Source organism: Triticum urartu, chromosome 2A (assembly GCF_056163025.1).
Source record: "Triticum urartu cultivar PI428250 chromosome 2A, HENAU_Tu73, whole genome shotgun sequence".
Classification (NCBI taxonomy): domain Eukaryota; kingdom Viridiplantae; phylum Streptophyta; class Magnoliopsida; order Poales; family Poaceae; genus Triticum; species Triticum urartu.
Window position 1 is genome coordinate 728503454 of NC_141874.1, and position 71272 is coordinate 728574725.

Consider the following 71272-nt stretch of genomic DNA (forward strand, 5'->3'; position numbering starts at 1 on the left):
TTTGTATGTGGTTACCGAATGTTGTTTGGAGTCCCGGATGAGATCCCGGACGTCACGAGGAGTTCTGGAATGGTCCGGAGGTAAAGATTTATATATGGGAAGTCCTGTTTTGGTCACCGGACAAGTTTCGGGGTCACCGGTATTGTACCGGGACCACCGGAAGGGTCCCGGGGGTCCACCGGGTGGGGCCACCTGCCCCGGGGGCCACATGGGCTGTAAGGGGGTGCGCCTTGGCCTATATGGGCCAAGGGCACCAGCCCCAAGAGGCCCATGCGCCAAGGGATAAGGAAAGGAAGAGTCCTAAAGGGGGAAGGCACCTCCGAGGTGCCTTGGGGAGGAGGGACTCCTCCCTAGCCGCACCCTTCCTTGGAGGAAGGGCCAAGGCTGCGCCCCCCCTCTATCTTGCCCCTATATATATGTGGGGGGGTGGGAGGGCAGCCATACCTTTTGCCTTTGGTGCAGCCCTCCCCTCTCCCAAGTCCTTCTCCTCTCCCGTGGTGCTTGGCGAAGCCCTGCAGGATTGCCACGCTCCTCCACCACCACCACGCCATTGTGCTGCTGCTGGATGGAGTCTTCCTCAACCTCTCCCTCTCTCCTTGCTGGATCAAGGCATGTGAGACGTCACCGGGCTGTACGTGTGTTGAACGCGGAGGTGCCGTGCGTTCGGCACTTGGTCATCGGTGATTTGGATCACGACGAGTACGACTCCATCAACCCCGTTCTCTTGAACGCTTCCGCGCGCGATCTACAAGGGTATGTAGATCCACTCCTCCCCCGTTGCTAGATGACTCCACAGATAGATCTTGGTGACACGTAGGAAAATTTTGAATTTATGCTACGTTCCCCAACAGATGCCTGCAAAGATGAGGCCTTTGGTACGGTTCATACTTAACCGTCTAGCAATAATACCGCCCATACTAAAAGTGTTATCACTGTATAAACCGTGGAGCAGAATAATTATATCAGGGATACTAAGGTTTCCACAGTTTCTGTGTCCAATTAAACAATGACTAGCAAATAATGCAAAGTAACGTAAAATAGGAAAATGTATGCTAGTGATTAGTGCATCGGAAACTGATACGTCTCCAACGTATCTATAATTTTTGATTGCTCCATGCTATATTATCTACTGTTTTGGGCAATATTGGGCTTTATTATCCACTTTTATATTACTTTTGGGACTAACCTATTAACCGGAGGCCCAGCCCAGATTTGTTGTTTTATGCCTATTTCGGTGTTTCGAGGAAAAGGAATATCAAACGGAGTCGAAACGGAACGAAATCAACTGGAGAAGTTATTTTTGGAAGCAAACCTACCGGATAGACTTGGACCCTACGTCAGAAGATGAAGGAGGAGCTCACGAGGGTAGGGGCGCGCCCACCGCCCTGGGGCGTGCCCCCTGCCTCGTGGCCCCCCCTTCGGTCCACCGACGTACTCCTTTCACCCATATATTCCTATGTATCGTAAAACTTTCGGGGAGCACAATAGATCGGGAGTTCCGCCGCCAGAAGCCTCCGTAGCCACCGAAAACCAATCTAGACCCGTTCCGGCACCCTACCTGAGGGGGAATCCCTCTTTGGTGGCCATCTTCATCATCCCGGTGCTCTCCATGACGAGGAGGGAGTAGTTCTCCCTCGGGGCTGAGGGTATGTACCAGTAGCTATGTGTTTGATCTCTCTCTCTCTCTCGTGTTCTTGATTTGGCATGATCTTGATGTATCGCGAGCTTTGCTATTATAGTTGGATCTTATGTTTCTCCTCCCCCTCTTCTCTCTTGTAATGAATCGAGTTTCCCCTTTGAAGTAATCTTATCGGATTGAGTCTTTAAAGATTTGAGAACACTTGATGTATGTCTTGCCGTGGATATCTGTGGTGACAATGGGATATCACGTGATTCACTTGATGTATGTTTTGGTGATCAACTTGTGGGTTCCTCCCATGAACCTATGCATAGGGGTTGGCACACGTTTTCGTCGTGATTCTCCGGTAGAAACTTTGAGGCACTCTTTGAGGTCCTATGTGTTGGTTGAATAGATGAATCTGAGATTGTGTGATGCATATCGCATAATCATGCCCACGGATACTTGAGGTGACATTGGAGTATCTAGGTGACATTAGGGTTTTGGTTGATTTGTATCTTAAGGTGTTATTCTAGTACGAACTCTAGGTCTGTTTGTGACACTTATAGGAATAGCCCAACGGATTGATTGGAAAGAATAACTTTGAGGTCGTTTCGTACCCTACCATAATCTCTTCGTTCATTCTCCGCTATTAGTGACTTTGGAGTGACTCTTTGTTGCATGTTTAGGGATAGTTTTATGATCCAATTATGTTAGTATTGTTGAGAGGACTTACACTAGCAGAAGTATGAACCCTAGGCCTTGTTTCAACGCATTGCAATACCGTTTATGCTCACTTTTATCATTCGTTACCTTGCTGTTTTTATATTTTCAGATTACAAATACCCATATCTACTATCCATATGCCACTTGTATCACCATCTCTTCCCCGAACTAGTGCACCTATACAATTTACCATTGTATTGGGTGTGTTGGGGACACAAGAGACTCTTTGCTATTTGGTTGCAGGGTTGCTTGAGAGAGACCATCTTCATCCTATGCCTCCTACGGATTGATAAACTTTAGGTCATCCACCTGAGGGAAATTTGCTACTGTCCTACAAACCTCTGCACTTGGAGGCCCAACAACGTCTACAAGAAGAAGGTTGTGTAGTAGACATCAAGCTCTTTTCTGGCGCCGTTGCCGGGGAGGTGAGTGCTTGAAGGTATATCTTTAGATCTTGCAATCGAGTCTTTTATTTTCTTGTTTTATCACTAGTTTATTTTATAAAAGAAAACTATAAAAAAATGGAATTGAGTCTGTCTCATACGCTTCACCTTTTTAATATCTTTCGTGAGTATGATGGAAAGGATAATTGTGCTCAAGTGCTAGAAGAAGAAATCTATAAAATGTTTGGCACTAAATATTTGAATGATGAGCATGATTGCAATGTTGTTAGTATGAATTCCTTGAATATCCATGATGCTAATGATATGCAAAGCCACAAGCTTGGGGAAGCTATGTTTGATGAAGATGATATTTTTTGTCCCCCAAGTTTTGATGAGCAAATTTATTATGATGAAAGCATGCCTCCTATTTATGATGATTATATCGATGAAAGTGGATTTGGAGAGGTCATGACTTTATTTTGTGATGAATCCACTATTCCGGAAGAGGTTCCAATTGATTATGAGAACAAAGTTGCTATCTATGATGATTATTGTGATGACTTGTATGCTATAAAGAATAATGATATCCATGAAACTTGTCACCATGATTTTAGTTTTCAATTGGATTATGCCTCACATGATAATTATTTTGTTGAGTTTGCTCCCACTATTATTCATGAGAAGAAATTTGCTTATGTGGAGAGTAATAAAAATGCTATGCTTGTAGATCATGAAAAGAATGATTTATGTGCTGGTTATATTGTTGAATTAATTCATGATGCTACTGAAAATTATTATGAGGGAGGAACATATGCTTGTAAGAATTGCAACAATATCAAGTTTCCCCTCTATGTGCTTAAAATTTTGAAGTTATGCTTGTTTTACCTTCCTATGCAAGTTGATTCTTGTTCCCACAAGTTGTTTGCTCACCAAATCCCTATGCATAGGAAGTATGTTAGACTTAAATGTGCTAGTTATATTCTTCATGATGCTCTCTTTATGTTTCAATTCTTATCTTTTATGTGAGCATCGTTGAAATCATGATGCCTAGCTAGGGGCGTTAAACGATAGCGCTTGTTGGGAGGCAACCCAATTTTATTTTAGTTCCTTGATTTTTGTTCCTGTTTATTAATAAATAATTCATCTAGCCTCTGTTTGGATGTGGTTTTATGCTTTTAATTAGTGTTTGTGCCAAGTAGAACCTTTGGGAAGACTTGGGGAAAGGCTTGTTGATCATGCTGTAAAAAACAGAAACTTTAGCGCTCACGAGAACTACTGCCATTTTTATTTGGAGAGTGATATTTAGTTAATTCTTTTTGAATATGATTAATAGATAAATTCCTCAGGTCCAGAAATTTATTTGAGAATTTTATGAGTTCCAGAAGTATACGTTTGATCCAGATTACTACAGACTGTTCTGTTTTTGACAGATTCTGTTTTTCGTGTGTTGTTTGCTTATTTTGATGAATCTATGAGTAGTATCGGAGGGTATGAACCATAGATAAGTTGGAATACAGTAGATATTACACCAATATGAATTAAGAATGAGTTCATTACAGTACCTTGAAGTGGTGATTTATTTTCTTATACTAACGGAGCTCACGAGTTTTCTACTTTAAGTTTTGTGTTGTGAAGTTTTCAAGTTTTGGGTAAGGATTCGATGGATTATGGAACAAGGAGTGGCAAGAGCCTAAGCTTGGGGATGCCCAAGGCACCCCAAGGTAATATTTAAGGACAACCAAGAGCCTAAGCTTGGGGATGCCCCGGAAGGCATCCCCTCTTTCGTCTTCGTTCATCGGTAACTTTACTTGGAGCTATATTTTTATTCGCCACATGATATGTGTTTTGCTTGGAGCATCAATTTATTTTGTTAGGATTTTATTTCTGTTATTTAGAATAATGTTTTGCATCTTTTATTTCAATAAAAGTGGCATTGATAGCCTTTACTATGCCTATGTTACAAGTACACATGTTGCTGTTTGAAAACAGAAAGTTTACCGCTGTTGCAATAATTCCCTAGAAAATTCAGAATGTGATAAAATGTTTAAAACTTTTGAATATTAATCTCTGATAAATTTACTACAGTGGGAATTTTCTTTCATAATTTTTGGAGCTAGGGAAGTATGGATGTTGCAGCATTCTTTACAGACTATCCTGTTTAGGCAGATTGCTGTTATGTTTGCATTGTTTGCATATGTTTGCTTCTTTAATGATTCTATTTGAGGATAGGACTATTAAATATGCAGAGGCATTTAGTATGCAATGTTGAATAATAATTTTAGTGATTTGCTACAGCAGAGTATGATAAGGTTTTTGCAATGGTTTATACTAACTTATCTCACGAGTCCTTGTTGAGTTTTGTGTGGATGAAGCTTTTAAGATTTAGGGAGACCGTGATATGAGAGGAATTAAGGAGACACAAAAGCTCAAGCTTGGGGATGCACAAGGCATCCCAAGATAATATTTCAAGAAGTCTCAAGCATCTAAGCTTGGGGATGCCCCGGTTGGCATCCCACCTTTCTTCTTCAACAATTATCGGTTAGTATCGGTTGATCCTAAGTTTTTGCTTCCTCACATGATGTTTGCTATTCTTAGAATGTCATTTTATTTTGATTTGATTGCTGTTTGAATGGAATACCAAGGTCTGAAATTATTAAATGTTAGAGAGTCTTCACATAGTTGCATAATTATTCGACTACTCATTGATCTTCACTTAAATCTCTCGGAGTAGTTTGTCATTTGCTCTAGTACTTCACTTATATTTTTAGAGCATGGTGGTAGTTTTATTTTGAAGAAATAGATGAACTCTCATGCTTCACTTAGATTATTTTGAGAGTCTTAAATAGCATGGTAATTTTCATAAAATCCTAATATGCTAGGTATTCAAGAATAATAAAATTCTCTTATGAGTGTGTTGAATACTATGAGAAGTTTGATACTTGATAATTGTTTTAAGATATGGAGATGGTTATATTAGAGTCATGATAGTTGAGTAGTTGTGAATTTGATAAATACTTGTGTTGAAGTTTGTGATTCCCGTAGCATGCACGTATGGTGAACCTTTATGTGATGAAGTCGGAGCATGATTTATTTTTTGATTGCCTTCCTTATGAGTGGCGGTCGGGGACGAGCGATGGTCTTTTCCTACCAATCTATCCCCCTAGGAGCATGCGCGTAGTACTTTGTTTCGATAACTAATAGATTTTTGCAATAAGTATGTGAGTTCTGTATGACTAATGTTGAGTCCATGGATTATACGCACTCTCACCCTTCCACCTTTGCTAGCCTCTCTAGTACCGCGCACCTTTCGCCGGTATCATACACCAACCATATCATTCCTCAAAACAGCCACCATACCTACCTATCATGGCATTTCCATAGCCATTCCGAGATATATTGCCATGCAACTTTCCACAGTTTCGTTATTATGACACGCTTCATCATTGTCATATTGCTTTGCATGATCATGTAGTTCAAATCGTATTTGTGGCAAAGCCACCGTTCATAATTATTTCATACATGTCACTCATGCATCATTGCACATCCCGGTACACCGCCGGAGGCATTCATATAGAGTCATATCTTGTTCTAAGTATCGAGTTGTAATTCTTGAGTTGTAAGTAAATAAAAGTGTGATGGTCATCATTATTAGAGCATTGTCCCAGTGAGGAATGGGTGATGGAGACTATGATTCCCCCACAAGTCGGGATGAGACTCCGGACGAAAATAAATAAATAAATAAAAGAGGCCAAAGAAGCCTGAATAAAAAAAGAGAAAAGAGGCCATAAAAAAAGAGAAGGCCCAAATAAAAAATATAAAAATAAAAAATGAGAGAAAAAGAGAGAAGGGACAATGCTACTATCCTTTTACCACACTTGTGCTTCAAAGTAGCACCATGATCTTCATGATAGAGAGTCTCCTATGTTGTCACTTTCATATACTAGTGGGAATCTTTCATTATAGAACTTGGCTTGTATATTCCAATGATGGGCTTCCTCAAAATGCCCTAGGTCTTCGTGAACAAGCGAGTTGGATGCACACCCACTAGTTTCTTTTGTTGAGCTTTCATACATTTATAGCTCTAGTGCATCCGTTGCATGGCAATCCCTACTCACTCACATTGATATCTATTGATGGGCATCTCCATAGACCGTTGATACGCCTAGTTGATGTGAGACTATATTCTCCCTTTTTGTCTTCTCCACAACCACCATTCTATTCCACCTATAGTGCTATGTCCATGGCTCACGCTCATGTATTGCGTGAAGATTGAAAAAGTTTGAGAACATCAAAAGTATGAAACAATTGCTTGGCTTGTCATCGGGGTTGTGCATGATTTAAATATTTTGTGTGGTGAAGATGTAGCATAGCCAGACTATATGATTTTGTAGGGATGGCTCTCTTTGGCCATGTTATTTTGAGAAGACATAATTGCTTAGTTAGTATGCTTGAAGTATTATTATTTCTATGTCAATATGAACTTTTGTCTTGAATCTTATGGATCTGAATATTCTTGCCACAATTAAGAAGAATCACATTGAAATTATGCCAACTAGCATTCCACATCAAAAATTATCTTTTTATCATTTACCTACTCGAGGACGAGCACGAATTAAGCTTGGGGATGCTTGATACGTCTCCAATGTATCTATAATTTTTGATTGCTCCATGCTATATTATCTACTGTTTTGGGCAATATTGGGCTTTATTATCCACTTTTATATTACTTTTGGGACTAACCTATTAACTGGAGGCCCAGCCCAGATTTGTTGTTTTATGCCTATTTCAGTGTTTCGAGGAAAAGGAATATCAAACGGAGTCGAAACGGAACGAAATCAACTGGAGAAGTTATTTTTGGAAGGAAACCTACCAGATAGACTTGGACCCTACGTGAGAAGATAAAGGAGGAGCTCATGAGGGTAGGGGGCGCGCCCACCTGCCTCGTGGCCCCCCCTTTGGTCCACCGACGTACTCCTTTCACCCATATATACCTACATATCGTAAAACTTCCGGGGAGCACAATAGATCGGGAGTTCCGCCGCCAAAAGCCTATGTAGCCATCGAAAACCAATCTAGACCCATTCTGGCACCCTGCCTGAGGGGGAATCCCTCTCCGGTGGCCATCTTCATCATCCCGGTGCTCTCCATGACGAGGAGGGAGTAGTTCTCCCTCGGGGCTGAGGGTATGTACCAGTAGCTATGTGTTTGATCTCTCTCTCTCGTGTTCTTGATTTGGCACGATCTTGATGTATCACGAGCTTTGCTATTATAGTTGGATCTTATGTTTCTCCTCCCCCTCTTCTCTCTTGTAATGAATCGAGTTTCCCCTTTGAAGTAATCTTATCGGATTGAGTCTTTAAAGATTTGAGAACACTTGATGTATGTCTTGCCGTGGATATCTGTGGTGACAATGGGATATCACGTGATTCACTTGATGTATGTTTTGGTGATCAACTTGCGGGTTCCGCCCATGAACCTATGCATAGGGGTTGGCACACGTTTTTGTCGTGATTCTCCGGTAGAAACTTTGGGGCACTCTTTGAGGTCCTATGTGTTGGTTGAATAGATGAATCTGAGATTGTGTGATGCATATCGCATAATCATGCCCACGGATACTTGAGGTGACATTGGAGTATCTAGGTGACATTAGGGTTTTGGTTGATTTGTATCTTAAGGTGTTATTCTAGTACGAACTCTAGGTCTGTTTGTGACACTTATAGGAATAGCCCAACGGATTGATTGGAAAGAATAACTTTGAGGTCGTTCCGTACCCTACCATAATCTCTTCGTTCATTCTCCGCTATTAGTGACTTTGGAGTGACTCTTTGTTGCATGTTTAGGGATAGTTTTATGATCCAATTATGTTAGTATTGTTGAGAGGACTTACACTAGCGGAAGTATGAACCCTAGGCCTTGTTTCAACGCATTGCAATACTGTTTACGCTCACTTTTATCATTCGTTACCTTGCTGTTTTATATTTTCAGATTACAAATACCCATATCTACTATCCATATACCACTTGTATCACCATCTCTTCCCCGAACTAGTGCACCTATACAATTTACCATTGTATTGGGTGTGTTGGGGACACAAGAGACTCTTTGTTATTTGGTTGCAGGGTTGCTTGAGAGAGACCATCTTCATCCTATGCCTCCTACAGATTGATAAACCTTAGGTCATCCACCTGAGGGAAATTTGCTACTGTCCTACAAACCTCTGCACTTGGAGGCCCAACAACGTCTACAAGAAGAAGGTTGTGTAGTATACATCAGAAACCTTCCTAGTTTCTCCTACAGTGATAGTATCAATAAACCCAACCACATCATCATGATGTGGTTCTTCTGTCTTGCCTCAAAAGGGACTAAACAAATCCGACAAAAATCATAAAGTGACATCTCCTTATGCTCATCATATAAATGAAACTCCACCGTAGGTGGTGAGTTCCTAGAATGAAAATGAAAGTTTTGCACAAAGGTATTTGTGAGTAAGAGATACTGATCGCATTGGTCGTGGAGGAAAGCGGTGAGGCCTGCCTTGTGAGCCAATTCATGAAAATCTTCATAGATACCGGCTGCTCTCAAGAAATCATCAGAAGGCCATTCACACGCCCGAATCTCCGCGGTGCGTGGCAAATTATACTTAGGCTTCGGTGCCTTGTCCTTCGAGCTTTGGCTCGATGAGCCCCTTAATAATCTCCTCATCATTTTCTGAAAAATTCTGAAATTTTTAGTAACTTCAAAATAAAAGTAAACCAAACTCAATAATATTGATAGCAACTACTCCTACAAGTGCCTAGAGCCTATATCAAGCATTAGAACTACTTGGAACCATATAAATTTGACATGCAAGCTCAAGAACATGGTCACCTATGCAGCACAAATTTGCAAAGAATAAAGCACTAGAACAAAAACTAATTGGACCAATGGAGGAGTCACATGCCAAGGAATAATCTCCCCAAGCAGTTTTGCGAGAGGTGCTTTGAGCAAGGAGATCGAAAATCATAGCAAAAGTGGCTGGAACTCGTGGTTGAGTTGGTTTTTCGGGTTTGTGCGAGACAGAGAAAGAAGATGGGTGCTGGGATAAGTGGAGCAGGGCCACTGTGGGCCCACGAGGCAGGGGGCGCGCCCACCACCCTCGTGGCCAGGTGGCAGCTCCTCCCACGATAATTTTTGCACAGTAAATCCTCAAATATTCCTGAAAAATCATATTAAATTGGCATGGCATTCTGAGGACTTCTATTTTCGGGATATTTTTATATTGCACGGATAAGTCAGGAAACAGACAGAAAAATACTATTTTTACTTTATTTCTACTAATTAATAGAAAGTATAGAGAGGGTACATAAGTTTGTGCTTCTAGTTTCATCCATCTCATGCGCATCAAAAAGAATCCACTAACAAGGTTAATCAAGTCTTGTTAACAAACTCATTCAGATAATCATGAAACCGGAGAAATTTCGAATAACACTGAGTTACCTCAACGGGGATATGCACATTCCCTATAATAAGTATATCATATTTCTTTTTGACAGTAGGAAGGGGAAATTCAAAACCTCCAATTATAATCGATGGAGTTTTTCCAATGGAGTTGATACTGTGAACTTGAGGTTGTTTCCTCGGAAAGTGTACCGTATGCTCATTACCATTAACATGAAAAGTGACATTACCTTTGTTGCAATCAATAACAGCCCCTACAGTATTAAGAAAAGGTCTTCCAAGAATAATAGACATACTATCATCCTCGGGAATATCAAGAATAACAAAGTTCTTTAAAATAGTAACGTTTGCAACCACCACAGGCACATCCTCACAAATACCGACAGGTATAGTAGTTGATTTATCAGCCATTTGCAAAGATATTTCAGTAGGTGTCAGCTTATTCAAGTCAAGTCTACGATATAAAGAGAGAGGCATAACACTAACACCGGCTCCAAGATCACATAAAGCAGTTTTAATATAATTTCTTTTAATGGAGCAAGGTATAGTAGGTACTCCGGGGTCTCCAAGTTTCTTTGGTATTCCACCCTTAAAAGTATAATTAGCAAGCATGGTGGAAATTTCAGCTTCCGATATCTTTCTTTTATTAGTAATGATATCCTTCATATATTTAGCATAAGGATTTGTTTTGAGCACATTAGTTAATCGCATACGCAAAAAGATAGGCCTAATCATTTCAGCAAAGCGCTCAAAATCCTCATCATCCTTTTTCTTGGATGGTTTTGGAGGAAAAGGCATGGGTTTCTGAACCCAAGGTTCCCTTTCTTTACCATGTTTCCTAGCAACAAAGTCTCTTTTATCATAACGTTGATTCTTTGATTGTGGGTTATCAAGATCAACAGCAGGTTATTTCTACATCATTGTCATTACTAGGTTGAGCATCATCATTAATATTTTCATTAGGTTCATGTTCATTACCAGATTGTGTTTCAGCATCAGACATAGAGATATCATTTGGATTATCAGGTGGTTCAGCAATAGGTTCACTAGAAGTTTGCACAGTTCTATCATTTTTCTTCTTCTTCTTTTTAGAAGAACTAGGAACATCAATATTATTTCTTTGAGAATCTTGCTCGATTCTCTTAGGGTGGCCTTCAGGATACAAAGGTTCCTGAATCATTCTACCAGTTCTAGTAGCCACTCTAACAGCATAATCATTTTTCTTACTATTCATTTCATCAAGCACTTCTTTTTGAGCCTTAAGTACTTGTTCTACTTGAGTGGTAACCATAGAAGCATGTTTGCTAACAAGTTTTAGTTCACCTTTAATATTAGCCATATAATCACCGAAGCGTCTAATCATATAAGCATTTTCTTTTAATTGTCTACCAAAATAAGCATTGAAGTCGTCTTGCTTAAACATAAAGTTATCAAACTCATCCAAGCACTGACTAGCAATTTTAGTAGGAGGAACTTCAGCTTTATCATATCTATAGAGAGAATTTACCTTTATCATATCTATCAGTAAATAAAGAAGTGAGATCATATGTTTCTTCAACAGGCGGTATATTAAGACCATGTATTTCTTCAATAGGAGGTAAATTCTTAACATCTTCAGTTTTAATACCTTTTTCTTTCATAGATTTCTTTGCCTCTTGCATATCTTCGGGACTGAGAAATAGAACACCTCTCTTCTTCGAAGTTGGTTTAAGAATAGGCTCAGTAATTGGAGCAGGAGTTGGCTCAGGAGGTGCCCAATTATTTTCATTTGCCAACATATTATTCAATAGAATTTCAGCTTCATCCGGTGTCCTTTCCCTGAAAAGAGAAGCAGCACAACTATCCAGGTAATCTCTGGAAGCATCGATTAGTCCATTATAAAAGATATCAAGTATTTCGGGTTTCTTAAGAGGATGATCAGGCAAAGCATTAAGTAACTTGAGAAGCCTCCCCCAAGCTTGTGGGAGACTCTCTTCTTTAATTTGCATGAAGTTGTATATTTCCCTCAAAGCAGCTTGTTTCTTATGAGCAGGGAAATATTTAGCAGAGAAGTAATAAATCATATCCTGGGGACTACGCACACAACCAGGATCAAGAGAATTAAACCATATATTAGCACCACCCTTTAATGAGAACGGAAATATTTTGAGTATATAGAAGTAACGCGATCTCTCATCATTAGTGAACAGGGCAGCTATATCATTTAACTTAGTAAGATGTGCCACAATAGTTTCAAATTCATAGCCATACAACGGATCAGATTCCACCAAAGTAATTATATCAGGATCAACAGAGAATTCATAATTCTTATCAGGAACACATATAGGTGAAGTAGCAAAAGCAGGGTCGGGTTTCATTTTATCTCTAAGTGATTCTTTGTTCCATTTAACTAATAACCTCTTAAGCTCATATCTATCTTTGCAAGCTAAAATAGCGGCAGAAGATTCCATTTCAAAAAGATAGCCCTCAGGGATAACAAGCATATTTCATCATCACTATCATCATCGTATTCAGATTCAATAATTTCTTTTTCTCTAGCCCTAGCAATTTGTTCATCAAGAAATTCACCAAGGGGCACAGTAGTATCAGGCATAGAAGCAGTTTCATCATAAGTATCATGCATAGCGGAAGTGGCATCATCAATAACATGTGACTTATCAGAACGAATAGCAGAAGCAAGTGTAGGTGTTGCAAACTTACTCATAACATAAGGTGAATCAAGTGCAGAGCTAGATGGCAGTTGCTTACCTCCCCTCGTAGTTGAGGGATAGATCTTGGTTTTTGGATCTCTCAAGTTCTTCATAGTGTCCAGCAGATATAAATCCCAAGTGACTCAAAGAATAGAGCTATGCTCCCCGGCAACGGCGCCATCAATTTGTCTTGATAACCCACAAGTATAGGGGATCGCAACAGCTTTCGAGGGTAGAGTATTCAACCCAAATTTATTGATTTGACACAAGGGGAGCCAAAGAATATTCTCAAGTATTAGCAGCTGAGTTGTCAATTCAACCACACCTGGAAACTTAGTATCTGCAGCAAAGTGTTTAGTAGCAAAGTAATATGATAGTGGTGGTAGCGGCAACAAAAGTAAAGACAGCAAAAGTAATGTTTTTGGTATTTTGTAGTGATTGTAACAGTAGCAGCGGGAAAGTAAATAAGCGTAAACCAGTATATGGAAAACTCATAGGCACCAGATCAGTGATGGATAATTATGTCGGATGCGGTTCGTCATGTAACAGTCATAACATAGGGTGACACAGAACTAGCTCCAATTCATCAATGTAATGTAGGCATGTATTCCGTATATAGTCATACGTGCTTATGGAAAAAAACTTGCATGACATCTTTTGTCCTGCCCTCCCGTGGCAGCGGGGTCCTATTGGAAACTAAGGGATATTAAGGCCTCCTTTTAATAGAGAACCGGAACAAAGCATTAGCACATAGTGAATACATGAACTCCTCAAACTATGGTCATCACCGGGAGTGGTCCCGGTTATTGTCACTTCGGGGTTGCCGGATCATAACACATAGTAGGTGACTATAGACTTGCAAGATAGGATCAAGAACTCACATATATTCATGAAAACATAATAGGTTCAGATCTGAAATCATGGCACTCGGGCCCTAGTGACAAGCATTAAGCATAGCAAAGTCATAGCAACATCAATCTCAGAACATAGTGGATACTAGGGATCAAACCCTAACAAAACTAACTTGATTACATGATAAATCTCATCCAACCCATCACCGTCCAGCAAGCCTACGATGGAATTACTCACGCACGGCGGTGAGCATCATGAAATTGGTGATGGAGGATGGTTGATAATGACGACGGCGACGAATCCCCCTCTCCGGAGCCCCGAACGGACTCCAGATCAGCCCTCCCGAGAGGTTTTGGGCTTGGGGGCGGCTCCATATCGTAAAATGCGACGATTTCTTCTCTCTGATTTTTCTCTCTCCGAAAGCAAATATATAGAGTTGGAGTTGGTGTCGGAGGGCATCCAGGGGGCCCACGAGGTAGGGGGCGCGCCCCCCACCCTCATGGACAGGGTGTGGGCCCCCTGGTCTTCATCTTTGGCGAGGATTTTTTATTATTTTTTCTAAGATGTTCCGTGGAGTTTCAGGTCATTCCGAGAGTATTTGTTTTCTGCACATAAAACAACATCATGGCAATTATGCTGAAAATAGCGTCAGTCCGGGTTAGTTCCATTCAAATCATACAAGTTAGAGTCCAAAACAAGGGCAAAAGTGTTTGGAAAAGTAGATACGACGGAGACGTATCAATCAACGAGTTTCATTCTCCTATTCAGGTGCACATGAAGCCTCGTGTTCAGAGACTCACTCCTCTGATTGCTCAACATCCCTAGGAAATACCTTTCCTTGTTATATGTCATAGACCACTTCTCTCTCAGCTCATACATCCTGTGAATCCATGCATCTTTCTTTTTCCTTGTGATTCTGAATCTCTTCTTATTAGCCAACCAGCGTCTCTCAAACTCATGAACCTCCATGGCATAATAAATAAATTTCCTAAATTCCTTAAGCTTTTCCTTTCGGAGGTGAAGCACCATATTCTGCTTCATATGCCAGCTTCACAGACAGTGATGTGTGCTAGGCCAGACTAATGATATGGCTTTGGCCATTGAAGCGCCGCCGTCTGTGATCGCTAAAATGGGATGCTTCTGGTGGATTGCCTCCAAAAAAACCTGAAGCAGCCACTCATATGAGTCAGCCGACTCGTCGGATACAAGACCAACCCCAAACACGACTGTGCTGCGGTGATGGTTTAGCCCCACAATGGAACAAACGGCAACCTACATTTGTTTGACCGGTATGTGCTTTCAAAGACCACCACACCACCAAATGCAACATAGTCCAAGCGAGATTGGGCGTCTGCCCAGAATATGTTCTGCAGATGCCCATCACTGTCTGTGGTGTATCTGTAAAAAACTCTGGGTCTTTCATCTGTTGTGCTGTCATGTAGTTCAGCATAAATTGAGCATCGCTACCTTCTATCTTTTTCTTCTTCGGCAACGCGACATGGTTATATAGATCGCGAGATATAAATCCAGCCTTGCCGAAACCACCAGCCTGCTTCTCCATCACATCCATTATCTGATGTGTGTGAAGTCCACCAACCGAGTACTCAATGACATCCGCCTTCTGTGGATCGTTCAGGCCACGATGAGACCACAAGAAAGGTGACAACTCAGGATTTATGAATGGATGGCTATGTTGGTCAACAAAATTCTTTACAAACCACAACCCAGTGCTTGCTTGAAGCTCAACCTGCAAAAGAGCAGGACAACCACACCGAGAGAGTGCCCTTGGCGTCCTTTTCTTGTCGGTTTCATCAAAGTGCTTTACGTCATGATATCCTTGTTTGCAGCACACAAACGTCCTCCGATATGCATTTTCCTTGTTTCCCTTATATTTCAGATCGCCCTTTCTAACACCAAACCCTTTGCTCTTCGCATACCCTAAGTAGAACTTGTACGCTTCGTTCTCACTTTTAAATGTTTGCCTGACCATCGAGTCATACTCCATAAATTCATCTATCGAGATGCCTTCACCAGCCATGCCGATATCCTGCCATAAGAAACAGCAAAACCTGTTACATATTTACATGAAAGAAAATACGCTCGAACTAAAACATATTAATTATACATTGTCAACAATTATCATCTGTAACTGAACCAATAATCTGTGACATCCTTACTAACTTTCTTTGAAGCCAAGAATCCTACTGACCATAGTAATTTAACCCATCGTTTTCATGTTCCAAGAAATTTGTATTATGTTCTTGTAAGAAGTAACATGCATCCTACAATATCAAACACATAATCTGAGAGCATTTTACTCACAGTACAAGAACTAGGAACCTCACACACACTACTAATCCAGCTTCCACACGCACAGAAAACCCAGCAGCCATTTTTGAATTCGTATTGCGTGCACAACCAGCATCCATGTGCGCCCAACTATGGTGTTTGGGGACAACCAGAGGCAACGTACCTATGCGAGGGATCTCAACCACGACGTGCGGAGGAACCGATCTCGGGCGCCGTCAGAAGATCCTGCGATGGAGAGAGAGGGCCGCCGGGCGGCGCGGGCCGGCTGCGCCGTTCAAGATCTTGGGGCCCGTCCAAGATCTTGCGGCGGCGACCGCAGGGCAGGAGACGGAGCGGCCGCCCAAGTGCGACTCAGGCAACGGCGAGCGATGAGCGGGGGAAGGAGCGACCACAGGGTGGGAGAAGGAGAGGCGGCCCCTGTGCGACGGAGCGATCCGTAGGGCGGGAGAAGGAGAGGCGGCCCCTGTGCGACGGCTGTCGGGCAAATAGGCGCGGCACAAAAGTGAAGAACGCACGAGAAGTGAAACCTACGAACTAAGATACGGCGATTCTATTTCAGTTGTGATTACTTACGTTATTAATCACTGCAATTAGCCATATTACTCCCTCTCTGGTCCTTTTTACTCTGCATATTAGGTTTATCTGAAGTCAATCTCATCCAACTTTGACCAAGTTTATACAAAAAATTATTAACATTCACATAACAACACATTTATTATTAGATTCATCTCGGAATATATTTTCATATTATATTTATTAGATGTTATAAATGTTAATATTTTCTAATATAAATTCGGTCAAACTTAGCAAACTTTGACTTCAGACAAAACTAATGTGCGGAGTAAAAAGGACCGGGGGAGTATTAATTAATAACATTATCATTAAGAAAGGACTAATCTACCCTTACATCCAATTACTAAAATGTCCTCAAAAGAGAAAAAACAGGGATCAATAATGACCATTGGATCACCTATATACTACCCACTATTTACAGAAAGTATGATGCACCGTAAAATGTCTCTAAATCTAACAAAATTACACACTGGAAATTTGACTCTTCAAGATAGAGCGAGGCGCTTGCATTTTAGCAGAACTGTCATGGTTGTTGTACGGTAGTAGTCGGTGGGGTATAATAGATCTAGATATTATTTCTTTCGGCTGGAGTGATAGATCTAGAATTAATGACATGTCCACAATTAGGAACATGCGTCGTGCTAGTTTGCGTTCTCTGCTCACTTGTCAGCTCCTATCCTATCATTCCCACACAAAACCCACGAAGGCGCCGCCACTGCTTGCTCAGGCGCGCCATGTCTCCGGTGAGAGTAATCCACGCGAGCTACGTCGACGTGCCGGCAACCGCCATGGTGTCACCAGAGCCGATCAAGCTCACCGCGATGGAGGCGCAGTGGGTCGTCGTCCCGGTGCTGCAGCACGTCCTGCTGTACGAGGGCGAAGACTTGCCGCACTTCAACGACGTTCTCCAGTCCCTCAGCTCCTCCCTGGCCGCGACTCTGCGCAGCTTCGCCCCACTGGCCGGCAAGCTCGTACACCTCGAAGGCACGGGCGACGTTGCTATTGTCTGCTCCTCCTCGGACGGCGTCGGTTTCATCGTCGCAGAGTCCGACGCCGACATCCACCGCCTCGCCGGCGACGAGGAGCACGACGTGCGCGTGCTCGAGCGGCTCGCGCCGGAGGTGGACATGGGCGAGCTGCCGACCCCCGTCCTGGCCGTGCAGGCCACGCGCTTCGAGGGAGGCGTGGCGGTCGGGGTGACGGTGCACCACGGCGTCGCCGACGGGTGGTCGCTGTGGACGTTCGTCGAGGCGTGGGCGACGGCGTGCCGAGGCGAGACGCGGGCGGCGACGCCGTGCTTCGACCGCTCGCTCGTCAAGCTGCCTGGTGGCCAAGAGCTGGCCAGGAGCTTCTTGAGAAAGTACGCGCCAAATCTACCAAAGGTATGTTCATTGCTCAGCCCAAATTTGTTTCATCCACGACGTGCGTGACAAATCGAACGCGTTTCAGGCGGCATATCCGGCGCCGCTCTTAGAGGACCATGCACGGTTGACGCGCCGGACGTTCACCTTGGACGCGCGGAACATCCAGCGCCTCAAAGAGCGCATCGTGCGTCTCGGCGAAGCCCACGGCGCGGCGCCGCCGTCCACCTTCATCGCGGTCGTCGCGCTCGCCTGGACGTGCTTCGCCCGGTGCAAGCCGTTCGCCTCGGACGACGACGTGATGGTCGGCTTCCTCGCGGATGCCCGGCACCGCCTCGAGCCTCCCGTCGACGCGGGATACTTCGGCGCGTGCCTCACCGGATGCATCGCGAGCCTCCCCCCGCGCGAGCTCCGCGACGAGCACGCCCTGGCGGCCGCGGCGCGTGCGGTGCAGGAGGAGGTCCGCAAGAAGACGGAGGACCCGATGGCCGGGTGCAATTTCCTGGCACCGGCGTTCACGGTCGCCATGGAACGGCTGATGAACGTGTCTGGCGCGTCGAGCTTCCGGGCCTACGAGCTGGCGGACTTCGGGTGGGGCAGGCCGAGGCGGACGGAGAATACCAGGATGAACCGCGACGGCCAGGTGGCGCTGATGCGCGCCAGGGACGGGCTGGGAGTGCAGGTATCGGTCTCGCTGCTCGAACCGGCGCAAATGGCCGAGTTCAAGTCTCAGTTGCTCGAGTTAGTCGGTTAAATGTGAGGGAGCACTCCTCCATTTATTTTTACTTGGCATATAAAATTTGTCTGAAACCGTAAAGTTTTAAAAGTATGTGTTAAAAAATACAATTATTTATTTAAAATACTAAAGTTATACATATGAAGTACTACACATTCTGTTCTAAAGTTATACAATATGAAGTACTACACATTATGTTCTGTTTTGCAACTGCTAGTCCCGACTCCACTGAGAGCACCGGTTTTAGATATCACGTTTGACAAAGCTTTACTATCCGGATTTATTAGTCCCCTTTGTATTTTGGATTCTAGTTTGACCATGTATTTAACTAAAAATGTATAAAGTATATGCTACCCAAAGTATATGATTGGATTTGTATTTGAAAGAGGTTTTCTATAGTATAGTTTTTGTGACATATAGTTTATATTTTATTAGTTAAATTCATGGTTAAACTTTGACTCGAAAAGAAAAGGGGCCTAATAAACCCGGACGGAGGGAGTATTTCTAGTGGCGAAAGGACTAATGTCATATATTAAACATCACTATGGTTTACAAACACATCTTCACAATAAAAAAAAGACATTCAAATCTTTAAGAGTGTGTAGTCTTCTTACACTTGCATCCATCAATGGCTTGTCGTGATCAACTCTTGCTGCCACATCCGAGTCTTTATTTCAACGGAGCAAACTTGTTTACACCTAAAAGTTTGTAGAAATGGCGGCTGAGAATTCATCAATGTAGAGCAGAAGAGGTAGAATCACTTCCTTGGAAAAAAAATGTCGAGAAGGGACTGCAAATACTCCTTATAATTACATCACGAGCGTCGGTTGAATACAGACAACTCCACCGAAGACCAAAATTAACCAGATCCTGGAAGATCGTCAAACACACACCTCCGCACACCATGAGTGATGCTCCATACCGTGGTTGAAGCTTCGCATCACACCCCCAAAGCCATGACCAATATGCACAAGGAGCCCACACAAAGCTGAAAGAATGTGGATGACGCAGACACTACGTCCCAGATCCTACACCAACAACAACGAGAACCGTCGTAGCGAAGATATTTAGAACCTTATCGCCGTCGCTGAAGCCGAAGATCGGAGCGGACAAACAAAAACACCTAGACTAATGGAAAGACGCGGGACACATTCCGGGATTTCCCTCTCTCTCGCCGCTGCTGGAGCAATTAACGAAGGTGAGGGAACCCAGACCATATTGATAACGTAGTCACCCTTTCTTTTGTACCTTTCTCCTTGTCACGCCGTAGCTGCTAGGTCAGGTGAAGCAGTCCAATTTCTACCACCAAAGTTTTAGATGTCCAATTTGCATGAAGATACATGGTAGAGATTCTTAGGAGGCGTCAGTCAATAAGTGCAATCTCCAAGGGTTAGATGGAGACACCGCGATGTAGTCGGGGAGCCCTATCCATTACATGGAGCGAAGACGGGGATGCCACGGTTTTTTGCGGGGTCACCTACAGAGAAGCCTTAGGGTGGTGGGGACCAACGATTTGGCAGACGTCAGGTGAGTCATTAGGCTGGAATGGGAAACTAGCCTCGTATGAGAGTTAGAGTTTGTGTACAATGGAGAGATCGTGAAGAACGCGTGGTATGATATGAATTGTAGACAAAGGACCCTAGCATTGCATTTCCTATTTCATGCCCGTTGCAGGAAATATACTACAATCCGAACGGGACGCGCACCCCTGTGCGTATTTTTGTATTGGACCGGCCAATGTAGGGGCTCCCATCTCACAGGTTTGAGCAAACTTCAATAAACTTCAGTCGATTTTTTTGTCTTCGACTTTATCGGGATTTTGTTATTTTTCATTTCTACTGACCTATCTTATTTTCTGTTAGAAAAAGCATAATTTTTTATCAAAGAAATTCGGAATATTTTTAATTCAAGAATAATATCAAATTCATAACATATTAAAAATCAAAAAATATATTTTTAATTCATGATTATTTTAAAATATTCTTGAACATATCAATTTTATAATATTTTTAATTTCATAAAAAAAGCTCGTGAACTAGATTTAAAATTCCTGATCATTTTTAATCCATTAATATATTTTCAATTTTGTGAAGACTTTATTTAAGAATTGTTCAATTTTGTCAACATTTTGAAAAAATCATGAACACTTTTTAAATACAAAAAAAGTGCATTGTGATTTATTTTAAAGACCATGCCTATTTTTTAATTCATGAGCAATTTTATTCGAACATTTTGTCAAAATGAATAACATTGTACAAATTCTTTATTTATTTTATTTAAAAATCAATTTGTATTTTTAAGATTTCTAAAACTCGTGAACAACTTTTAGAATTCATGGGAATTTTTTATAATTTACTAAAAAAATAAAATTTGTGAATTGCTTCCAAATTCATGACCATTTTTTAGTTCATGAATTCATTTTCAATTTCCTGGACATTTCTTAAAATTCATGGACAAAATTTACAATTCATGAGCCTTCCGTAAATTTCATGAGCATTTTTTAAATTAGTGAATATTATTTATATCAATGAACAAGTTTTAAAATTCAGGAACAATTTTTTGGGTTTTAGAACTCATGAATATTTTTTAAGTTCACTAAGATTGTTTAAAAATTGTGAACATTTTCCCAATTCTTATAGTTTTTTTTCCAATTCATGAACAATTTTTTTGTTCATGAACACTTGTTAAATTTTGTGAACATTTTTAAAAGTCGTGGGCTGTTTTAAGATTTTATAAGAATTGTTTCAAAATTCCCCATAAAAAATAGAATTGATATATTTTACCAGTTGGTCCACAATTTTAAATTCATGAATGGTTTTTCGAATTGGTGAATATTTTTATAACATATAAAAAAATTGTAAAAAAATATGAAAATTCATCGTGAGCATTCTTTAAACCCCTGTTTTTTGTTTCAAATTTACTAGCAGAGCCAAGCCGACTGAGCGAGCGAGCGGGCCAGCTAGCTAAGCTACCAAGGGAGGAAGGAAGTGAGCGAATGGTTCCTTGGTGGCGGCCCATGCACGTGGTTTAGAGGCAATCTGCCACGTGAAGCGGGAAATTGGAGCACCCCCTAGGCTTGCCTTTTGATAATGTTAGGGTTTGCATGATTGTACGTCAAGGTTTTTTTTTTAAGCATCAGTACAGACACAAGCGCTCATATACACGCGCATACACTCACCCCTATGAACGTACATACGCCCACCCTACCCCTATGAGCACCTCCGATAGACTGAGCCGACATATCATCTTGAGATTTACGAAGTCACCGTAGGCACCTCGTCGTCGACGAGAACGTCTCCTCCACTGAAAGCGCATCGCCGGAAATCCTGAAATAAATCCAGTAATAATGCGAGCACCAGGATTTGAACCCTAGTGGGTTGGAGATACCACTGTCCACATAACCAACTCAACCACAGGTAGGGCTGCAAATGAGTCGAGCTCGAGCGAGTTGGAGTTGGCTCAGCTCAACTCATATGAAAATTCGAGCGAGCTCAAACTAAGTGAAGCTCGTGATCGAGTTGTAGAACATGACTCATGCTCAGCTTGTAACGATCTCGAGTCGATCTCGAGCTAGTTTTCGAGCTAAATGAGATGGTAAAAATTATAAATCTATGGATGAAAAACAAAAAAATAAATTAAGGTGAATATGCCGGGAATCTTTGCCAAAATTATAGGATATTTAACTAGTCGACCACGTGCCATAATTAGGCCTAAATTTTCTCTGCACTTAATTAAGTTTTCATGTTCGTTGGTAAATAAAATGAAGAAAAATTATGGACAACATATATGGTAATAAATTATCTTATTTCTATTTAATATATGGTATGATCATTTAACATAATGACATTTTATCGAGCTAACGAGCTAAAATCGAGCAAGCCAACATAAAGTGTTCAAATTCAGCTTGTTTTCTTTTCAAGTCGATCACGAGTCGAGTTAAAAAACGAGTTGATCTCGATCGGCTCACGAGCCTCGAGCTTTTCTTGCAGCCCTAACCATAGGTTGATTCACGATTGTACGTCAAGTTGAAGACCCATGTATTCTTGAAAAAAAAATTGAAGATGCACCTTGGTGTACATTATTGGCAAGGTCATGGACTTGGTCCACCCTTATGGCTTGATGGGCTGACTTCCGATTTGCTGGAGTGAATAGCAAAAAACTACCACATTACGGGCTATCGTTCCGAAAAACTACTGCTTTTTTTAATTTTTTAAAAAACTACCACAAAAGTGGCTGGCTGTTCCAAAAAACCCAAGTGGCCAAACGGTTAAGTTTTAACTAGGGTTATGACATGTGGGGCCCGCCCGTCAGGGTTTTGTCGGCCACAGTGCTCACGGCGCGCGGGTGACGGCCGTTAGGGCGCACGGGCCGTCCCGACCAGGTCAAACGGATCCGGCCTGTCCTCACTCTGTCTTCCCCCTCTCTGTCTCCCTCTCTCTCGTGCGCGCCTCCCTCTCCGATGGCGGCGGCGGCGGCGAAACTAGGCGATGGCGGCCATTCAACGGGTGGAGGTGGAAGGGGGGATGGAGGCGGCGAGTTCTCAGAGGTTGATAACTGGCTGGGGAGTGGTAGCTTCGCAACCCAGCCGGCGGCGCCGCCGCCGCCGTAGCGGACACCACAGGCTGCAGCTCTGATGCAGGCTCCTACGCCACAGGCTACACCATCGTCGCCTGATGATTGGCAGTTCTCGCTTGAGTATAGAGCAGCGAGGTCTCTTGCTAGCGCTGTGCAGGCAGATCCGGCCAACTCCCAGCACTGGGCCTCTGCATTTGGAGGGGTGGAGTAAGTTTTTTTCCTCTTATGAGCTCCTTCAACAGTTTCTGCATTTCTGCTTGTTCATTTCAAACAACATAGCATAATTTAGTTAGTTTTTTGACCAAACCCTAGGTTGATGCTGCTGTGATTCATCGTAGAACATGAACATGCACTGAATAATAGTTGAGCAAACACTCTGTGGCATGTTTTGGATGCAACATTATCACTTAGCACTGAAGGATTAGTTAGATTTAGTAGAAATGCACGGTGGATTCAGAGAAGCATTTGTTGGATTCAGATTCCTTACTGTACTTTATAGTTAGTGTGCACTGAATTTTTGTAGCAAAAAACACTTAGTTAGTTGGGCTTTTCAAATAACATATTATGTAATGCAGGCTGGATGATGAAATTTGGGAGGTTAGGCTGCATTTCCAGGGCAGAGATAATATGGAAAGGAGGTTTTCTGTTTCAGACATCACATTTCTGAACTTGATAGCACTTACTGAGACTGAAGGCTATGGGTCAGATGACTACATGTACTGGGTAAAAGAACAAGGGATTGGACAGGAAGGTTTATTTCTTCTGGACAGTCAAGATGCAGTTGAAGAAATGATAGACCACTCAGATTTCATAGTGCTCAATATCATTGTTTCCAAGGCAAATGAAGATAGAGATGTTGATTGTAACAGGGCTCACAATGTTTGTGAAGAACAAATTCCAATAGGCAGTCCAGTGGGGGGTCCTGATTTTGTGTTAAGTCTGTCACAAGATGGAGTGATCCACCCTCTTGAAGTTAATTTGAACACACAACAAAGCTGTAACTTCAACATTTCAGAAGCTAATGGTGGAGATGATGATGGACAGGCTGCTGGTCAAGAGGATGATGATATTGACAAATCATCCTCAGACTTTGAGATTGATAGGGGTGACTATAGAGGGATAAAGATGTCTTACAAGGCTTTGAAGAGAGGTGAAGAAAATATTGGAAATGAAGAAGAAAGAGATGTTGTAGAAGACAGACCACAGTTTGAAGGTGACAGTGATGTTTCAGAGTTTTGGCAGGAGGAGAAAGAGGCTGACAGTGGAGAGGAAATAGTTGTGGAAAAATGCAGGCCTGAGAAACTCAAGCCTGTGAGAAGAGCAGCAGCAAATCCAGGTCCAACTTCCAGAGCTCACAGTCAGCCAGAGATCCCAAAGTTTCAAGATTTTGTACCTGAAGCTGATGAGTATTGCTTCCCTGGTGATGTGGGCATTTCTGACTCAGATGGGGAGACTCCAAGACTACCTTCTGGAAGGAAGAGAAGATTGAAGAAGAAGAAAGAGAGGAAATGGTATGACCCAAAGGTACCTGATGCACATGAGCAGCTGTGCAAGGACCTTTGCTTCACCAATGTATATGAGTTTAGAAAGGCATTGAGAAATTTTCATGTTAGGACTTTGAGAAACTTTCAGTACCATAGGAATGAACCATCAAGGGTTATTGTTTGGTGCCCAGAGAGGAAGAATGGATGTGAATTTTTCATGACTGCATCCAAAGTAGCCCATGAAGATACATTCACAATCAAGAAGTGCCACATGGATCATAGTTGTGGAGCTTGTGGAGAGAGTACAAAGGTTACTGCTGAATGGGTTGCAGAAGCTGTGGAGGACACAGTTAGATCAAATGTAAAGGCTAATGTAGAGACAGTTCTCAAACATACTAAGAAGAAGTTTGGGGTGCATGTACCTAGGAGTTTGGCATATAGGGCAAGACTGATGGCTGTTGATGTTGTGCAAGGTGATCATAGAAAGCAGTATCTGAGGTTGAGGGACTACCTACAATGTGTGCTTGACACAAACCCTGGAAGCAGGTGCATAGTGAAAACTTTTGAGGATCCTTTGAACCCAGCCCCCACACCAAGGTTCAAGTACATGTTCTATTGCCTCCAGGCATCAAAAGATGGATTTCTTGCTGGTTGTAGGCCTTTCATAGGTACAAATCAGTGATTTAATCATGTTAGAAATGTAATCAAGTTATTCAATTTTGCCCTAACTATCTCTGTTTATGCAGGACTTGATGGTTGCTTCATCAAGTTATCCACAGGCCAGCAGATATTGGCAGCAACTGGGAGAGATGGGAACAACAATGTGTTCCCAATTGCTTTTGGGGTGGTTGACAAAGAGGATGGGCCTAGCTGGACCTGGTTTTTAAACCAACTTAGAGTCTGCATTGGCACCAGCAACCAGTTGGGGAACTACACCATCATGTCTGACAGGCAGAAGGTATTTTCTCTAACTCTGTATTATTCTTATGCACATAGCAATGCTGCTATAGTTATCTCATTACTACCTTATGTAATCAAACAACAGGGCCTTCTTAAAGCAATTAATGAAGTATTTCCTCAATCCCCACAAAGATATTGCCTAAGACACATATATGCCAACTTCCAGTCAGCTGGCTTTAGAGCAGAAGAACTTAAGATATGGGTTGACAAAGCTAGCTATTCCTTCACTGAACATGGTCACAAAGAAGGAATAGTAGGTTTGAAAGCAGCATGTGAACCAGCCTACATGTGGTTGAATGGCATCCCTAAGAAGTGTTGGGCTAGATATGCAATGGATCATGTGTGCAAGACTGACTTGGTAGTGAACAGCCTTAGTGAGGTTTTCAACAAAATGATTCTAGATGTTAGGTCAAAACCAATTAAGACCATGTTTGAAGGGTTGAGGACCAAACTAATGGTTAAGTACCAGGGCATCAGAGAGAAAACAGAGAGCTGTAGGTGGGAAATAACCCTACATTACATGGAGAAGCTTGAGGAGAGCAAGAAGTGGGCTAAATAATGTGAAGCAAACATGGCTGGTCCCAACATCTGGCAAGTAACTAGTGGAGAGAACACATATTGTGTGAAGCTTGATGTAGGGAGCTGCTCTTGCAGGAGGTGGGACATGACTGGATCACCTTGTCACCATGCAATATCTGCAATGCAGAAGATAAAAGTTCACCCAGAAGATTATGTGCATCCATTCTTTAAGAAGCCAATGTATAAGGCTACATACCAGCACATCATCTACCCTGTCCCTGGCCCTGAATTCTGACCCAACACCAACACACCAAACATAGAACCACCAGTTTTTAGGGAGAAGAAAGGCAAGAAGCAGACAGCTAGGAGAAAGGGTGAATTTGAGGTGCCAGCTCCAAAGGATACATCAAGGATGGGCACAATAACATGCAGTAATTGTGGTATGCAAGGCCATAGGTGGACAATGTGTGGAGACAGACTTAAGGCCAAGTTTATGACAAGGAAAAACAACCACCAGGTAACTAAGCCAGTTCAACAAGGAAAATCTGCTACTTGTTTTTAATGCATACATCTTGTGAGCTACAACTTGTTTTTAATTGTAGGAAAACAGGGCATCCTACCCAGCAATTTCAGCACCAATCAGGCCACCTCCAGCTAGGGCCACATCATCAGGTCCAGCTCCAGCTTCAGGTCCTGCTCCAGCTTTAGGACCACTTAGGGGCAGGAAACCAGCAACAGCTTCAACAAGGGTAACCGCATCTGCTACAACAAGGGCAACCACATCTACTGCAGTTTCAACAGGTGGATCAAGAAAGAGAAAGAACCCATCACCTGCTTCAGCACCAGCCAACAACACCAGGTCAAGTGCATCATCTCCAGCAAAGAACACCAGGTCAAGTGCAAGAGGTTTCAATGCTCCAAGGGCAGCATCAACATCAGGTCAAGCTAATGTTGGTTCTAAGAGGAAGAGGAAGGCCCCAAGCAAATTTGCTTTGTATTTCACAGCCAGTGGCAATCATTGAATGTGTTGCACTCAACTATGCTTTATGCCTTGAACTCTGCTTGTTAGGCATGCTTGCTATCTGTGTTATTTGCAGTGAACTCTGTTTTCATTTGAACAATTAAGTTATGTGGTCTATGTATGAACTGCTTGGAACAATTAAGTTATATGGTCTGTGTTTGAACTGCTTGGAACAATTAAGTTATCTACTGCCAAGCTCTATTTTGATTTGATATGTCCTAGGTTATGAATTGTTTCATATGAAATTATTTCTTATGCTGAGCATTGTTATGTAGATCAAGTGATTTATTTTGTTGATAATTGATTGATATGATTAGGTCAATTTGGTCACTTTGGGGGGCAACTTGTCACCAACTCTAAAGCCACCCAAATTTGGCCACTTTGGGTGGTTACTTGTCGACCAACCCCAAAGTGGCTATTTAGGACCAAAACCTAACATATCAAAACTAAAACATCAAGATTTGCCCATCTAGGCACCAAACCCTAAGAGATCAAACCTAAAACAACAAGATATGGCCATCTGACCAAAACATCAAGATCACCAGATCAATTCATTCATACATACAAATATAGATAAAAGATTCACTCATAAATTGCATCATAGACAGATTGATTCATCACATAGATAGATCATTCAACATTTTTCTTTCACCAGCTTCATACATTGCATTGCATCATAGACAACTTGATTCATCACATACATAGCTCATTCAACATTGTTCTTACACCAACTTCAAACATCACATAGATAGAAAGACAGATCTAGGAACACAGAAACATAACAGCAGCATCATGGGTACAGAATCCTAGTCCACCTCTGCCTAGTGACCTGAAAGGGATGGAAATCTGCCCTCCTCCTTGCCCAGTAGATGATATCATCATCACTAGGGTTGGAACCAGGGGGAATGCCTCCAGGAACTGGTCTATGTCCTTGCGGTTGCGTGCTGCAAGGATCATGTCAGCAAGTTTCCTTCTCGCCCTCCTCCTTGCATCTTTGCGCCTGGCTTGCCTGGGCACCTCTTCTTCTCCATCTATGACCTCTCCAGGATCCATCTCTCCCTTGGATTCTAGGGTTTCTTTGGCAGCTGGGGGGTTGAGAAGGGTGGGGATGGGGGGATTGACTGCGGTTTCACTCAAGGGGTGGGCTTTATAGACTACTAATGGTTGGTGGTAGGTAGGTGGAGTAATAAAACAGCCCAGTCTAGGCCCACAATGTGTACATAATGGTTTTAGGCCCAAAAATATACTAGTTCAGCATTGCTACTTTCAGGAAAACAACCTAAAGAAATAAAACAGTTCTTCACTGCATTACTTAAGATAGATAGGTTCTTAACAGCACAATAACATAAGCCAGACTTAGCAAAGTTTCTCCACCACTCTAGTTACCATAACTTAAACAGTTCATATAGGACTGCACAAAATATACTCCTACCATCATCTTGCAAGGCCTGTTATATGTGTAGGCCACCTTACTTACTTAACCACCATTGTCCAAATCTTCAAGCCTCCAGTATGGCCTTGATTTTCTCAAGCTTTTCCTTGCTCCCATGGCCAGCATTTAGCAGATCAGCAACTAGTTTCTCAAGCTCTGTCTTCTCTTGTGCAAGAAGATCCATGTCCACCTTTATCTCTTTCATTGCCTTCCTGGTGTTGTGAATTATGTCTGCCTGGGCCTGAAGGATACACCTCTGTTCTTTTGCTAGCCTTAGCTTCTCCATCTTCATCTCCAGCTCTAGCTCTTCCTTCTGCTTCTCAAATTTCTCAGCATCCACTGCTTTTTGGTAGTCAATCTTGCCAACACCATCCTGCCAGTCAAACATCTTGCTAACATCATCAACCATTTTATGATACTCAGTGCAGAGATGATCATAGTCCTTCTTCAACTTGGCAGCCTCATCCTCATATGCATGCTTGTCTTGAATCCTTCCAAGGTTTTGCTCATGGAATTTTTCCCACAACTTGATGAGGCAGTTCTTAAGTACATCAGGCCAGGCAGGATCAACCCACTGAACTACACCACAATTCACACCTCCCTGTAGTTTGATCAGAGAACACATACTTCAGAAAATGCATAAATTCAGTTCTAACTTCAATTCAAAAAGAGGATTGGTACACAAGGAGGACATGTAACCATAAATTCAGTACTAAATTCAGTTCAAACAAAGTTAATGTACAAATTCAGTAACCACTGGGCATAACTGAATCCACTAGGCATAACTGAATCCACTAGGCATAACTGAATCCACTAGACATTAACTGAATCCACTAGGCATAACTGAATCCACCCAGCATACTCAATTACTCATCTGAACAGGGCATCTATAGAACCTCCTCCCAGTGTTAACACCTTCAAAAGCAACACACTTCCTAAGCTTCATATCGTGCAGAGTACACTTGGCAACTTCCTCCATGGGAGCACCACACCAAAGTGGCTCAGGGATGGTGTCAGGTGTGTCCTACATGCAGTAAAAGGTAGATCAGAACCAATGCATCAACTAGTTCAACTTGAGTCAAGCTTTGCCTTGCTCAAGGTCAGATCAGACATCACAGTGCCATCCATACCCTAGATCAAAACTAATAGATAACCAAACCAAACGAATCCATCCATACAAATATACAGCTCATCAACCCTCATTCCCAAATCGATTCAACCCTAACCCTAACCCTAGATAATGACAGAGAGGAGGAGGATGAGGCTTACAAAGTACTCCATGTCCATCAGGTTGCCCCCCATGCTGTCGTCGGAGCTCTCATCCCCATCATTCCAAGAAGGCATCCTGGCCGGCGACGAGGAACTGAGGTGGTCGGCGACGATGGAGAGCTCGGCCAGGGGAAACAGAGCGAGGGGGGAGAGTGAGAGTGAGTGAGCGTGAGGGAGACAGAGTGAGGGCCGGATCCGTTTTCACCTGGTCGGGACGGCCCGTGCGCCCTAACGGCCGTCACCCGCGCGCCGTGAGCACTGTGGCCGACAAAACCCTGACGGGCGGGCCCCACATGTCATAACCCCAGTTAAAACTTAACCATTCGGCCACTTGGCTTTTTTGGAACAGCCAGCCACTTTTGTGGTAATTTTTTTGAAAAATTAAAAAAAGGTAGTTTTTCGGAACGATAGCCCGTAATGTGGTAGTTTTTTGCTATTCACTCGGTTTGCTGGTATACCCATGGCTACAACCTCATCATCAACATCGTTTTAAAATCACACTGTTCCAAAATATGCACACACAAACACACGTACACATATGCACACGCGGGCGCGCAGACAGGCAACCACGTACAACCATAGTCTCTCACACACAGAGAGAGGAAAAGAGACGCATACATGAAAAATTATAGAACGACCAATAAATAGCAATTTTTATTTATAAATCTGTTGACTTTGAGAAACTTGAGACACGTTTGCATCAGCCGAAAGTAAATCAATCCTCAAGGTTGACCCCCAACTTATATATGCAGTTAAAGCTCCATGCTTCTTGGTAATGATGATGATGATGATGATGATGAGCTCCGATCATGTCCTAACCCACGCAATTTTCCCCAAGACTTTGGCAGGCCGAGTCAGAAGTCCAGCAGAGTCAAATGGAATTGACCCGAGCCGCACTAATCCGGCGACACACTCTTTGGCGCCGAGGCCAGATTCTAAAATAGTTTGGAGGAAGAACCGGCTATCACTGAATGATTGAATCCCAAAAGTGGGAGGATTGTCAAAAAATACTGCGGGCAGCTTGCAGCCTCACTAGATCCACGGCGAGGGCTAGACGTAGCCGTGCACGCGTTATACGTACGGCGTCCCATGTGGCCAACAGGGCATGCGCCTGTGCAGCCGAATCACTGTTGCATAGGGCAGGGGAGGTTCAAATTATTGTGAGTCATTCGGGGAAGCAAAACATTGTGTGAGGGCATGGCATCGCTCTCCTAAATCGGACACCCTATCCGTTCACAGATTGATAGGGCCATCCACTGCAGTGATGCGAAAGTCGACCATCTACGGTCACTGATGCGAAAGTCGACCATCCAAAGTTGTTCTCTAAACTTTCGTCTCTTTTCTTAAGTCCACAAGCTTAAAATAACCACGTATCAAATTATAAATTATTGAAAATGTTCAAATACGACAGTAGTTTTAATTTAAATATTACAATTCACTAAAGGTTCAAATTAAAGCAGTTTAAACTTGAAATCAACTAGCAAGTATGTTCTAATTGTCCCCTTTAACCGCTCATAGGTGCCCATTCAAACCATCCTTGAATTGCTCGATGGCTAATTTGTTGACACATTTGAACAAACTTATCAAACGTGACCGGATTTTGATTTGGAAGATCGATAGGATCACCCACGTTCTCAAATTCAAAAGCTACGATAACATCTTCACGCTCATCCTCGACGATCATGTTGTGCATGATCACACAACACGTCATCGCTTCCTACAAGGTCTTGGAATACCATTATTTAGTAGGTCCACGAACAACTGCAAAACAGGCCTAGGGCACTTCAAATGCCCTCATCACATCCTTTCTAGATGGTTCTTATCTTTTGTCAAAGTGACACCTTTTTTGCCCAACTGACTTAGAGATGGTCTTGATAAAGGTAGCCCACGAAGAATAGATAAAGGTAGCCCACGAAGAATAGATACCAAAATAACCGCGTATCAAATCATAAATAACTAAAAATGTTCAAATGTGACAGTAGTTCTAATAAATATTACAATCCAATAAAGTTTTCAAATTAAAGCAGTTTAAACTTGAAATCAACTAGCACATATGTTCTAGTTGTCCCCTTTAACTGCTCATAGGTGCTCAATCAAATCAACCTTGAGTTGCTCGATATCTAATTTATTGATACATTTAAACAAACTCATCAAATGTGACCGGATTCTGATTTAGAAGATCGATAGGATCACCCACGTTCTCAAATTCAAAAGCTGCGACAATATCTTCACGCTTATACTCGACGATCATGTTGTGCATGACCATACAACAAGTCATCACCTCCTATAAGGTCTCGGAATCCCGTTATTTAGTAGGTCCACGAATAATTGCAAAACAGGCCCAGGGCACTCCAAATGCCCTCTCCACATCCTTTTTAGATGTTTCTTATCTTTGGGCAACGTGAGACATTTTTTGACCACCTAACTCAGAGATGGTCTTGATAAAGGTAGCCCATGGAGAATAGATACCGTTAACCAGATAGTAACTCATATTGTATTCATGCCCATTGACAGTAGCAAACAATGTAGACGGCTGCAACACATTGATGTCATTGTGAGACCAAGGCATGTGAAAGAAAACATGCCAAATCCAGAGATCATGTGATGCAATCTCTATTGGAAAAGGCAGTGACCAGGAGGCGCTTAGGCACGCTTAGGCGCTAGGCGATGGCCAAACGCCTCGCCTAGGACATAAATGGAAGTCTAGGCTGGGTAAGCAACAAGTTGTTTACCCAAGCGAGAAATCATGCCATATTGCACTAAAATGCCAAACATGACACATTCAAATGGTAGTAGCTGGTAGTTAACTTATTTATCTGGCCTAAATTAATATTAAGACACATATAATAAGCCCAATAACCCTGGTATTAGAATCTATATTACCGCCTAGGCTGTGCCTACGACGCTTAAACACTGCCTAGGCACTAGGTGAAGGCCAACCGCCTCGCTTACGCCTACCACTTTTTCCAACCTTCATGCAACTACTTCAAGAATGATCGTGGGTTTCTTAACATGGTCGTGATATTTTGGACAGCTCTTCCATCTTCAATGTATGCAGTCAAGAGATCCGAGTAAATATGTCCACGCTCTTGCTTCAGACATTATGCCTCTTGGTGTCTGCGGCAGTTGGTTCTCTCAAGTACTGAGGTCCAAACATCTCGACCGCGACAGTAGCAAATCTGACCATGGCGTCTCCGCATGTGCTCAGACATCCGGAGGTATTCGTCACACCAATCTGCGGCCGTACCATATGCAAGCATCCGCAATCCGGTCGTGCACTTCCACTAACCAGAGAATCCAATCCTTCCAATTGTACGCTTCTTCAAAATGAAGTAGTCATTAAAGGAGCGGACACCATGATATATGCGACAGAAGACATTTTTCGCATCTGAAAGCGCCAATGGAAGTTGTCAGCGAATAGCGCATTGGGGGGCAAAGTAGTTGTTTATCAATGTCAAATGGCCTCTTGCCCTGTCCTGATTGAGCACTTGATGACTCCATGAAATTGAGAAGCAGCTCTTCCGGACACTTTGCTTCAGTAAGGACCTCATGCATCATCGCCATTTCATCTGTGTAGTCCTTCTTGTCGGATGGGTCATCGGAGGACTCAACGTAGTGCTAGTATATGTATTCCGTGTCCGAATCAATTGCTTCAAAGAAGGGACAAAAAGAAATTAGAACAGACATTTCATCAAACACTTGTCAAGCGTGGTCACTACCATAAGGGCGGATGGTACCTGCGCGGTGGACGAACAAGAGGTGTGGACCGGTGGTGGAGGGTAAGCGGCGTGGAGGCCGGGTGTAGCGGTAGGGGTCACAGAGTTTCGGGAAGTGCTTGGCGGGCGGCCGGGATGGTAGAGCGGCGCCGTCAACGAAAGAGGAAGCGGATGCAGAGAAATAGTTAAGTATGGAGGCGTGAGGTCCAGACGTGCCTTGTGTCCGGACTCTTGCAGAGCCCCCGATTTATTTCCAATTTGCGGAGAAACAGACGGCCGGACGGTCCACTGACCAATGCAGGACACCGTTGGCTGGTAAACTGTGTCTGGATAACTCGGTCCGGAGGGTTCGCGGCCAGTTTAAGGGTCCCTAGCTCCAATCTCACAGGAATGTTGTTAAAAACGTTTGTGCGTCGTGGCGGTGCTTCATGTAGGAACAGGACCATGAACACACACACCCCACCTGGCATTGCGTTTGCTTGTCTTGTCGAATAATACTTTCTTTGCCTCAAAATAAGTGTTTCGAATAACTTTGATACAAAGTTATACTAAGATTGTGACACTTAATACTGAGGAAGTAATTAAGAAAGGATTCTCCATGATTAGCCGTGTGATCGTTCTGCGGTTGGCGCAGCTTTGCTTGTTTGTACAAGTCGGCAAGTGGAATTCATTCGGTTTATGTTGACTAGTTGGCCGGACTAGCCTGGCTGCCGTGGGTCAAGTTCAACGAGTCAGTCGTCAACAGCAACAGCGACACCGGCCGCAGCAGCAGGTGTCTGACTGTCTTCTTCCCCTTATCCGTCCCTTTCCTCCCTCCAACCCCCGCCTCCTCAATCGCTACAAGTAACACACACGCGCGCACACTGGCCGAGGAATCGTAAAAGCCACGACTTCTTCCTCCTTCGTCCACCTTCGTCTCCCTCCCTTCCCCGCAGGCCGCTCACCCCCTCCCCTGCCTCGCCCCGTCGGATCATCCGCGCCGCTGCCCGCCCCCCGAGGTAATCGACCATACATATACTGCCAATTAGTTGATTGATCTTGCTCTTCCGTCACAGCTTTGGTTTGATTTTCCATGGCGGGAGGGAGGGAGTGAAACCCCCTCCCAGTAGCTAGCTGCCGCTGCCCTGCTCTGTTTTCTTGGTAATTGCCCCGCTCTCCTCTGCTTCCGGTAGAAGGAAGGAAGGGAGGAGATCCTCTTTCTTCCTAGGGTACACTGCTCCGCTGCTCAATCCGATCCGCAATTGCATCTGAACCTACCAACCGTGCGAACAGTAGCAAGTTCTTTTTGGGATTCATTCACCACGTACAGAATTGATGATACATTTGGCTGCTTGCCTGCTTGTGTTCACCAATCCTACCCCTCCCCCTAGATCGCGCCCTAAATCGTGCGACAATATAATACTGTGCCTCCTTGCCTGCCTGCTTTAATTTGCTTGTGTTCATCTTCATCCACATCCACCATGTGCCTCGCCCTCCACTGCTCTACTTCTAGATCGTGCAACAATATAATACCTGCTTGATGGTGGTGTTTGTTGGAGTGAACCTTGACTTGGGGCCTGGCGGCTAAGCTACTTTACCATTCTTTACTACCAAATACCAGTTCATCGTCCACCAGCTTTCTTGACTATCATGCTCCCCAATTCACACGCACCTTAATCTATCAGGAAACCAAATCGGTCGGTCAGTGCTTCACCGCAGCTGTCCACCGCAGCGGCGCGGCGACGATGTGGTGGCTGCCGCCTTGCTTCCACGGCGGCAACGCGGCCAAGGGAGAAGGCAGAGACCGCTTCGACCCCAACCCCGTGTCGCCGGCCGCGGCCTCGGCGCGGTCCATGAGCACGGCCACGTCGTCCACGATCACTGCCCCGTCCGGCTCCGACCTCACCGGCTCCATCAACGCCTCCGACATGAGCGCCGACTCCATCCAGCGCCCGCAGCAGTACCCGAGCTTCGCCGACCGGCCCGCCAACCTGCGGGTCTTCACCTACGCCGAGCTGCGGGCCGCCACCCGCAACCTCAGCCGCTCGCTCATGCTCGGCGAGGGCGGCTTCGGCTGCGTCTACCGGGGCGCCATCAAGGTCGACGCCGCCGCCGGAGACGAGACGCCTCCCCCGATGGAGGTCGCCGTCAAGCACCTCAACCGGAACGGCCTTCAGGCAAGATATATACAGATATACTCCACCAACTACATTTGCACATTGCTCTTTGGTGGCTCTGTCCGTCAGTAAAATTAATGGCGAATTTGATGATCTTGATCAGGGGCACAAGGAGTGGCTGACGGAGGTGAACGTCCTGGGCATCGTGGACCATCCCAATCTGGTGAAGCTGGTAGGCTACTGCGCCGACGACGACGAGCGAGGAGCGCAGAGGCTGCTGGTGTACGAGTACATGCCGAACCGGAGCGTGGACGATCACCTGTCGGGCAGAGCAATCGGGACGACTCTGTCATGGCCTATGCGGCTCCGGGTGGCTCTCGACGCCGCCAAGGGGCTCAAGTACCTGCACGAGGACATGGATTTTCAGGTACTTCTTCTTCTGTGCTTGGATTGAAGCCTGAAGCATCTGAATGAATTGAACTGAAGAACTGAACATGAACTGAATTTGTAACATTGCGTTGCTCAGATAATTTTCCGGGACCTGAAGACATCAAACATTCTGCTGGATGAAGACTGGAACGCCAAGCTTTCAGACTTCGGCATGGCTAGGGAAGGCCCGACGGAGGGCCTCACACACGTCTCCACAGCGGTAAGAAAATGAAGCTTGTGCATTCAGAATCAGATACACTATGTTTTGTAGATGAAAATTTAATTCAGATACAGGTCAGAAGTACGTACGAAATGGATTATGACATGTATGATGATATTGAGGTATCTGCAGGTGGTTGGCACCCTGGGGTACGCGGCACCGGAGTACATCCAGACGGGGCGGCTGAACGCCAAGAGCGACATCTGGAGCTACGGGGTGCTGCTCTACGAGCTCATCACGGGGCGCCGGCCCATCGACGGGGAGCGGCCGAGGGGCGAGCAGAAGCTGCTGGACTGGGTGAAGCCCTACATCTCCGACACCAACAGGCTGAGGCTGATCGTGGACCCCAAGCTGGAGGGGCGCTACAGCATCAAGTCGGTGGCGAAGCTGGTCACCGTCGCCAACCGCTGCCTCGCCAGGCTGCCCAAGGCGCGCCCCAGGATGGGGGAGGTGCTGGACATGGTGCAGAGGGCCGTCGACGTCGACGGCGCCGCCGCCGCCGCCGGCGCACCTCCGCTGCACCATTACAGCAGCGGCGGCGGCAGGGAGGAGGGGGGCAGCTCCAAGCTGAGGCAGGAGGGCAAGAGAGGGTTCCGTGGTCAGTGGCGAGGTGGGAGAGGAAAAGGGCCGCTCATGTGCTGAAGCTAGTCTAGTTAAGGCGATGATTAGATTTTCCAGGATGCTAATTTATTCTAGCAAGTCGAGTGAATTCCAAAACCGCTATATTTGAAGTTTTGACACGGTTTTGGTACCACATTTCTTGAGCGCCCCAAAAATCCAGCGCTTTTCTTATAAATTTTCTCGATAAAAACAATTAACCGTTTTGCGGCAGTTAACACGATTTCTAACATGGGTGGCCCGCTAGTTGCCACCTCGGACTAGCCAGGCGGAGAGGGGGTTGACGTCCGTTAGGTCTATTCCCCCCCCCCCCTCTCTCTCTCTCTCTCTCGCGCGCGCGATGGCGGTGTCGGAGGGACGGGTGGCGAGGGTGATGGGTTCTCGGAGGTAGACAAATGGCTCGATAGTCGTAGTTTGCCGACGTAGCGAGCCCTTCGCTGGAGCAATCCCCTTCGCCCCTTTGAAGCCGGAGTGGGATATTGAGCGATGGCCCTGGCACGCATGATAAGGGCTTTCGATGTGGGCAGCGGCCATCAGTGGGCTTCAGGGTTTGGCGGTGTTTAGTAAGTGTTCTTCCTCCTCCACCTCCCTCTATCCGTGTCTTTTTTAGGTATATGCCCGATTTAGGGTTAGAGTAAGTGGATTCAAATGAATCTTAGGGTTTAGGGTTTGGCTTGTGACATGATAGGAACTGTTAGGGTTACTGCATTTTTCTGGATTTAGAGTTTAGGGCTACTGTTAGTGCATATGTGTGTGAGTGTTAATGCATCCTTATAGTTTTTAATGGATTTAGAGTTCAGGGCTATGATTTATATGCATGATTGCTTGTTTACTCCATTGTACTATTAGCATATAAATTATGAGCTTGCTTGCTTTCATAGTGCATATGAGTGTTTGTTTATTGCAGTGTTCTATCTGAAAACAGTTAAAATCTATAACATAATTTAAAACTGAATCAATCAAATAGTAAATCTCTTAAAATTTTGTAGTTTGGATGATGAGATGTGGGAAATAGGGTACCATTTTCAAGGGAGAGAGAACTTGGAAATGAGTATTTCCCTGTCAGAAATCACTTCCATTAACATGTTAGCACTGATGGAGACCGAAGAGGGGTATACTGAAGCTAACTAGATGTTCTATGTGAAAGAATAGGGAAAGGGGGCAACAGGTATGCAGGTTATTGACTGTGAAGAGAGGGTAGAGGAGATGCTTGACTAGTATGTTGAGCATGAGGTGCTCAACATAACTATAGTTAAGGCTAGTGGGCCTAATCCTAGAGATTTGAATAGGGGAAACATCGTGGATGATCAAGTACCAATAGGCCAGGTTGGGGAATCCAACATTATTACTATAGATTAGCCTGGAGTATTGTTCCCCTTTGTCCAATCTAGTAGTGAGGAGTTGTATGTTGTGCCTATTGCTAGTGCACAGCCAGGTGAAGATCCTATTTATATTAACACACATGAGAGCATGAATTTTCAAAAGGCAAGGGGTAAAGAGAAAATAGAGGAATACTTTGGCCCCTATGATGATGAAGGGTTTGTTGATTTCAAGTGGTGTGAGTACATACAGGAAGATCATGACAAAGATATTGAGGAGGAAGATGAGATTATTGAGAAGCTGAGGCATAAGAGGAAGCAGGGAGAGGATCATATGCTTCACTTTGAAGGAGACATAGAAGTGGAAGAGATGTGCCCAGAGGTAGAGGACTCAGACAAGAACCTGAGACTCAACTTCCTCAAACATTCAAGAAAGTAGGAAATGCAGGTCCCACTACATTACTACAAGATCCCACCATCAAGTTGACATAGAGGTAATTTCTGATTTCATTCCATCATATGATTTAGGTTGTTTCCCTGGAGACTATGGCATTAGTGATTCAGATGGTGAGGTAGACCTACATTCTCTCCCACTACCTTCTGGAAGGAAGAGTCAAGAAAGAGGGCCAAGAATAGAAAGTGGTATGATGAGAGCAAGCCAGATGCCCATGAGAAACTTTGCTTGAGTTTTTGCTTCACTGATGTCTACCAGTTTAGAAGAGCACCGAGGAATTTTCGTATCATAATTCTCAGAAATTCCCATTACCATGGGAACTGCAAAGATAGGATGATTGTGCATTGCACCGAAAGGGAGAGTAGGTGTCCATTTTTTAAGACTGCGTCAAAAATTGCTCATGGGAAGAAATTTTGCATTAAGAAGATGAAGCTGCTGCACACGTGTGGTGCACAAGGAGAGAAAACTAAAGTGATAGTTGATTGGATGACTAGAACATGTGAGCAACAACTAAGAGATAATCCAGGCGCTGGAGTGGATGCAATCCTAAAAAGTACAAAGACTAAGTATGGTCTGGCAGTGGCAAAGACCAAGGCCTAGAGGGCAAGTGTCAGTGTAAAAATCGGCAGACCTCGGGTAGGGGGCCGAGCAATGAGACCAGATCAATCGGTAACATGAGACAATGGACACAGACAATGGTGCCAGAAAAGAGTGTTGATGACCCACAAGTATAGGGGATCAATCGTAGTCCTTTTTGATACGTAAGAGTGTCGAACCCAACGAGGGGCAGAAGAAAATGGCAAGTGATTTTCAGCAAGATATTGTCTGTAAGCACTGAAATTATCGGTAACAGATAGTTTGATAGCAAGGTGATTTGTAACGAACAACAAGTAGCAATTGTAACAAAGGTGCAGCAAAGTATCTCAATCCTTTTATAGCAAAGGACAAGCCGGAATGATCTCTTATAGTAAGCAAAGCGCTCTTGAGGACACACAGGAATTTCATCTAGTCACTTTCATCATGTTTGTTTTGATAATTTTACATTTTACATTATTAAGAAACCGGTCCCAATTCTCTTGACATGCAGCCTATCCACCTCATCTCAACATGCAACTATTCCATGTCTGCACTCATATGCCACAACAACAGATTTTTTTTAAACAATCACGCATGCCAATTCAGCAATAAATAATACTTCATTCATTTTTGCTCTGGTGCAAGGGAGACGCGCCCGTTTTTCTTTGTCTAATGAAAATATTCATCTTCTCTGCTGGTCTGGTCGTCTTCTCCACCATAGATGCAGAAATTAAATGCAAAGTCAATAATCTGAAACGAACTGATGGTGACTGAGGAGTCGTCTGCACCTTTTATACCACCACATCACCCTCATGAGATCTCCATACTTGAATTCTGCTTGCAGCCTCATACGTCTCCTCTCCTCCTCCTTCACTTCCGCATCCAGGAAAAGCAAATAAAATTCTCTCCTTGTGCCTGGTGTTCCCCATGCTAATGTGATGTGTGTGTCGTTGAGGTGGCTGATACGTCTCCAACATATCTATAATTTTTTATTGTTCTATGCTATTATATTATCTGTTTGGATGTTTTATATGCATTAATATGCTATTTTATATTATTTTTGGGACTAACCTATTAACCTAGAGCCCAGTGCCAGTTTCTATTTTTTTCCTTTTTTTTGAGTTTCGCAGAAAAGGAATATCAAACGGAGTCCAAACGGGATAACACTTTCGCGAAGATTCTTCTTGGACTAGAAGGAAACCAGGAGACTTGGAGTTGAAGTCGGAGGAGCCACGAGGCGGCCACAAGGATGGAGGGCGCGCCCAGGGGGGTAGGGCGCACTCCCCACCCTTGTGGGCCCCTCGTGCACCTCGTGACCTAATTCTTTCGCATATATATACCCATATATCCCCAAACCAACAGAGGCATCCACGGAAAGACTTTTCCACCGCCGCAACCTTCTGTACCCGTGAGATCCCATCTAGGGGCCTTTTCCGGCACCCTGCCGGAGGGGGATTCGATCACGGAGGGCTTCTACATCAACACCATTGCCCTTCCGATGAAGCGTGGGTAGTTTACCACAGACATACGAGTCCATAGCTAGTAGCTAGATGGCTTTTTCTCTCTCTTTGATTCTCAATACCATGTTCTCCTCGATGTTCTTGGAGATCTATTCGATGTAATACTTTTTTGCGGTGTGTTTGTCGAGATCAAATGAATTGTGGATTTATGATCAGCTTATCTATGAATATTATTTGAATCTTCTCTGAATGCTTATATGCATGATTTGATATCTTTGTAATTCTCTTCGAACTATTAGTTTGGTTTGTCCAACTAGATTGATTTTTCTTGCAATGGGAGAAGTGCTTAGCTTTGGGTTCAATCTTGCGGTGTCCTTTCCCAGTGACAGTAGGGGCAGCAAGTCACGTTTTGTATTGTTGCCATCGAGGATAAAAAGATGGGGTTTTCATCATATTGCTTGAGTTAATTCCTCTACATCATGTCATCTTACTTAATGCGTTATTCCGTTCTTTATGAACTTAATACTCTAGATGCATGTTGAATAGCGGTCGATGTGTGGAGTAATAGTAGTAAATGCAGAATCGTTTTGGTCTACTTGACACGGACGTGATGCCTATATTCATGATCATTCCCTTAGATATCCTTATAACTTTGTGCTTTTCTATCAATTGCTCGGCAGTAATTTGTTCACCCACCGTATTATTTTCTATCTTGAGAGAAGTCTCTAGTGAAACCTATGGCCCCCGGGTCTATTTTCCTTCATATAATCTTTTACTTTTCATCATACAAGTTTCCGATCTACTATTTTACAATCTTTTACTTTCCGATCTATAAAACAAAAATACCAAAAATATTTACTTTATCGTTTATCTATCTCTATCAAATCTCACTTTTGCAAATGACCGTGAAGGGATTGAAAACCCCTTTATCGCGTTGGGTGCAAGTTGTTTCATAACAAATATTTTCAGTAGGTGCAGTAGGTTGAGGGGCTACTAATTGTGATTCCGGTCGAGGTGAAGATACCCCGAACAAACACCTCAAGGGATGATTCTCCATAGTAACAAGTGACAATAAATTTCAACATGTAGTAATAATTTTTCCAATTTCCACTTACCAAGAGCGCTTCACTCCCCGGCAACAGCGCCAGAAAACAGTCTTGATGACCCACATGTATAGGGTATCAATCGTAGTCCTTTCAATAAGAAAGAGTGTCAAACCCAACGAGGAGCAAAAGGAAATGACAAGTGGTTTTCAGTAAGTTAATGTCCGCAAGCACTGAAATAGTCGGTAACAAGTTGTTTGATAGCAAGGTAATTTGTAACGAGCAAGTAACGGTAATAGTAAATAAAGTACAACAAGGTAGCCCAATCTTTTTTGAGGCAAAGGACAGGCCAAAACGGCCTCTTATAATAAGCAAAGCGTTCTTGAGGGTACACAGGAATTTCATCATATCGCTTTCATCATGTTGGTTTGATTTGTGTTCGCTACTCTGATAATTTGATATGTGGGTGGATCGGTGCTTAGGTGTTGTTCTTACTTGAACAAACCTCCTACTTATGATTAACCCCTCGCAACCATCCGCAACTACGTGAACAACATTAAGATAAAATCTAAATATATCATTAAACTTTTGGATCCAAACCCGTCCCTTACGAAGTAGCGCATAAACTAAGGTTTAAACTTCTGTCACTCTAGCAATCCATCATCTAATAACTACTCCACAATGCATTCCCTTAGGCCCTAGTAAGGTGAAGTGCCATGTAGTCGACGTTCACATGACACCACTAAGGGAATCACAACATACATATCATCAAAATATCAAACACATATCAAATTCACATGATTACTTGCAACATGACTTCTCCCGTGACCTCAAGAACAAAAGTAACTACTCACAAATGATAATCATGCTCAAGATTAGAGGGTTATTAAATAGTATAATGGATCTGAACATATATTCTTCCACCAAATAGACCATATAGTAATAAACTACAAGACGTAATCAACACTACTAGTCATCCACAAGCACCAATCTAAGGTTTCGGTACAAAGATTGAACACAAGAGATGAACTAGGGTTTGAGAGAAAATGGTGGTGTTGAAGATGTTGATGGAGATGGCCCTCCCAAAGATGGGAGAACTGTTGGTGATGACGATGACGATGTTTTCCCCCTCCGGGAGGGAAGTTCCCCCGGCGAATCGCTCCGCCGGAGGGAAAAATTGCTCCTACCCAAGTTTCGCCTCGAGACTGGGGTGCTTCGCCCCGAAATTCCTCCCCTTATTATTTTAGGTCAAAATGACTTATATACCAGAAGAGGGGCACCAGAGGTGGGCTGAGGAGGGCACAACCCACCAGGGCGCGCCTGGGCTCCCTGGCGTGCCCAGGTGGGTTGTGCCCACCTGGTGGGCTCCCTCTGGTAGTTATTTACTCCAAAAATCCTTAAATAATCCATAAAAAAATCTCTGTGAAGTTTCAGCTTATTTGGAGTTGTGGAGAATAGGTGGCTCTAAGATGCTTTTGCTGGTCCAGAATTCCAGTTGCCGGTATTCTCCCTCTTTGTGTAAACCTTGCAAATTATCAGAGAAAAGGCATTAGAATTACTCTCAAAAGCATTATTATGCATAAAAACATTATAAATATCAGTACGAAAACATGATGCAAAATGGACGTATCAGAAATGACGGTGTCTATGCGTCGTTACCTTGTTGAAGGCATCTTTGCAGTCATTTTCTCCTTGCTTGGATTGTTTCGAGGGGAAACCCTTGATTTGGGTATCTCATATCGGACGACGATGCTATTGTTGTCGTCTTCCCTCAGGAGGGCATCTTTTTGGATTAGATGCTTGCTGGAGTCATTAGGAGGTGGATGCATTTGGATGGATGACCGCAGGACCGTGGATCTGTTTGGCGCCATGGTGGTGTCGACGGCTGGCCAGCCTGACAAGGATAACATGGATCTCTTTCCTGGAGATGGGTTAGCGGTTTGATGGTGACGGCGGCTTTTGAAGCATGTGCATGTGGTGTATGCTTTGGGTCTACTGCACCGAGTGTTTGCTCTTGGTATGTTATGCGGGTGGATCAATGGTGACCCCGGCTCTAGATGGCTGGGCTTGAAGGAAATTTTCATTGTCAACTTTGTAGGTGTGAGCGGTGATTTTGGGTTGTTCGATGTATGTTTTTCTTAGACCTTTGTTGAATAATTTAATAAAGATGGCTTTGCGCATCTATGGATGCACATGCCGAGGGTTTCAACCTCCTTTTCAAAGAAAAAAACTCAATATTTCGAAACGATAAATGCACTATAAGGGCATCTCCAACGCAAACCCTTAAACCGTCCAGACCGTGCGGTCTGGACGTGTTTTGCCATTCAGAATGACTCATGCTGCAGGGGAAGACGGGAGGCATGACAACACTACAGGGAGGGGGTGCTACTACCTGGGGGACGATGGGGCATTGCAATCGGCGATGGGACAGAGCCGCAATCTTCATTGTGAGGAATTGCAACCGTTGGTTGTCGTTGCTGGATGCTGCGGCCATTGGCGGTGCTGCGACCGACATCGTCGCATGCTGGAACCGCTGCGGGAAGACATTGGAATCAGGGAATCATGTAGCTGCGATGGACACTGGTGGTGATTTTTTCTTCTTCTGCAATCGCCTTTTTTTGTTGGGATCGATGAGTTTTTTGCACGAGCCGCATATTTTTGTGGTGGACTGGGCGGTGATTTCTTTCACTGTGACTAGCGTTGACGGATTTTTATCGCAATCGATGCCGGTTTTTGTTGGAACAAATGATTTTTTTTGTTGGAACCGATAAACTTTTCCTAGAATCAACATTTTTGTGTGCAGCAGAGACCAAGCGGGCCCCGTGGATTTTTTGCTACAAGAGACTTGTTGTAATCTTGTTAACTTAAGAAAGAAAAAAGAATAAAAACGCAGATACATAACATAAAAAAAAGGAATAAATAAGATGAGATTTGACTTTCCCCTACATATATAATTTCTTCTCCTATACAAAAACTAGCAAGACCCACTCCATTGATAATTCCATTAATAACACCCTTATCAAAAAACTTCGTTAATTCGGTTAAACCCTCTTATACGGAGGCCGAGAGTAAAGACCCTAGTATAGAAAATATCTATATAACCCCAATTATATGACCAACTGTATATTTTTTTACTTGATCTAGAAAAGTCTTTTCTAGATTTTCCTTTGTAAAAAGTTTATTAAATCTGTGGATTTTTATTGTGATTGGCGCCGTCTTTTGCTGTGACTGACCGGAAATTGTTACCAGCTGCGACGACGAGTATCGACGGCAAGGTGGCGAACATCGGCGGGCGGCTGGCGAGCTGGAGGCACACGTGCTATTGGAGAAAGGATAACGAGTGACCGACCCAAATTTGGGCCGGCCAACCGGCGCCTATCACACCCGACCGAGCGATTTCCCTCGAAATGAAAATGGGCCGACCGAAGACACGGCCCTATATAAATTATGGACCGAGCGATTCCCTCGGAAATGAAAATGGGCTGACCAAGACACGGCCCTATTGCCTACGCCGGGGTCCGAACCCAAGCTCCAAGACAAAACTGGACCCCCAAGTCCGCTCCAGCCCGAACGCTCCCCAAGACCCCCAACCCCCTCCCCAATTCCAAAAGCATTCTAATTCGTCTCCGCCTCCCCAAACCCCCTGCTGCGACGCGCACCTCAGGCGCACCCACTCCGGCGGCATGGTTGCCGTGTCGGCCATGCGCCACACCTCGTCGCCGTCGCCGTCGCCGTCGCCGACGCCGACGCCGCGCCTCTTCGCATCTCCGTCTCCCACCCACCGCCTCACCCACTCCGGCGGCGCCGTGTCGACCACGCGCCACGCCGCGTCGCCGTCGCCGTCGCCGTCGCGGACGCCGCGCCTCTTCGCCTCGTCCTCTCCGACCCACCGCCTCCTCCCGTCACCGTCCCTGACCCCGCGCCACCTCGGGTCGCCCTCGCGGACACCGCACCTCCTCGCGTCCCCTTCGCCGATTCCGCGCTTCGGACCTTCGCCGTCGCCGCTTCTGCCTCACCTGCTGCGCCTCCCCGCCCCCGTACTCGCGGTATGCTTTTTTCCCGCACCTCCTCTCGTCCCTTTGCATCCCGTACCATTCGTGAGATATGATGGCCCGTGGATCGCTAGGGATCACGGACCGGCGCCATCGCCTCCCACCGCCGCCTCCACGCACGTTGCGTTCCGCCACTGCAGGGCGCGGGGACCGACGACGTGCTGGAGGGAGATCCCGTACAGCCACTGATCCCCACCGTCAGGCCTGCGTGGTGGCGCTTGGTGTGCGCCCTCTCGACAGAGACCACCAAGCACCCCAGTTTACATGTGATTGTTTTGCTTGTGTTGTCTGCGTTGAAGAACAGCAACTTACAGTCCTTTGTTGAAGAGAAGGCAACCCGACTTAAGGTCCCTCCCAGGTTCGTGGCACGACTGCTGATTGGAGCTGCTGCTATCACATTCCTCTTTGATGTTGCCATGATGGGGAAGGACCTCAACGAGGTTTGCGCCTATCTTATGACGTATGCACAGGAGGTTAAGGAGGAGGAGTCAGCAAAGGCTCAGGTGACACATTTGCTTCAACTATGCACCTTTGTTTTCTTAGTGCATTTGTCCTCAACAGATATGAGATTCAGCATTTGTCTGTTTAATCTTGTGGTTGAATGTTTGATGTCTGCATACTTTCGCCAAAATGTAATCTGCTAGTTTTATTGCATAACAAGTATATTTTATTACCTTATTTTGCCATTCACTAACACATGGTTTCACAAATATTAAACTCTGTGTTCCTGCAATTGGAATAATCTATATTTCAAGCCATTTGCTTACATTTAACCACTGATTTGCATTTATTAGTCCTTTCAATGCAGTTAAATTTGATATGTATCGTGCTTGTGTATATATGATTCACATGCAACGCCAACGATTCGCTAAGCTGAAACTACTTTCTGAATTTCGAGTATGCTGGTACAGAAAATTGTCTGATTTACATGTACAACCTGAAACCTCAAATGCCATTTGTCCCCAGCAAAACAGTATTCACCCTATCCTATGAATTTGTATTTTATATGCCTTTTGAAGTGTTGTTTTTGGATCGGCTATATAGGTTTACTGTTTCTGGAAACTTAAAAAATATAGATGATTATATGTTCATGGACCGACATGTGGTTATTGTATGATGCTTGCAATTTCCAACTCGGTAGAGTGACACATGTGTCTTATGATGAGGATGTCTAAACATGTCTGACTTATAAACTGTCAGGCAGGACATCTGTTGAGTCTTAAGAGGTTTAATTAGAACTACTTGAAATTCCCTAGGGACTACATAATAAAAAGGATGAATGACAGAGATTTAGCTCCCTTTAGGAGCCCCTTCTATGTTTATTTCGTATGTTCAAATGTCGACCTTTGAAAGCATTCTTTCTATTTGACGCATTCTCTTAATTCCCCTGACAAACTAATTGGACGCCAATGTTCGTTGCAGCAAATGTAGATGATCCTGGTACAACATCCAAACTGTATCATAGAAGTGTTAGATGATACTTATTTTCCTCTCACTATGATAAACTTACCACAAAAACTTTTTTCCTGTGTCTTCCATGGTGACTCAAAGCTCACCCTCTGTTTGTGCTTGATGATTTGCTTATTTTCGCCATGGATTGTGTTGTTATTCTATTGTTTGGTTATAGTTTGTGTTTCATGTAATCTCATTTTCCCTTTTCAATCATTAGCAACACTGTCTTTTGTTTATTACCCCTTCATTTTTGTGATATCCATATGCTGCTGATTTTCGCTTTTGCATCTAAGCATTTAGTATGTATCTTAGGGAAGTTGTTAGTGTATTCATAAGTATACATCTGCTAATTGTTGCCATTGTATCCTTAGTCTACATTTGCTTTCTTTAAATCTGCATCTTCTGATTGCAGTTCAAGTTCATAGGTTCATGCATATCACCATGTTGTTTATTTTGTTCCCCCTTTGGTAACTTCGGTTTCTGTTGTATAATTGTTAAAATCTTGTTCATATAGTCATCCAATGCAGTGTAATTTTATTCATGTTTGTTTAACAGGTCAGAACGAAACATAGTATAAAAACAGTGGAATTGTATGTTGAGTAACACCAAGCCCTTTTTAATTTTTTACACCCTCCTTTTTGGTTTATTTGGCCTATTTCATCTTTTTGTTATGATGTAACTTATCTCTATTGCATAGCCCATGGGGCATATATATATATATTAGACATGACTTAGTTTTTGTTTTGTTTTGTTAGCCCCATTTTCATTGCTATTCATCATTGTTTTAGATTATGAGGTGCATGAAAAGGTACCTGACCAATGCATATAGCTGTTCCTGCTCATTTATTGGCCACACATGCATGCACTCCAGTTAATGTAGATTAAAGCACCGGCAAACAATATTTTCTGAGGAAAACGAGTGTACTAATTGGACAGTTTTGCAACCTACGGAATTTGTTCCACTACTCACCATCTAACTTATCTTTGTTTTGTATGTCTATGCAATAGTTTTCATTCTGAATGCTATTTTTGTCGCTGATGCTATATGTTCTGATCACAGTTTGAACTCTCCTTTGTTATTTTTGTCTCAAACAACCACCCAGATCCAGGATAGTCAAGCGGGCATTACCAATGTTGAGGAGTGACTACACAACTGATCGGAATAGGTTTGTGACTGATATTCATTAATTACCTATTCTTTCTGAGCTTTGTTTTGAGCGGATTTGCGAATGTTAATGATTTACATATGTAGTAGTTGTCTTTTTAGTGCAAACTCTGTAGTTATTGATCATAAATCTGAAATATCCGGATGGCTTCTGTTATTATTTTAGTTTCATGTATGATGCATGATTCACATATTAAATTTCCATCGGATGACAAATATATTTATGAATAACATCAACATTATTTTACTACCCTTCCTTGTAACTAGACAAGTTTAGGGACATCGATCTTATATGACTGACACGAACATTGTGTTAATTGACACAATAAATTCAGCTGTAATTTATTGCCCCTTGTTGTACATATTGAATCGGAGAACTGCAATTTGTTTCTGAAAGCATAATAGGATAATTGCTTACTGTCATAGCCTGAGAGTTTTTATCAATTTCATTCGCAGTTTCTCAATATCCTTCTTTCCTTGTCTTACTGATGTGCCTTTTGCAGGCAATTTCAAGGTTTGGAGGCTCTGAACCATGGATATATGACCCAGTTTTAGCAATTACAGTATGAATGGTCTTGTCATCACGGTTGTATGCATACGTAGAGTACATGAGATTAGATGTCCTTTCACAGCGATCGCTTTGAAAAACGTTAAGAGTCTGCGCAGTTTTGTAGTTATTGGCTATAACAGAAGGCAAATAGGACAGGTGTTTGAGAATTTAATAGTCACGGAATAGGGGGGAATGGATAAGGACAAGCTTAAACTGTAGAAGCATCTTTCTCTAATCAAGTGGCTTGAGATGCCCTGATGCTTTCTGTCTTTCTTTCACTTGTTTTGGTAGAGTTTACCTTTGCTCTTACTTGGCCTTTTGGTTAATCTGGGGCAGATGCTGCTACATTGGTCCCAACATGCAGTTGTGCTGTTTTTGTTTTTCTGTAGGGATAATTCTCTTTACTTCCTGCTTTTCCTTATTAGTCATAATGTCCTGTTTTCTTGAACTTCATGGTGTGCTTTGGTTTACAATTCTTTGAAGGAGTTCGATGGTACATGAACAAAGAACTGAAAGAAGTACTGTTATGATATGATAGAATGACTTCTTTTTAATTCAGCCACAACCAAATTACCTGACCATTTAGTATGCTTCGCGGTGTGTCTTTGGAATAATGGTTTGTTGGGTTCATGGTCTTGGGTTATTTGTCCTTTTATTTTTTGTGGTCAAACAAGAAATTTGTATTAGGTGTGCTTTTAGTGATCGACTAGGGTTCTACTAGCTTTCAACATTTGTCCTTGGAATGGACAAATGCAATCAACTCATGTTAGCGAACTCATGACCGATATCGCAGTGACTGCCTTGCCCCCGTTGAGAGTCAGCCGAGAGAAGAGACCGGCCTGATCCCGGATCTCCTCCGCCGGCGCGGCTGGCTAGAGCAGAGCTGAGAAAGGAGCACGGGAGAGCTTTGTGTATAGTAGTTTTAGGTTCAGGTCTTCCTGTATGGTTGTTGGCGCGATGCCGGTCTGGAGCTCGCCGCCTGCGCAACCAAGCTGCGCGTGGTTACCTACAGCGGAGGCTCTATTCACCTTGCTGCTCCATGGCGGAGAAACAAGTGTTGGCCATGCCGCTGGAGTCTCCCTAAACAAGTGCTGAGTCCCTTTTCTTGCAGGACGTCTTTGCTCTTCTTCTCCTGTTCCGGTGGTCACCATGGAGGTGGAGGAGTTGAGAAGAAGAGGTTTGTTGCATGTGAGCGATTGGGTAGCGGTTCATTCTCATCGGCCTTTACGACAGAGCTACGGCGCCGGCCATGGCCTTGCCGTCCTGTGGAGGACAAGCAAGTGGTTCTTGGCTGCTGGTGTCTGAAGCCTCGCCGGTGACCATTACGGCCGAAGGGCGGACCCGAAGAATTCTGGCACCTGAAATCTGGCGCCTGCTCAACTTCTTCCTCCTGGTTTCGATGCCTTATGGGAGGAAGTGTAGTTTTTGCTTGGAGTCCATCCATCCTACCGGCTTCTCCTGGAGTTGGCTATGGTGTGGTTGCGTCCCCGGCGGCGGCCGGAAGCGTATTCAATAGAGGACTACGATTTGGACCTGATTGCTTTTCTTATCCTCAGTGTAAGGTCTTTTGTGTAAAATTATGGGACTTGGTTGTTATTTTCTTTCTTTGGAGCCCTCTATGGAGCTTTGTACTGTCACAGATAATTAATGAGAAGCTCTCTGGGTCAAAAAATAGGCACCTCAACATTACTAGTTTCCTTTGCGTTTTTCTTCCCTTTTTGTGCGGAATTTCTTTTGCATCTCATATTGCCAAAAGAAAAGGTTCAATACAATCAGGATTTGATTCACCGCCATCATTGAAATCGCATCGGAAAGGAAACTTCAGCATTCCAGAACTCTGGCTGCCAACTTACATGACACGCACGTCAACCACTAGGACAACTTCAGTTTGTTGTTTATGGCAGGTAACAACGCTATTTGACCCTTCTATTAGTACAAACATTAAGCATATAGTAGTATTATACACCAGCTATAAATTATTTGATAAAGAAAACATAAATATAAAATAGTATTCACAAAAACCACGAATTGAAAGAAATCAAAGTTTTGAAAAAAAAGGTTTGTACCAACTGAAAAAAGTTTGTAAAAATGGAAAAAGGTTTATAAAATTGAAAAAACTAGAATTCGAAAAAAGTTCATTGAACTTTAGAAAGTTCAACGATCTTGACAAAAAGTTCATTTGATTTCAAATAAGTTTCATGAAAAAATTTCATCGAATTAGAAAAGAGGTTCACGAATTTGAATAAAGTTCATCGACTTCAAAAAAAACAATCTGAACACCAACGGGGTGATGATGGTCTGGTGGTTAGAGCCGAGCGCTCGCGACAGAGGTGTCGCAGGGTCGATCCCCAGTCCGCGCGTGTTTTCGGTGTTTCTGATATTGGAAAAAAGTGCAACAAGTTCAAAAAAGTTCATCGATTTCCAAAAAAGTTCATCGAATTAGAAAAAAAGTTCATGAATTTTAATAAAGTTCATCGACTTTGAAAAAATATTCAACAAGTTCAAAAAAAGTTCATCAAATTTGAAAAAAGTTCCTAGATTTTTGAAAAAAGTTCATCGAATCTGAAAAAAAAATTTCATCAATTTTTTTAAAAATCAACATTTTGAGAAAAAGTTCATAGATTTTGAAAAAATCTCATCAAATTTGAAAAAAATCATCAATTGAGAAAAAAGGTTCACGGATTTTTGTAAAAAACACGCACTAAAATAAAAACAAAAAAATGATGAGAAAAAGAAAAAGAAAAGGAATGATTCGAACTACAGAACGAAATAAATTAAAGAAAAAAAAAACAATCTGAACACCAACGGGGTGATGATGGTCTGGTGGTTAGAGCCGAGCGCTCGCGACAGAGTTGTCGCAGGGTCGATCCCCAGTCCGCGCGTGTTTTCGGTGTTTCTGATATTGGAAAAAAGGGGATGGGCCGGCCCAGTTCGGACTGCTTCAGGCTCCGCTGGGCCAGCCCAACGACATGTTTTCTGTTTTGAAACTCCCTTGATCGGCGCACTTCCTATTTGGCGCTTCAGGCGAATCGAACCGGCGATCTCATTGTTGAGAACGAACGTCACTAACCACAACGCCAACCTGCCGCTGGTGCATGCTGACCTCCTTTCTTTTTTTCCCTAAAAAGAGACTCATTTCTTCTTTTTATACGTACAAGAAATGTCTCCTATGTTTAGTGCTTTTTCCCTTTTCTTTTTTTGTTTCCTGTTTCTTTTTTCTTTTCTTAAATGCTGAACCTTTTCCAAATGGATGATATATTCTTCCAAATTTGTTCAAATTTTTTCAAATTTGAGGTACTTTATTTTAAGAATCAGTGAATTTTTTTCAAATTTGATGAACCTTTTCCAATTTGATGTTTTTTCAAATTCGATGAACATTTTCCGGTTTTGTTTTGGGCGCTTAAAGAGCTATTGGTCGGCAACTCAGGCCCTGTTTGGTTTCAAATAAGTCATCAACTTATAAATCGAAAAGTAAAAAAAGTGACTTATTTTACCAAACAGACCCAACTTATAAGTCACCTTAACTTATAAGTCATAAGTTGCTCCACCCCAACTTAAAACTTATAAGTCACCCCCTTCTACATGGATCTCACCATTTTTACATAAAAAAACAAGATGAGAAGATGTGGTCAGGTGACTACCAAACAGGCGTGACTTATAAGTCACTAGTTTTAAGTCATCTGACTTATAAGTCATCTGACTTATTGGAACCAAACAGGCCCTCAATTCGGACATGTTTCCCCCCGCAAACCAAGACAAAGTAGAGGACTTTGCAGACCACTGACACGTCCACGCCTAACTAATCTAGCCCATCAAAAACCCTCCCCCTCGCCCGCGTGCTTTCCTGTCGGGCGCTAGCTGCCCGCATTCATGTCATTGTAGAGCGGCGGCTCCGCATTGACGCCAACTCAGAGCGGACTCGACCTCTCATTAGCGTCGGTATTGAATCGGCGCTGGCTGAGAACGCCGCCCGTGCCGCGTCCCCGGTGTTCGTGTCTGTTCAGTGCCGAAGAGATGATTACTGGATGGGACGAGACATATATCTATCACGCCCGTTCAATGCCCACCTATCCGTATGACACCATTAAGCAGGCTCGTCGATCGAGGAACCAACTCTAGCACCGTGCATTGACGCACCCGGACGCTTAGCCTCATTGGAATCCACTATTTTAAGGCGGTCATGCCCGATTGCCCGGCTAACCCCACACCACAACACATTCGCTCCACATTCTCCTCCCTTGCACCACATCCGTCATGACCGCAAGCTCTAGCACTATGTGGGAGAGCCTATCATCGGAGCAGAAGCACGAGGTGGCCGCCCTTACAGCCGCCTGGCGGATCGAGCACGGCATGTTGGCTAGCTCGCACGAGGTCTGCGACGACGACCCTATGATGGTGATGGGCTCCGACGACGACACACTCTAGACCACGCGCATGTGCATGTCAGCTTCACCATGGAACAGGCGCAGGCACACTTCGACGACGCCATGGCGGAGGAGGAGCCTGCGCCGGACCCTATGTCGGCGTTCCGGCAGGCGCATGAGGAGCAACGGTACAACTAGTTCGTCCTCAAGCAACACTGGCTGGCACATGTCCAAAACTATGGCGAGCGCGCAAACGAGGAGGCCGTGGCCGCCATGGTCGCAGTGAACCCAAACTTCCTTGTAGAGCAGCGGGTGCTCTACGAGGCCGCACGTGCTCAAGGCGCCACTCACACTGCAGAGGCGGCGCTGCCACACACGCGCTAGCGGCGCAGGTGGTCGAGGATGAGAACACTGCCAGCTGCGCGTCCTATGCACCGCCGTCCAACTTTCGTGGGGGCATGTGGCAGGTGGACAATGACGAACCATACACGTCCACCATCGACCTCGCGTCCACCGACACCGGCGACGGATAGGTCACAAACTCCTCCAAGGATGTGTAGGGCATGGGAGGCGGCAAGGCATTGTGTCCCATGTGGTCCGGCCCGTCTCCCATGTTCTACTCTTCCTTGCCGGAGACCGCACCTTCACTTCACGAGTCTTGAACCTCGCCAATGGAGACGGTAGATGCAGAACATGATCGTCGATGCGGAATACAAAGGAAGTGGACGATAGACGCTGCCGTAAGACAGTTTCGACCACTTTTTATTAATGAAAAATGTCCGAATGTAATGAATGTGCTCTGGTTTTATATGAAAATCAGCAGGTTTTACATGAATTTTGTCCAGTCTGTTGAAATACGGTTTGACTTGTTTGCGGATAGCATTGGATAGTCAGCTCTCACATCTATGTCCAGGGACATGTCCCCTATCCGCGGACGAATGCAGAAGGAATTTTGAGGTCAGCGTTAAAGATGCCCTAATACACCGTGTACCCATTAAACCTACCAAACTATGCTAGCCTATACCCTAGTCCAGACCCAAATAGAGTAATGAACATGGCCACTAGAAGACAAATGAGCACGAGAGTGGCGTTTTGGCCCTCGAGCAATAGACAACCCGTTAGAACAAATACAGTAGTGAGCTTATAGCCCGCTTATATAACACTTTTGCCTATGTGGAAAAGATGCGAACAAGTAAAAGAGTAGACTTTTATGTATGAGCCTAGCTATATTCGTATTTCTAAGCAAATACAATTAATGCGTGGAAAGAGAAAAAGAAAAATACAAACAAATACTAATGTTACAGACAATTTTATAGCCCACACTATTGTATGCGAGAGTATAAATGATGATTATATATAACATGACAGTTTTATATAGCCAGTTGTTGGCTATACTATTTTTTTCGGGGAAAAAGAGGAATTCATTAATTAAGTGGCACTCATGTCTGCATTACATAGGTCCGGAACCTCGTCCGGCCCAGAATGAAGCCACACCGCAGTGCGCTTCTTTATTCGACTAAAGTTCGTTAAAAAATGATTAACAGTGTTTCGCCTCACAAGCTTAACTAAGAATTCACCATGTTCCCGAAGACGCGAAGTAATCTCACGGATCAACATCATATGCTCCGATCGGTCGCCAATACCTCCTTCAATTAGTTTTACCACTTCTGCGCAGTCCGTTTGAATCACAAAAGGCAGCTTAGACCACTGGGTAGCCAGGAAGATGCCTTCTGAACATGCAGCAAGTTCAGATTCTAGTGGTGATGCACACTGCCTTAACTCATGGCAAAACGAAAAAATAATGTCTCCATGTTCATCCCGAAGGACTATGCCAGATCCTGTAGTTCCATCCTTGGCAGAAAAGGATCCGTCGATGTTGAGCGCAGCCCAGCCGGCCGCGGTGCCTCCCATTCAAGTGCTGATGGCTTCTCACGCTCAACATGTGATAACAATTTCCTGCTGTACAAAGGCGCAGCCATCATTTTTCCTTTGATGTGATCTCTATGAGGGTACGCCTGGATTGCTAGCAATGAGTTGATCCCGAGCATCAACATGGGAGGCGAAATCCTCGCAGAAGCTAATATTGTGGGAATACTGCAGTGAATACGCCATGCGTTGCTGGGCTATGAACATGACTAGAGGTTGGGGCGCGCCTCCTGGGCGTACCGGTGCATACTTGTCTAGCTTACTCAGTTGTGAACGTTCTTATTTTGATGTAGATAAGCACAGGCAGGTACAGATGCTGAAGAAGAAAGTGCACTTAAGATAAATAGATCACTGTGTATATATACATAGGAAGCAGAGCAAGGGAGGATATCTATATTAACAGGTAGATCATTATATGAGCGGCAAAACCAAACAAGCACGGACCGTGAAACAATGCAATTCGCACGGACACTCTGCTGCGTCGCCGGGTAACAGAACGTTGACGCGCAGCAGGATCAGTCGAGCTCATATTGTGAGCACCTAACAATAATACTAACGAACTAAATCCTGTTTCCTTGCAGTAATACGAAGATGAAGATGTGAAAAGAAGAACGAGAATACAAATTGCACTGTAATTATTACAGATTTGTACCTGAAGTCCAAACACGAGCTGCCTGGGATAGCCAATCACCAACCAGAAACAATAACCGTGATCTCTGTGGAAAGCAACATAGGCTTAGGTCGCGGAGCATAAGCACAAACAGGCAACGGGCATGGACCCATGGAGAAAGCAGAGGAATGGAACTGAACTGAAAAAGCATTGATGCATGGCTAAGGAGAGAGGAAACGCACCTGAACAGCGAAGGAAAATGGTTCTCGAGGACAAAAGGAGGCGCGCAACGGCGTGCCCCAGCTCAGATTTGTAAACATTGATGGAATTGTATGACGATTTGTGGCATGATAGAACTGAATGGGATTTTTACCTAACCTTTGTTACATAGAACTTAATTGTTGAATGCAGGAACGACAGCGGTGCCACTCAGAATGACTGCACAAGGAACCTACTTTTATTAGAAGAGCAGAATGGCACAGTTAGTGTTTTTTTCAGAAAAGGAGGATGCACCCCCGATCTCTGCATCTGGACAATGTATACGGCCACTGTATTAATTATTAAGCACAAAAAACCTTACAAAGTAGTACATCAATAAGCCTGAAACCACCATCTAGACAACATCTGTCGCTACTCCTACCTCCTTGATGTAGTGGTGCCGAATGTCCGAGCCTAATACCAAATAGACATCGCACCAAATCCTAACATCTAATGCCGGATGCCCCATCCTAGCCACATACCGGGACTGGGTCACAAGCCGGTCCGGCGCACTCACCGAGGCTACCGCCGCCTTCTTCCACCGATCCATCTCCAGAGTAGGTACTGACACACAGACCTTGCCAGGCCTGCCGTCGACGCCACTATGGCGCCAGACAGCTCGACCACCCTGCGCTCGTCCATCCAGCCGCATCCGTCGTCGATATGCAGCTGCACCATGCCGCCACCACTCGTCGTCAATGACGCGGTAGATACAACGCCGCACCACCTGGCAACCTCCACACCATCGCCACTGCTGGAGCTACTCGGAGCCCACCATCCACAACATCTCTCCCCCGAACAACAGTTCCTCCCAAGACGGCGCCTCCATGGAGGATACGACGCGCAGGACGCTGCCGCCGCCCAATTCAGAGTGAATTTTGGACTTTCGTCTGGGAGGGGTTCGGGGGTGGATAGGGAGGACCTCGGCTTCGCCTCCAGGAAGGGTAACGGCGTCAAGTGACGTCGCCGATGCCGGGCCGAACACGCCGACCAAAGTTTGTTTCCTCGGTCCTCATCCTATGCCACCAAACCTCCGTGTACTCCGGATCCGTCAAGCCAAGATCCGAAACCCGCGAAGATGAAAGAGCCATGGGGCTCAACCCACCAGAAAGGAGGATCGAGAAGAACTCCTTGTAGATCTCCAGACGCCGAATCCAACGATCCGACGTGGCCAGCGACGATCATCACCACCCCGCGGCGGCCGACGGAGTCCGAAGAAAGGATCCATATGGATCCGATCTGGATCCGGCGGCACCCGCGACCACCGGCTGGGCCAACGCAACCACCACCTCACGACACGCAGGTCACCACCGCCGCGCCGCGCACGGCACCGATGGGAGACCCGCCCACCGCGCCGCCGGACCCCACATTCGCCCGGCGTTCCTCTGGATCCCGCTGTCTCACGCCAGCCAAGACAGAGAGGATGAGGAGATGCCCCGCCGCCGCCCAGCCGGCCAGGCTTCGCCAGGCGACGCTATGGACGGCAGACAAAGACGTTCATGAATTTGAATGTTTGAGCCCACCAGCGATCTATATCCATAACAATACATGGTTATACAATTGGAACGCCATGAAAAATACTCCCTCCGTTTCTAAATATTTGTCTCTCTAGAGGTTTCAACAAGTGACTACATACGGAGTAAAATGAGTCAATCTACACTCTAAAATATGTCTAGATACATCCATATGTGGTAACCATTTGAAATCTCTAGAAAGACAAATATTTAGGAACGGAGGTAGTATTTGTAATGGTGTGGACAATCCATCAAGGTGTTGCGGTGTGTTTGTATTACAATCATAGGCACACAGAATATATGTACTGCATGCAACAGTGTGTTGAGTCAGAATCAAATAGTAAGGGCAATGCTTTGTAATTCATATATGTATTTCACTGCTTAGCGAGAAGCATAACATAAGTTTAAGTCTTACAGGTTGGTAGTATATACACCATATGCTCAGTAATTCTGCTTAAGCCAACACATGGCGTGAAAGGGAAAAGCAAGGAGCTTAATATCATATCTTACAAGCTTCTACTATATACAATAGATGCACAGTGAGCCTGCATACGCCAAGAGAGTGCGCTAATGGGAAAAGCAGCTCGCTGAACATTAGCTTCACATGGTCTAATAGTGGTAAGTTCGGGTGCGCCAGTACTTTGGCGGGTCATTCAAATATTACATAATATAAGGGAGTTTCATTGGCACAAATGGTTGATATTGAAAGTCAAAGAACACATGAGACGGATTATCAGAGGCTCTTGCGATCAACCATATGTAGTGCAGTGAGTAGACCTGCATATCAATGTGCAATTGAAACTGTAACACTGATTTCAGATCGATACGCTGATTAAGCAATGCAACTGTGTTCGTTGTGAATTACCTTTGTCTGTGCTTACTTTCCTTTTGTCCCACCACCACCTTTCTTGCGGTTTCCACCGTTTGCAGGCTTGGAGAGTCCAGATCCAGTGGGAATGTCAGCACTTGCTTTGCTGTTTATGGCATAATAAAATAAGTCTCACATGATTTATGCAATGAAAAAAATTGTTAGGTGTAGGCCTGCATACTTTTTCTTAATAATGACACCATCGTCACCCATAGTTTCAGATTCAGAGGGGAGATCAGCATCTATGTTTCTGTTTATAGAGGTCAAATACATTGTCAGTGATTTAGGCGAAATATGGGCAAGCAAATAGAGTAGGCGGTACCGTTTCTCATGGTTAGCACCATGCTCAGCGGTAAACATTGTTTGTTTTTGCGGTTCAGTGCTCAAATCCTCGTTGTCATGTTGAGTTCTGTAGGTTATAATTTGCAAACAGGTGAATGTCTAGATCGTGAGGTCCAATAATGTAAGCACAATGCGTCATGAAATGTGGAACGAATGGTTCTCAAATTTATAAAAATAATCATGTGGTTATGGGACTGTCAAATGAGATATGTTCAGCAAAGGAGCATGTTCTTTGGACAGTAATGGAAGTTGAGCATACTACTGTTAGATGTGTATAGTCTCTTCTCAGTATATCCCCATTATATAAGGGGTTTACACTGCACTTTACCACATATGTATATCACACATGTATATGTATTGGTTTTTGGCCTCAGTAATTGGAGTTGTCCATTCTTAACATGGTATCAGATGCTTAGGTTCCTCTTCCGCTCCTGCACGCTCGCAGCTCCATGCCTCACTCCCCCGTCGTCGGCCTTCCTCTACCTCACCGGCCGTCCTCTGCTCCGACTCGTCCTCGTCAGGGTCGTCGTTCCTGCTGTCCGCCTTCTCTTGAGCAGGAGCTCTCGAGCAAGCCCCTGCCAGGCTCCTCTCGCGCAGCAGCTCTCGAGCACGGCAGTGGCTTGCTGCTCCTTCCCCGTGCTGGTCTCCTTCCGCCTCCGTTCGGCCGCCGCAGCTGCCCCGTTGGGCTACCGCCGCCTAGTCCGGCTGCCGCCTGGACCGGTCGCTCCCTGGTCTGGCCGCTGCTGCTCACTCCGGCCGCCGCCAGTTCCGGCTGCCCTGCCCGTCCGCAGCCCTGCCCGGCTGCCAGGTCCGGCTTCCCTGCCCGGCTGCAACCGCAGCTGCTCCTCTCGCCTTCCCCAGCCAACTGCCTCTTCTTCTGGTCTCCCCTGCCGCGGATCTCCTTGCCTCGTCGCTCGATTCAGCGGTTAGCTCCTCGATCCAGTCCCGATCCAAATCAGGTCCTGTATCCGTTGACCAAAAAAGAAAAAAAGAAAAAAAGGCAGAAACAGCAAACAGGGATACCTCAATATGTCGTCTTCGGGCTATGTGGTTGTTCCTCGCTGCTCGGTGATCTTTGATGGCACCAACTATGCTGAGTTCGCCGGTTTCATGCGTATTCACATGCGCGGCCTTCTGATGTGGGGTGTTCTCTCTGGCGAGGTACCCTGTCCGCCGTGTCATGTTGCTCCGGTGGCGCCTGTTCCGCCAGTACCGCCGGTGATTGCTGCTGATGCTTCTCAGGCTGATCGGGATGCAGCGAAGACTCTTGATGATGCTGCAGTTGATACCTATGATCAGCAGGTATCTGCCTATTCTGATGCTCTTTCTGTCTACCGGGATGATCTATCTGCTTACACTCAGTGGTGCAATGATGATGCTCAAGCGGCTGCTGTTCTCACTGCGAGTGTTCTCCCTCAGTTTGCTTCGGAGTTCATTGGACTTGGCACAGTTGCAGCGATGTGGTCTTATCTGTGTCAGCGCTATCAGCCCTCTGGTGATGCTCCCTACCTATCTGTAGTGCGCCAGGAGCATGCACTTCAGCAAAGTGATTCTTCTGTTGATGAGTTCTATTCGCAGTGCTCTGCCATCTGGCGCCAGCTTGACTCTCTTCGGACAGTTGTTTGTGGAACCTGTCGTTGCTGTCAGACTACTCGGTCTGATCTGGAGTTTCAGCGGGTTCATGAGTTCTTATCTCGTCTCCAGTCTGAGTTTGAGCCTCGACGTGCTCACTTGCTTGCTTGTGGTCGTGTTCCTATTTCGGAGGTACTTGCTGAGCTTCGTGCTGAGGAGACTCGCCTTCGCTCTGCTGGGTTGCTTCTGATTCCGTCAGTGCTGGCCGTCCGAGCTCCTGTGTCGTCTGCTCGCCTCACCGCTCCACCGCTCCTGCCTACTCCTTCAGGGGGGGTCAGCCGTCCTCCTTATGCTGAGAAGGGCACGTCGCGCCGTGACACCTTCTATGGTTACTGCTCTCGGTCAGGTCACCCAGAGTCTGATTGTCGCCAGAAGAAGCGAGACCAGAGGCGCCCCCCTTCCAGCGGGACTCCTGTGTCTTCCTCGACTCCGTCCCTCACTGATCAGGACATTGTACGCCTCAAGCGTCTGCTTGCTTCATCTGGCTCCTCCTCAACTGGTTCTGCGGCTGCAGTGAGTGTATCCCCTTCATCACCATCGCAGCCACCTACACAGTCAGGTATATCTTCGTGGGTTCTTGATTCTGGAGCTTCTTTTCATATGTCTTCTGATTCTTCCACGCTGTCTTCTCTTCGACCTCTTGATTCGCCTATTAATATTCTTACCACCGATGGCACACCTCTCCATGTTGCTAGTCGTGGCATTCTTTCCACTCCTTCCTTTTCGGTTCCGAGTGTTTCACATGTTCCTCGTCTTACCATGAATCTTTTTTCTGCTGCCCAACTTACTGATTCTGGTTGTCGTGTCATTCTTGATATCGACTCTTGCTCTATTCAGGATCGTCGCACCAAGGCTTTGGTTGGTGCTAGTCCTCGGCGCCGTGAGTCAGAGGGTCTTTGGGAGGTCGACTGGCTTTGTGTTCCTTCCGCTGCCACCACTTCTGCCAGCTCACATGCTCTTGATGCCTCTTTGTCTGCGTCCTTTCAACAATGGCATCATCGCCTTGGTCACCTTTGTGGCTCTCGCTTGTCTTCTTTAGTCCGTCAGGGCCTCCTAGGGTCTGTATCTGGAGATGTTTCTTTACATTGTAATGGTTGCAGACTGGGCAAACAGACACAATTACCTTATCCCACCAGTGAGTTGGTATCTCAGCGTCCTTTTGACTTAGTTCATTCTGATGTTTGGGGTCATGCTCCCTTTGATTCGAAAGGTGGTCATCGCTACTATGTCCTATTTATTGATGATTTCTCTCGCTACACTTGGCTCTATTTCATGAAATCTCGTGGTGAGGTTCTCTCTATATACAAATGATTTGCTGCCATGGTTCACACTCACTTTTCCATGCCCATTCGTACTTTCCGTGCTGACTCCGCCGGAGAGTTTATCTCCCAGCTGTTGCGTGGTTTTCTCGCGAAACAGGGTACTCTTGCCCAGTTCTCTTGTCCTGGTGCTCATGCTTAGAATGGTGTTGCTGAACGTAAGCATCGTCATTTGCTTGAGACCGCTCGTGCGATGATGATTGCTGCTTCTCTTCCACCCCATTTTTGGGCTGAGGCTGTTTCTGCATCCACCTATCTCATCAACATTCAGCCATCGACTGCCTTGCAGGGTGGTATTCCTCTGGAATGTCTCACTGGTCGCTCTTCTGACTACTCCGCTCTCCGTATGTTTGGCTGCATGTGCTATGTTCTTCTTGCCCCCCGAGAACGCACCAAACTGATTGCTCAGTCGGTTGAGTGTGTGTTTCTTGGTTACAGTGATGAGCACAAGGGCTATCGATGTTGGGATCCTATGGGTCGTCGCTTGCGCATCTCGCGTGATGTGACTTTTGACGAGTCTCATTCCTACTACCCACGTCCTTCTTCCTCGAGTTTCTCTGTGGATGATCTCTCTTTCCTTCTCCTTCCCGATACACCTTGCTATGTGCCTTCTGTGTCATCTCTTCCTCCGCCATCTCTGATACCTTCTCCTTCACCACCGACCCCACCTTCTCCATCCTTCTCATCCACCTCTTCACCATCATCCCCAGTTCGTCGCCCTCTCTCACCGTTCCCTCTCTACTATACTCGTCGCCCTCGTCCTGAGGATGTCTCATCTGACATGCCTTCCACCTCTGGTGCACCTCTTCTCACGCCTCCCCCGGTTCACAACCTCCGGGCTCGGCCTCGCCCCCCACCTGATCGCTAATCTCCTGATCGGTATGGTCTCTCTGTCACTGCTGAGCCCACTTCCTATCGGACTGCCATGACTCAACCTGCATGGCAGCTTGCGATGGCCGAAGAACTTGCTGCCCTTGAGCGCTCTGGCACATGGGAGCTGGTTTCCCTCCCTTCCGGTGTTCGTCCCATCTCCTGCAAGTGGGTCTACAAGATTAAGACTCGCTCCGATGGTTCTCTTGAGCGCTACAAATCTCGTCTTGTGGCCCATGGTTTTCAGCAGGAGCAGGGACGCGACTATGATGAGACATTGGCTCCTGTGGCTCACATGACCACTGTCCGCACTCTCCTTGCTGTGGCTTCTGTTCGTCAGTGGTCTATCTCTCAACTTGATGTCTAGAACGCCTTTATCAATGGTGAGCTATGTGAGGAGGTTTACATGCAGCCTCCACCGGGGTATTATGCTCCTGACGGTATGGTCTATTGACTTCGCCGCTCCCTCTATGGTCTTAAATAGGCCCCTCGCGCTTGGTTTGAGCGTTTCGCCTCTGTGGTGACTGCCGCTGGTTTCTTACCCAGTGATCATGATCCCGCGTTGTTTGTTCACACGTCTCCTCGTGGTCGTACTCTTCTCCTTCTTTATGTTGATGACATGATCATCACTGGTGACGACTCTGACTACATTGCGTTTGTTAAGGCTCGTCTTCATGACTGATCTTGGTCCTCTTTGCTATTTTCTTGGGATTGAGATCTCCTCGACCTCTGATGGCTTCTACATCTCTCAAGAGAAATACATTCAGGATCTTCTTGCTCGAGCTGCTCTCAGTGATGACCGCACTGTTGTGACTCCTATGGAGCTCAACCTTCAGCTTCGTGCCTCTGATGGTGACCCTCTTCCTAATCCCACTCGCTATCGTCATCTTGTTGGTAGCCTTGTCTATCTTGCTGTTACGCGTCCTGACATCTCCTATCCGGTTCACATTCTGAGTCAGTTTGTTTCAGCCCCCACCTCTGTCCACTATAGTCACCTTCTCCGTGTTTTACGATATCTTCGTGGCACGATCTCTCAGTGCCTTTTATTTCCCCACTCCAGCTCTCTTGAGCTCCAGGCTTACTCTGATGCTACCTGGGCTAGTGATCCCTCTGATCGACACTCGCTGTCTGCTTACCGTGTCTTTCTTGGTGGCTCTCTTATTGCCTGGAAGAGCAAGAAACAGACTGCAGTTTCTCGCTCGAGTACAGAGGCTGAGCTGCGGGCCATGGCTATGTTGACAGCTGAGGTGATCTGGTTACGATGGTTACTTGAGGATTTTGGTGTGTCTGCTTCTACCTCGACTCCCTTACTGTCAGACAATACTGGTGCTATCAGTATTGCGCGTGGCCCGGTGAAGTATGAGCTCACCAAGCACATCGGTGTGGATGCCCACTTTGTGCGTGCTGCTGTGCAGGATTAGACTCTCGCTCTTCACTACGTGCTCTCTGAGATACAGTTGGCTGACTTCTTCACGAAGGCACGGACTCGAGCGCAGCATACCTTTTTCCTCTCCAAACTCAGTGTTGTTGCTCCACCATGAGTTTGAGGGGGGGGGGTGATAGATGTGTATAGTCTCTTCTCAGTATATCCCCATTGTATAAGGGGTTTACACTGCACTTTACCACACATGTATATGTATTGGCCTTTGGCCCTCAGTAATTGGAGTTGCCCATTCCTAACAACTACATGGATTGTGCTATATGTACACCAAGTATCATGTGTGTATACATGAATGGTGTAAGTATCAAGCAAAGTAAATTATTTTGTCTTACACTAATAGGAGCTACTCCTATGTGAAATTAAACATGTATAAGCTTAGTTAATTTGATGCTTGTATGTACTAATGTTCAATGCAGTGCAAAAAGCAGAGACCCATATAAGTATAATTGACTTTGAAGAGAACACGCCTTTCGGCTAGTGGTTCTAGGGGTGTATTTGACTTGAGTGAAGTGTTGTTGGCAGTCTCAGGAGCAGTGTCTTTCCTTTTGAGATTTCGAATAGGCTACACGCAAATCGGATGCACACATGTCATTTAGAGAGGCATTTGATGTACAAATGATCTAGGTGAAATATAATTCAGAGTAGATCTCGTACCACACGTTGCCGAGTTGCTTTCTTGAACAAGGGCTCAATTGGCATGGGCAAATAAGCCACCTTCTGTGCCGAACTTGGGTCAGTAGGCGCTACAAGTGCAGCTTCAGCGGTTGATTCATTAGCAGTGAGAAGAGACATGACAGCTGCGGTACGAGTGTCATGCGCAACAACGTTTTGTCTTCCAAAGAATGTTTCAATTCCATTGACCTGGAATGATATGTTCCTTTGAGAAAGGCTCTTCTGTGCGACTGAAATAGCTAAGGTGTATTTCTGAGAGACCACAGCTGCTATCTCACGAGGCAGCCCAGATGATCTGAGTAGAGACATGACGCTCTTCCCAACAAGTTGTTGGGCAACTCGATTGAAGAAGACAAATTATGCCGCTGCTGTGCCATCAGTTCCTTCTAGACAAAGTCGGAACCTATGGAGATGAAATTGAATTTCTATTATTTCAAAGGCCAATGATGGTAGTAAAATTTAGTTTTTATAAGCAGCATATGTCTTACTTTGGATAGGATTTTGTGGAGATGCACCCAGCGCTACATCTGAATTCAGAACCATATGAGTTTGCAGAGAGATGACACTTTGAGCATGATTGGAACCACCATGGCTGATTAGGCATCACCATCGAAATTGTCACAGTGCATAGGAAATCCGTGTTCTGTCATGTCAAAAGATCTATGAGTTTTATTTTCTTCATCACATACATAGTTGCAAAGGAAATCACTGGAAATCAGAAGCAAGCATTAATTTAAATGTTGGCACCACACACCTATGTTTCCCAAGGATCCATGTCCCTCAGTTCCTGTAGGGTCTTGTGAGGAAGCTCTCCTCTGTTGCGGGTTGCAGCAAATTTCTCAGCCCCATTCGAAATCCATTGAACCTTCTGAAATCCATCACCCAGTCTACGTACGAAAGAATCAATGGGTTATATAACTAATCATGAAGTTGTGATTTATTGTTGATTGTTTACTCAGCACAAACCTCTCAAAGTAATCATCAATTTCGGGAAGATCCTCATTTAGATACCATCTGCATGCAGATCCTCCACTGAGAGTTTCATCATCTTTAGACAAAAATAACAACAAATTTAGTTTCGCCATACCCAACATTGGATGGGTAATAGGAGATGTGATGATATATATATTACTTTTGTAGGATTTCATGAGAAGACCAACAAAGACACCAACAACAGCCGTCTCCTGTCCATTGTCATATACAACCTGAGCTTCAAATTCAATGGCTCTTTGTCCCCAGAGTACGATCTTCATTTCAGTGTTTCTAAAAATTGATGAAAGACAGATACATATTTAGCAAGTGATAAAATACCTATTTGTTCCATGTTTTTGTTCCTATGATGGTATTAAGCATGGAGGTAATATAGCTGTTATTGATTGCAACCTATTGTCCCTGAGAGCGATAACCCATCTCGGAGTGTCAGATGAGCTTGAGGGCATACGAATTTGAGCAAGTTGCGATACGCCAACAATCTGCCCAATCACATCTGGAAAGAAATTTTAATGCTGAATATATGGCTTATACTTGTACAATATGGAATTAACATGGAAGATCTGAAAAGAGGGATAGACTTAGCATCACATTACTCACCAACAAAAAAGTCTTGTGCCCCGACACGTGATGGCAAGTCAGAAAATGGCATCAGATTGTACACATAGAGAGGGAAGTCCACAAAAACATCATTGACAGCAGTAACACTGGTCCATGGTGTGAACTTGATCATGTATTTCCCAGGAAATGGTTTATAAGCAGCTTTGCTTGGGGTAACCAAGAACTTCTTGAAACAGTACACCTCATGTTCCTGAACAAGCTGCTTGAACTTTGTTGCTTCATTTCCAGGAATCTCTGCATACATGTGATTACCCTGTTGAAGAGAGCAGCGAACAAAGCTTATTTACAAACAAATGTACCAAAAGAGGTTGTACACTGGAATGGAGATATTGCAAACACATTGTTTGTTGTTATATGAAGTGACCTATATGTGAAACAATGCTTGAAAAATTTATTAATTGTGAATGGAGGCTTACTTTCTCATCAACCGACACCAAGTCAACATGTATTGGAGGCTGACCATTATGTGTGCCACAGTAGTCCCACATGCGAGCAATGCGTACACAGATACTCCAGTGCCTGCTAACCGGAGACACATCCGAAAGAGAGTCGAACGCCATCTATATTAAGAAAAACAAAATATTGGTAGTTATATGCCTCGCAGAAGATATTGATTTTACTCTATAGAAACAAAGAAGTAAGAACAAATCAATTACCAGTGGCAAAGAGTTGCAAATAGATAACATGTATAGCGATGTTGCAACAAAGGAAATGGTGACAGGTAATATAAGCTGACATTTAGACAAACACAATACATGAAAAATAGCTATAGTTCTAGTTATTCACATATATACATGTATATTCTGTACATGGGCTTTCAAAGCCCTTCCACTATTGCAATGCTGCAAAAATCTCATGATAGACAATATTCCTTGTCCATCGTGTAAAGTTCTATTTGTCATCTTCGATTAGAATTTTAAGACCGGATCTTGATGTTACACGAGATAGAGCAATATACAGTTGTCCATGGGAAAAAACAGGGTCTCTAAGATAAAGTCCAATTGCTGATAGAGTCTGTCCCTGACTCTTGTTGATTGTCATTGCATAACATACTCTAATCGGGAACTGACGTCTTTCTAGAGTGAAGGTCCACCTTTTGTTTTTCGTGCAGAGCATAATCTTAGGGATGTAAACAGTTTCACCAATATTTGATCCGGTTATGATCTGTGCTTCAATCAATCGATCACCTAGATCTGTGATTATCATTCGTGTACCATTGCAAAGACCTGCAGCCTGATTTAGGTTTCGAAGCAACATAATTGGTATTCCTTTTTTAAGAACTAACTTATGATCTGGATAATTAGGGACAGTGAGCATGTTTAGATATTCGATTGGATAAATGCTTTCCATATCGCTTAACCTTTCACTAAGTTTTGACACACAGTCATGACTTAAATATTCTCTTGCATCACCAGGAATCATAGAGAGCATTACTTCGTTAATATCATCACATACGTCATGTGTAGGAGATAGTATCGCATGCTCACATAAATAAGAAGGATCCATATATCTATCATTGAAATCATAATAGATAGCATCTATGATCGTACGAACTTTGTTATCACCTGACATTATAACAAGGTCCAAAGGAAGCTCTATCCAAGTTGGCTCTGTTTCATCCCCTCTACGACATGTGGGAAATGTACCATCACCGATAGATAACACAAACGCACTAAATTCAGATAATTGCTGAGCATGTTCTGGACTAAGTGATGGTGCTTTCAGTCTCATATTAGTATGCAATTGCAAGACCTGTATGTCAGCCCATAATGGTGAACTTGTCACAGCTGCATTTACAGTTTGATTTCTTACACCACCTTCTACAACAGGAAGAATTTGTCTTAAATCACCACCTAACACAAACACTTTCCCACCAAAAGGAAGCAGAGCAAGGGCAGGATCTTCCTCAGAAAGAATATCTCGCATTGATCTATCTACCGCTTCAAAAGAACGACGATTGGTCATAAGTGCCTCATCCCATATAACAAGGACAGCTGATTTGATTAGCCTAGCTAACTTTGTCCCACGTTTCATATCGCACATGGATGTTTCATCTATATCTATGGGAATTTTAAAACGTGAGTGCGCTGTTCTTCCACCAGGTAACAACAGCGAGGCAACACCAGAAGATGCAACAACAAGAACAATTTTACGCTGGGATCTTAGATATGCAGCAATACAGGTCCATAGGAAGGTTTTGCCTATTCCACCATATCCAGACACAAAATACAACGCAAGTGGGCCATGGGTGACACTATTAACAATACAGTGGTATGCATGTTGTTGATCAATGTTTAGTTTTTCATATAGAATCGGCGCCTGAATGGACAACTCTTCTATATCATAGGACATCTCATCATCAATCAGTCTATTATCAACCTCACTTGTGTTACCGTCAACAATTGCAGGCAAATTGTAATTAGAGGGTGAACTGCCATTTCGCATGAACAGTTCATGCAGCTCTTCAAGCACCATATTTTTCAAAGCATCATCAGGAATGGTGTATGATTTGTTATTTAAAGCACGTTGTAGATTGTATAATATATCATCGCCCATGGAACGCCAGTATTTTTCAAAGAAGTCATGTTCATTAGTTATACCACAGTACATAAACATCATGATGAAAAGCGATCGCAGTTGCCTACCCATACCCCACTTCACAGCTTCATCAAAAGCTTTGAACCACTCCTCATCGTCACCCAACAAACCCCTTGCAGAACATGCCTCTTTAAATGTGTCATAGACAACACCTTCAAAGGTTCTTACGTGCTCGTATGATTGTGCTCCCTTCTTATACATAAGAAGTAATCGAAGGTAATAACATTCACCAGCGTTGGGAGGGACATGGTACATTCGACCTATCATCATACCACATTTTCTCTTATTCCACCTACGTCGATATCCAGCCCAACAAAAGAAACCAGGATATTCAGAGTATGTAAGATGTCTACCTTCTGGAAATTCTCTATTGGCTTCAAACCATGCAGTAAGTGTAGTTCTCTGCAGGTAAGGTGTAGAAACTAACGTTGTTAGGTTCGTAGTGGACTTGAAGATCACGTTGTTCATGTTTGGGAGATGACAAGCTAGGCGTTCGACAGGTGGATAGTGATGATGGATATCGTAGCCGTAGAGGCGCCAAAGTGATTCCTTGTCTGATAGGTATCGAACCTTTAGAAAATCATTTATCTCATCTATCTCATAGTTTCCAGCAGCAAGTTTTCCTCTCAGAGTAAACTTTCTACGTTTTGCACATGAAGAACTTTCTGTTGTTGTATTGACATCCACACTATCATCAAGTTCACCTGTGGCACCATGCTTTCACTTTTTGTATTTTGTGAAAACAACATTTGAACGATCTGTTCCTTTTGTCACGTATTTGAACAGGTACTTCAAAACATCACTCTTATTGCACCACTCAACATTTATATGTGCTTGGAATTTCTTTAGAAGTCTCATGTTGTATGGAACAACATGCCTATTATCAAGGATAGTTCCATTTTTGTTTATTGTGATACCTAAATCACGACGCCTATACATGACAAAGCCTTTATCATCAACAGTGCTTTCGGTTTGGAATTCTTTAGGAAACCCCTTAGTACACACCTTATCCTTCATGCAAGGACAATTTTTATTAGCCTCACCACAGGGTCCGTGCATCATAAATTCCTCAACCAACGCGTATCCAAGAGGATCTACCGCCGGATCAGGAATCTCAGCTGAGATGTATGTATCTGCAAGCTTCGTTAAACCCGCACCCGTTCTACCTTGAAGCCGGATTAGGATATGTACGTGAGGAAGGCTCCGTTTCTGAAATTCCACGCTATACAAGACTACACAAACGGAAGACAAGTTACAGCCTAAACGTGCTATAGAAAGGATGAGAATGAAAACAGAGAGGTGTGAAGGTTCAATTACCAGCACAGATAGGGCCAAAGGCTCGACCATTCATGATGCCTTTCATGAAGTGTGCAAGCTTCAAGCTGAATACCCTACAAATAAGATCAAATCGATCCGTGTATTTCTGCCCAGGCTTGAATGCAAGGGCTTCCTTGATTTCATCCCATTTTGGGTTACAGGTGAATGTTACAAACAAGTGAGGTGAACCAAATACTCTACATATGGCAACACCATCCTGGAAGTTTTGGCCGCAGTATCGTTTTCCACCTGTGAAGGCTGCGGGCACTATTCTTTTTTTACCTATGATGCTACCATCAAGTTGCCCTTTTCCAACCGCATCGGCAACACCTTGTAAATGCTCACATCTAAAGTCATCTTGATGTTCAGCTATGTATGTCAATCTACCTTCTTCCACACATGCAAAGCTATCAACCTGTGCCTGGGCCGATAATCTTCTGCAACAAACAAATGGGTTGAACTGGTCTTTTTTGTAATGACAACAGTAGCAATAATACTCTGCCATCGATACATGAGTTCTACCCGCAGGAACTGGACAGTCGCCTGTGATATCTATGGATTGTGTAATGTCTATTTCCCTGTGGGGTATACCTAATTGAAAACCTCTACGACCATAAGGAAACAACACAGGATATTGTGGAGTGGCATGAAGGCAGGATGTAGGCTAGAGACATGGTGCAAACCCTTTTCAAGGCTATCAACAATTATATCACGACGATAATTTTTGCTACTAAAGTCACCAACAATCAAACCAGCAAGTTCATCATAGGTGGGTAGGTTAAATTGCACAGAGTCTTTTTTCTCTGCGCCAACTATTCTTATACCAATTCTTTC

The 71272-nt window shown here is 44.2% G+C and overlaps 4 protein-coding genes and 4 pseudogenes across 5 annotated transcripts; 6 read left to right on the forward strand and 2 right to left on the reverse strand.

Annotated features, from left to right (window-relative positions):
- Positions 1–14444: 14444 nt before the first annotated feature.
- On the reverse strand, positions 14445–15744 carry LOC147987271 (protein FAR1-RELATED SEQUENCE 5-like; annotated as a pseudogene).
- Positions 15745–17224: 1480 nt separating this feature from the next.
- On the forward strand, positions 17225–18881 carry LOC125540137 (phenolic glucoside malonyltransferase 1-like). Its single transcript, XM_048703728.2, has 2 exons — positions 17225–17971; positions 18039–18881. Exons 1-2 carry the CDS (start codon positions 17324–17326, stop codon positions 18702–18704), a joined length of 1314 nt encoding a protein of 437 aa, XP_048559685.2. The 5' UTR covers positions 17225–17323; the 3' UTR covers positions 18705–18881.
- Positions 18882–22574: 3693 nt separating this feature from the next.
- LOC125540142 (uncharacterized) lies at positions 22575–28027 on the forward strand. 2 transcript variants are annotated; one of them, XR_007297218.2, is made up of 4 exons: positions 22575–25413; positions 25492–25703; positions 25791–26741; positions 26827–28027. XR_007297218.2 is itself a non-coding variant. In XM_048703731.2 (3 exons), exons 1-3 carry the CDS (start codon positions 23889–23891, stop codon positions 26262–26264), a joined length of 2211 nt encoding a protein of 736 aa, XP_048559688.2. In that variant the 5' UTR covers positions 22575–23888; the 3' UTR covers positions 26265–26798. The 2 variants fall into 2 exon arrangements, 1 of the variants encoding a protein (XP_048559688.2); XM_048703731.2 differs by lacking the exon at positions 26827–28027 and having other exon boundaries at positions 25791–26798.
- Positions 28028–28744: 717 nt separating this feature from the next.
- LOC147987272 (uncharacterized) lies at positions 28745–29656 on the reverse strand (annotated as a pseudogene).
- A 4835-nt stretch (positions 29657–34491) lies between these two features.
- Positions 34492–37163, forward strand: LOC125534373 (serine/threonine-protein kinase PCRK1). Its single transcript, XM_048697625.2, has 5 exons — positions 34492–34660; positions 35327–35818; positions 35922–36185; positions 36285–36407; positions 36540–37163. The coding sequence occupies exons 2-5, from the start codon at positions 35387–35389 to the stop codon at positions 37047–37049; spliced, it is 1329 nt and encodes a 442-aa protein (XP_048553582.1). The 5' UTR covers positions 34492–34660; positions 35327–35386; the 3' UTR covers positions 37050–37163.
- A 202-nt stretch (positions 37164–37365) lies between these two features.
- LOC147987273 (uncharacterized) lies at positions 37366–40174 on the forward strand (annotated as a pseudogene).
- Positions 40175–45460: 5286 nt separating this feature from the next.
- LOC147987274 (uncharacterized) lies at positions 45461–49368 on the forward strand. Its single transcript, XM_087545198.1, has 4 exons — positions 45461–45923; positions 46004–46432; positions 48485–48547; positions 49050–49368. Exons 1-3 carry the CDS (start codon positions 45561–45563, stop codon positions 48524–48526), a joined length of 834 nt encoding a protein of 277 aa, XP_087401324.1. The 5' UTR covers positions 45461–45560; the 3' UTR covers positions 48527–48547; positions 49050–49368.
- Positions 49369–60007: 10639 nt separating this feature from the next.
- On the forward strand, positions 60008–61127 carry LOC147987275 (uncharacterized; annotated as a pseudogene).
- Positions 61128–71272: the final 10145 nt, after the last annotated feature.

What these genes read in the sequence shown, in the direction of transcription:
- LOC125540137 (XM_048703728.2), top strand. Translation starts at nt 17,324, where the DNA reads ATGTCTCCGGTGAGAGTAATCCACGCGAGCTACGTCGACGTGCCGGCA. An exon ending in ACGCGCCAAATCTACCAAAG is followed by an intron (nt 17,972 to 18,038) that starts GTATGTTCATTG and finishes AACGCGTTTCAG; the next exon opens with GCGGCATATCCGGCGCCGCT.
- LOC125540142 (XM_048703731.2), top strand. Translation starts at nt 23,889, where the DNA reads ATGGAAAGGAGGTTTTCTGTTTCAGACATCACATTTCTGAACTTGATA. An exon ending in TGGTTGTAGGCCTTTCATAG is followed by an intron (nt 25,414 to 25,491) that starts GTACAAATCAGT and finishes CTGTTTATGCAG; the next exon opens with GACTTGATGGTTGCTTCATC. An exon ending in TCATGTCTGACAGGCAGAAG is followed by an intron (nt 25,704 to 25,790) that starts GTATTTTCTCTA and finishes ATCAAACAACAG; the next exon opens with GGCCTTCTTAAAGCAATTAA.
- LOC125534373 (XM_048697625.2), top strand. Translation starts at nt 35,387, where the DNA reads ATGTGGTGGCTGCCGCCTTGCTTCCACGGCGGCAACGCGGCCAAGGGA. An exon ending in TCAACCGGAACGGCCTTCAG is followed by an intron (nt 35,819 to 35,921) that starts GCAAGATATATA and finishes GATCTTGATCAG; the next exon opens with GGGCACAAGGAGTGGCTGAC. An exon ending in TCACACACGTCTCCACAGCG is followed by an intron (nt 36,408 to 36,539) that starts GTAAGAAAATGA and finishes AGGTATCTGCAG; the next exon opens with GTGGTTGGCACCCTGGGGTA.
- LOC147987274 (XM_087545198.1), top strand. Translation starts at nt 45,561, where the DNA reads ATGGTTGCCGTGTCGGCCATGCGCCACACCTCGTCGCCGTCGCCGTCG. An exon ending in TCCCCGCCCCCGTACTCGCG is followed by an intron (nt 45,924 to 46,003) that starts GTATGCTTTTTT and finishes GTGGATCGCTAG; the next exon opens with GGATCACGGACCGGCGCCAT. An exon ending in AGGAGTCAGCAAAGGCTCAG is followed by an intron (nt 46,433 to 48,484) that starts GTGACACATTTG and finishes ACAACCACCCAG; the next exon opens with ATCCAGGATAGTCAAGCGGG.